Below are 72,089 nucleotides of genomic sequence, written 5' to 3'. Positions count from 1 at the left end.
TATAGAAATAATATTCATTATATTATTTCTTTTTTTCATTATATTATTTCATCAGTAATTGGCAATTGAGATTCCATTTTCAAATATGTTTTTTTTTTATTTTTTATTGGTGTTCAATTTACTAACATACAGAATAACACCCAGTGCCCGTCACCCATTCACTCCCACCCCCCGCCCTCCTCCCCTTCTACCACCCCTAGTTCGTTTCCCAGAGTTAGCAGTCTTTACGTTCTGTCTCCCTTTCTGATATTTCCTACACATTTCTTCTCCCTTCCCTTATTTTCCCTTTCACTATTATTTATATTCAAATATGTTAGAGTAAGTGTGCATTATATAAATAATTTCAAAAGGAATAGTACATTTCTTTTCTCAATAAAAGTAGATGACCACCACCACTGCTTTCTTCCAGCTGAACAAGAAGTATCCTGTGCCAGCCCCAGCTGCTATGGCAATGCAGAGGTACCCATTGTAGGTCATAAAGATGAGTGTGAGGAAGTAGCTGATGACCACCTGGATGATATGCAGCACCATCTCCAAGAGGTGAGGAAAGATCAGCATCTGTTGCCCAACAGTTTTGTGTGTCTCCATGAGGAAGGTTCCATTTGGTGCTGGGACGGGCATGGAATTATAGTGGATGCTGACTTGTGACTTGAACAGACTCTCTTGGACTATCTTGAGTCCTTCATAGAACATTGCTAGAAGAGAAACTGTCTTGATGCAATTACTGTAAAGCTGAGTAAAGGGCTGCCTACTAGTACCATCCACAGAATTACAGAATCTAGGGGTTGTCCCTGTTGGAGGAACACTCAGCCCCTTGTTGCCAACAAATAGAGAACCCTGTGTGTCCACCAGAGAATTAGAAGTTTCAGTTTCTTCACTACTTCTTTGGTATGGCTGTCTGAAATTCTGTTTCAGACTGTGAGGCTTTGGGCTTGGGCTCTAGCCACAAGGGTTTCTTTTAAGGAGCTGCAAGGGGAGGGGATAGGGGTTACATGTTCATGTCATTTAATTTTGATCCTGCTCTCTACAGCTGCTTCTTTCTGAAGATACATCTAAAGATACAAAGTCTGCATTTGATATAATGCCTTAATCACTGAGTCTACAATTAATGTTGACCGTTTTAGATTGTAAGCTCCTGGAGAGCAGTATCGCTGTAGTAGAAATGTTTTAACAGTGTCATATGTAAAAGAACAAAATAAATATCTTCATTTTGTGATTCTAAAAAAAAAGTAGATGATAGGCAAAATAATTGCAGAAATACTGTCAAGAACTAATAACATGGTCAGAAGCAGAACAAGTCAAGAACAATAATTACCCTTTTGTTCCTCCAATTTCATCTACTTGTCTGGTTGAATCCACCATCAGATGATATGGTAAGGTTCATCAGATGGACAAATGAACTGTGGCCATGTAAAGTTTATAAGAGAGGCAGAAAAATGACATCATTTCCTAGTTTTAATATGCCTCTTAGAGGCAAGGATAAGGTATGTCTGTTGATAAATCCCCTTGAGACTTTAAGAAGCATGCAGCTAAAACAGCTAAAAAAGCTAATCAATATTTTAGTTTCACTATTCTGGTTTTCTTCTCATGCCTTTAAAGGAAATATCCTTTTATTATTAAATGTAGTATGCATTAAAATCTTAACCAATATTTAAAATAATCTCAAATCTCTCCATTGTTATTTTCTGTGAAATATGTTAATTTTTGTAGTCTTCCCATTTTACAAAATGCATTTTTATATGTTATATGTGTATGTATGTTGTATATATATATATACATATATATACATATATATATATATATTCTTTTTATCTACCAAAATTGGTGAAATATTCTTTTATTTTTTCATCTTTCAGATATGGAATCTGAAGTTACCATTGTGGAGATTAAAATTGAGATTGTTTTCCTTCATACCTTTTTCCCCATCACTCTCCATGAGTGGTTTTTTTTTTTAAGATTTTATTTATTTATTCATGACAGACACACAGAGAAGGAGAAAGAGAGGCAGAGACACAGGCAGAGGGAGAAGCAGGCTCCATGCAAGGAGCCCGATGTGGGATTGGTCCCGGGTCTCCAGGATCGGCCCTGGGCTGAAGGTGGTGCTAAACCACCGAGCTACCCGGGCTGCCCTTCATGAGTGTTTTGATTGTACTTTCTTCTATCATTAACTTGCAACTAGTACTACTTTAATGTGCATTTAATTTTTCCATTTTCTTTTATGTTGATTATATATATATATATATATATATATACATGTATAATCATATATATATGTCATAAGCAAAATCATACAGAATTTGTATTTTTATGACTAGCTCATTTCACTTACCATTATGTTGTCCAAGTTCATCCATGCTTCAGCATATTACAGGAATTCCTGCATTTTGAAGCTAATATTCCATTGTATGTATACACAACATTCTGCTTATCCATTTGTCTATAGAAGGACACTTGTATGCATGTTTTAGCTATTATATATAATGCTGCTATACATGTAAGTACATGTAAGTATGCAAATATATCTTCAAGAATCTGCTTTCAATATTTTATGGGATTTAGCTAAAAGTGGAATGTAGTATCATATTGTAATTCCCTGTTTAATTTTTGGGGAATGCTTTTCCACAACAACTGTACCATTTTGCATTTCCATCAATGGTGCACAGGGTTCCAATTTCTCCACATCCTCATCAACACCTGTTATTTTTGTGTCATTGATAGTAGCTATCCTAATGTATTTGGGGTTATGGTTCTAATTTAATTTTAGTGTGTTTTTCCCAATGACCATGAGGTTGAGCATCTTTTAAGGTGCTCTTGTCCTTTTACATATCTTTGGGAAATATTCATGCAAGTCCTTGCTTATTTTTAAAAATCATGTTGTTTGTTTCTGTTTTGTATTTTAACATTCACATGTAAATTCTGGACATTAGTCTCTTAATCAGGTATGTGACTTGAGAATGTTTTATCCAATTCTGTGGGTTGTCATTTACTCTGTTATTCACTATTAACGCACATATTTTTAATCCAATTTTTCTAGTTTTCTTTTGTTGTCTGTGTCTATGGTGTTATTTTCAAGAAACATGATCAAATCCAAAGTCTTTTTACCTATGTTTTTATCTATTTTTTCTTAATTTTGCATTATTTATGACATATGATATTACCTAAGGTTCCAACCTCATTATTTTCCTTGTGGATGGCCAGGTCAGTTTTCCCAACAACATTTGTTGAAAATATTTTCTTTTCCCCATTTAATGATCTTTGATTCCTTGAAAATAATTTTACTAAATATATAAGAGTTTATTTCTAGGCTTTCCATTCCATTCTATTGGCTTATGTACCTGATTTTATGTCAGTATCAAACTGTTATTTATTGAAGTAGCTATGTAGTAAGTTTGAAATCAGGAAGTGTGGGTTTTCCTGATTTGTTCCTTTTTGATATTGTTTAGTCTATGTGGGATCACTTGAGATTTCATGAGAATTTTAGAGTGGGTCTCCTATTTCTAAAAAATGCATTAACATTTTGATAGAGATAGCATTGAATTTGCAGATTACTTTGGTTGGTATCACCATCTTAAGAATAAGTCTAGCAATCCATGAAAAGGATGTTTTATTTCACTATGTCTTTCTTAATTTCTTTCAGAAATTTTTGTAATTTCTTAATTACAAAAATAAAATAAAATTGTAATTTTTATTGTGTAATCAATGTTTTCATTGATTATGTTAAAGACCACGTATTTTATTCTATTTTTAGTTTCAAATTTTAAACTTAAATTCTAGTTAGTTAATATACATGGCAAAATTGATTTCAAGAGTAGAATTCAGTGATTAATCATTTACATACAACACACAGCGCTCGTCATAACAAATGCCCTCTAATAACCACCATCCATCTAGCCCATTCCCCACCAGCCTCCATAAAACAGCTTTTAGATTGTTTCCTATCTTTAAGTGTCCCTTAAGGTTTGTTTGCCCTCTGTCCTATTTTTCCCCTTCCATATGCACATCTATTTGTTTTTAAATTCCACATATAAGTGAATTCTTATGGCATTCGTCTTTCTCTAACTTATTTCACTTATAACACACTCTAGCTCCATCCATGTCCTTGCAAATAACAAGACTTCATTCTCTTTGAAATATATATATTTATTCATATTTTTATATTAACATATCATACAGAATATCTATATCATATATATATTCATATCTTTATCCATTCTTCAGTCATAGACATATGGGCTCTTTCTAAAGTTTGGCTATTGTTGATAATGCTGCTACAAACACTGCGGGGCATATGAATCTTTAAATTTGTATTTTTGTATCCTTTGGGTAAATATCTAGTTGTGCAATTGCTGGATCATAGAGTATCTTTATTTTTAACTTTTTAAGGGACCTACATACTTTTTCCAGAGTGGCTGCACCAGTTTGCATCCCCACTCACAGTACAGGAGGGTTCCCCTTTCTCCACATCCTGGCCAACACCTTTTATTTCTTGTAATTTTAATTGTAGCTATTCTGAAACGTGTGAGGTGATATCTCAGTGTGGTTTTGATTTGTATTTCCCTGATGATAAGTGATGTTGAGTATTTTTCCATGTGTCTGATGATCATCTTTATGTCTACTTTGGAGAAATGTCTGTTCATGTATTCTGCCATATCTTGACTGGATTCTTTGGTTTTTTGGGGTGTTGAGTTTGACAAGTTCCTTATAGAAATTGTTGTGTTTTTTTAATTTAAGTTCAATTAGCCAACATATAGTTAAACATATCAATAGTTTCAGATGTAGTGTTCAATAATTCACTAGTTGCATATAACACTCAGTGCTCATCACATCATGCACCCTCCTTAATGCTCATCACCCAAGTACCTATCTCTCTAAGTATCTCACCCCCAGCAGCCTTCAGTTTGTTGCTCCGAGTTAAGAGTCTCTCATTGTTTTTCTCCCTCTATGCTATTTGGCAACTTTTCTGGTCCCATACAAATTTTAGGATTGTTTGTTCCAGCTCTGTGAATGATCTTGATGGTACTTTGATAGGATTGCATTGAATGTGTATATTGCTTTGGGCAGCATAGACATTTTATGAATATTTGTTCTTCCAATCCATGAGTGTGGAATGTTTTTCCTCAATTTCTTTTGTAAGTGTTTTATAGTTTTCAGAGTGCAGATATATTACCTCTTTGGTTAGGTTTATTCCTAGGTATTTCACAGATTTTGGTTAAATTGTAAATGGGGTTGATTTCTTGATTTCTCTGTCTTCTGTCTCATAGAAATGGAAAAGACTTCCATGGCTCTATTTTATATCCTGTCACTGCTGAATTCCTGTATGAGTTGGGACAATTTTGGGGAAGAGTTTTTTGGATTTTCAACATACAGTATCATGTCATCTGCAAGGAGTGAAAATTTGACTTCTTCTTTTCTCATTTAGATGCCTTTTATTTATTTTTGTTGCCTGATTGCTGAGGCTAGGACATCCAGTAGTATGTTGAACAACAGTGGTGAGAGTGCATATCCCCGTCATGTTCCTGACCTTAGCAGAAAAGCTCACAGTTTTTTTCCATTGAGGATGATATTCCTTGTGTGTTTTTTGTACATGGCATATTTGACACCGAGATTTCCCTCTGTCCCTACACTGCAGAGAGTTTTTATCAAGAAAGGGTGCTTTTTTTGATCCATTATCATTTTTTTGAGACAGCTTCTGAAGTATAGGTATTAATTCTTCTTAAATGTTAGGTAGAATTCCACTCGTAGCCCATCTGGCCCTTGGCTGTGGTTTGCTGGAAGATTGTGATTACTGCTTCAATTTCCTTGCTGGTTATGGTCTGTTCAAGTTTTCTATTTCTTTTTGTTTCAGTTTTGGTAGTTTACAAGTTTCTAGGAATGCATCAATCTCTTCCAAATTGCTTAAGTATTTGGTATATAATTGCTCAAAACATTCTTTTATAATTGTATTTCTTCAGTATTGGTTATGATCACTCCTCTTTCATTTATGACTTTATTTATTTTGGTCTTTTTTCTTTTTGATAAGGCCAGCTAGGGTTTATTGATCGTATTAAGTCTTTGAAAGAAGCAGCTCCTAGCTTTGTTGATCTGTTCTATTGTTGTTTTTAATTTCTATTCCATTGCTTTCTGCTCTAATTCTTTATTATTTCTTTTCTCCTATTGGATTTAGGCTTTATTTACTATTCTTTTTCCAGTTCCTTTATGTGTAAACTTCATCTGTTTATTTCAGAGTTTTCTTGTTTCTTAAGAAAGGCCTATAGGCCTATTGCTATATAGTTCCCTCTTAGGACTACTTTTAGGCATCCCAAACTTTCTGAACTGTTATATTTTCATTTTCATTTTTTCCATGTATTTTTAAATTCTTCTGTAATTTCTTGGATTGCCTATTCATTCTTTAGTAGGATGCTCTTTAACCTGTGTGTATTTGTGTCCTTTTCAAATTTCCTCTTGTGACTGAGTTCAAGTTTCAAAATATTGAGGAATGAAAATATGAATGACATAATCTCAGTCTTTTGGTACTGGTTGAGACCTGATTTGTGACTCAGTATGTGATCTATTGTGAAGAATGTTCCATGTGCAGTTGAGAAGAATGTGTATTCTATTGCTTTAGGATGGAAAGCTCTGAATAAATCTGTGAAGTCCATCTGGTCCAGTGTGTCATTCAAAGCCCTTGTTTCCTTTTTGATATTCTGCTTGGAAGGGTTGTCCATTGCAATGGTGGGGTGTTAAAGTGTGTTTCCTTAATTTTCTCATCAATTGGTTTATATAATTGGTTGCTCCCATTTTAGGAGGATGAATAGTTATAATTTTTAAATCTTCTTGTTAAATAGACCCTTTTATTATGATATAGTATTATTCATCACCTCTTATTACATTCTTTGGCTAAAAATCTAGTTTTTCTGATATGCATATTGCTAAACTAGCTTTCTTTTGATATCCATTAGTATGATAAGTCTTGGTGTTTGTTGTTTCTCTTCTCTCTTTTGTGATTTTATTTATTTGGCCCATTCTTCTTTCTGATAAGTTTGGTTGGACACTTAGCAATTTTTCAAATTTTTTGAAAGATGAATGTCCTGGTTTCAGTAATATGTTCTATTCTTTGTTTTGCTTTGTTTTGTTTAGTTCCTATCATTTATTTCTGTTCTCATCTTTATCATTTCCTTAATTCTCCTGGCTTTAAATTTCATATGGTATTCTTTTTCCTGCTCCTTTAGGTATAAGATTAGGTTGTTTATTTGGGTTTTTCTTCCTTCTTGGAGAAGACCTGTATTGCTATACACTTCCCTCTTAGGACTGATTTTACTGCATGCTAAAGTGTTTGGGCTGTTGTATTTTCATTTTCATTTGTTTCCATGTAATTTTTATTTCTTCTTTGATTTCCTCACTGGCTCATTCAATGTTTTAGTAGCATGTTTAACTTCCATTTATTTGTGATTGCTCCAAATTTTTTTTGGTTGAAATCTAGTTTAATAGTGCAGTGGTCGGAATAGACACATTGTATGATTTAAGTCGTTTTGTATTTATTGAGGACTGATTTATGACCTAGTATGTGATCTATTTTAGAGAATGTTCCATGTGCACTTGAAAATAATGTGCATTCCACTCTTTTAGGATGGAATATTCTGAATATATCTGTTAGGTCCATCTGGTCCAGTGTGTCATTCAAAGCCTTTTTTTTTCCCAGTTTAAATGATCTGTCCATTGGTGTAAGATGGGTGGGTGTTAAATTCCCCTACTATTATTGTGTTATTATGAAAGAGTTCATTTTTATTTGTTATTGGTTTATATTTTGGGTGCTTCCTGGTTCACTGTATATTTACAATTGTTAGATACTATTGATGGATTGTCCCTTTTATGATTATATAATGCCCTTCTCTTCTCCTTTACAATCTTAGTCCTGAATTCTATTTTGTTTGATATAACTGTTGCTACACCAGCTTTCTTTTGACATCTATTTGCATAATAAATATTCCATGTCCTACTTTTCAATATGCATGTGTCCTAATGTATAATGGGTATCTTGTAAGCAGCATATTGATGGATCTTGCTTTTTGTTTTTGTTTTTGTTTTTGTTTTGTTTTGTTTTTTACATTCTGAATCAACTGCTGAGCCACCCAGTATGGCTTTTTACTGGAGTATTTAGTCCATTCACATTCAAAGTAATTATTGATAGATGTGCATTTATTTCCATTTAATATATGTATTGTCATTGTTTCTGGAGATTTTTTCTGATCCTTTCCTGGTTTGTGTCTTCTTTGCAATTAAGTATCACCTTAGATATTTCTTTCAGGGATGGTTTAGTGGTCACAAACTCCTTTAAATTTTTAAATTTTTTTGTTTAAATTCAATTTAGTCAACATATACTGTATTATTAGTTTCAGTGGTAGAATTTAGTGATTCATCAGTTGTGTACAACATTTAGTGCTCATTACATCAAATGCCCTTCTTAATGTCCATCACTCAATTACCCCTTCATCCTCCCTCATCAACCCTCAGTTTGTTTCCTAGAGTTAAGCATCTCTTATGTCTTTGCCTCTTGATAAAACCAGAGATGTTTTTTATCTTATTTTATTTTTCCTTCCTTTCCTTTAAATTCATCTATTTTGTTTCTTACATTCCACGTGTGAGTGAAATCATATGGTATTTGTCTTTCTCTGACTGACCTACTTCCTTTAGCATAGTACCTTCTAGTTCCATTCATGTCATTGCAAATTACAAGACCAAAGTCATGGGCATCCCGGGTGTCTCATAGGTTTAACGCTGCTTTCAGCCCAGGGTGTGATCCTGAAGACCCGGGATGGAGTCCCACCTCGGGCTTCCTGCATGGAGCCTGCTTCTCCCTCTGCCTGTGCCTCTGTATCTCTCTCTCTCTCTCTCTCTTTCTCTGTTTCTCTCATGAATAAATAAATAAAAAATCTTTAAGAGTGAGAGAGGCAGAGATATAGGCAAGGGGAGAAGCAGGCTCCTTGCAGGAAACCCAATGTGGGACTCTGGGTTCACATCCTGAGCTGAAGGCAGATGCTCAACTGCTAAGCCACTCAGGCATTCCTCTTCACATCTTCTTTATCCATTTATCTATGATGGACATCTCAGCTCATTTTATATTTTGGTTATTGTGGACATTGCTGCTATAAACATTGGGATGCATGCGCCCCTTTGAATCACTATTTTTGTATGCTTTGGATAAATGCCTAGTAGGGCAATTGCTGGATTCTGGGTTGCTCCACTTTTAACTTTTTGAGGAAACTCAACACTATTTTTCAGCGTGGCTGCACTAGTTCGCATTCCCACCATCAGTGAAGAGAATTCCCCATTCTATGCATCCTCACCAAAATCTGTTGTTTTCTGAATGAACAATGTGTTTATGTCTTTGTTTGTCTGACAAACTAAACTCTTTATTGCTTCTTTTATTCTGAATGATAGCCTTGCTGGATAGAGTATTATTGATGCAGATTTTTCTCATTCTACACATTGAATATATGATGACATTATCTTCTGTCTTGCCTAGTTTCTGTTGAGAAATCTCCAGCTATCATGTTTTTATGTATATTTATACTTGTAATGTTACATTGATAAATATTTCTCTATCATTATGTAATAGATTTGTCTTTCGTTACAGCTTTTGACCTGAAACCTATTTTGACTTATATAAGAATAGCTTCCTCTGTTATCTTTTGACTTCCTTTTTTCTTAACCCTCCCCCCCCGCCCCATTTCTTCATGTTCAGCCTGAGTGGCCACAAAGTGAGTCTATTATAGGCAACATTTACCTGGGTCTTGTTTTATCCAATCACTCTTTGTCTTTTTTTTTTTTTTTTTTTGGTATCTCACCTCCATAGATCTTTATTTTTTTTATTTTTTATTGGAGTTCAATTTGCCAACATATAGTATAACACCCAGTGCTCATCCCATCAAGTGCTCTATGTCTTTGTTTGTTTGTTGTTTGTTTTAAGATTTTACTTATTTATTCATGAAAGACACAGAGAGAGGCAGAGACATATGCAGAGGGAGAAGCAGGCTCCCTCCAGAGAGCCTGATGCAAGACTCTATCCAGGATCCTAGGGTTATTCCCTGGGCCAAAGGCAGATGCTCAACCGCTGAGCCACCCAGGTGTCCCATTCACTCTATGTCTTTGGATTGGATAATTCAAGCTATCTACAGGTAGAGTAAATATTGGTAAATAAGGACATACAATTACATTTTAATTTTTAAAATTTTTTGGTAGATCCTTTGTTCTTTTTTTGGGGTCTCATATATATATATATATATATATATATATATATATATATATATATATTGGAAACAAATATAGGCATATAGGTCAATCAAACAGAAGAGAAAACCCAGAATGAACCCCACTACTTAGACAAAACAGGAAAGAAATATCCATGAAAAAAAACAGTCTGGGCAGCTCCGGTGACTCAGCGATTTAGCATCACCTTCAGCCCAGGGTGTGATCCTGGAGACCTGGGATCAAGTCCCATGTCATGCTCCCTGCATGCTGCCTGCTTCTCCCTCTGCCTGTGTCTCTGCCTCTCTTTCTCTGTGTCTCTCATGAATGAATAAATAAAATCTTAAAAAAGGAAAAAAGATAGTCTCTTCAACAAATGGTGTTTGAAAACTGTATATAAACATACAAAAGAATGAAATTGGACCACTGTCTTATACCCTACAAAAATAAATTCAAAATGGGTTATATAATGGGAGAAGATATTTATAAATGACCTATTAAATAAAGAGTTAGTATCCAAAATACATAAAGAACTTATTAAACTCTACACTCTCAAAACAAATAATCCAATCAAAATGGGAAGAAGACATGTTTTCAAAGAATACATACAGATAGCCAACAGGCACATGAAAAGATGCTCAACATCACTCTACATCAGGGAAATACAAAAATACTACAGTGAGATATCAACTCACACCTGTCAGAAAGACTAAAATCAACAACACAAGAGACAGGTATTGGCAAGAATGTGGAGAAAGGTGATCCCATTTGCAATGTTGGTTGGAGTGCAACCTGGTGAGTCTCTCTGGAAATCAGCATGGAGGCTTCTCAAAACGTTAAAATAGTAGTACCTTACAAAATAAGAATTTCACTACTAGGTATTTATTCTAAGAATTTAAAATACTAATTTAAAGTGATACATGCACACTGATGTTTTTAGCAGCATTAACTAAAATATCCAAATTATGGAAATAGCCCATGCCCAATGACCAATGAGTCAATAAAGGAGATATGTATATATATATATATATATATATATATATATATGTGTGTATATATATAACTCAGGCATAAAAAGAATAAAATCTGGTTATTTGCAACAATATAGATGGAGCTAGAATGTATTATGCTAAATGGAATAAGTCAGAGTAAGACAGATATCATGTGATTTCACCCATATTTGGAATTAATGAACAAAGGGAGAAAAAAAGAGGTAAGAGGGAAGCAGAACATGAAACAGACTTTTCTTTTTTTTTAAAGATTCTATTAATTAATTAATTAATTAATTAATTTATTTATTTATTTATGAGAGACAGAGAGAAAGGCAGAGACATAGGCAGAGGGAGAAGGGGGCTGGGAGATGCAGGACTTGATCTCAGAACCCCAGGATCATGCCCTGAGCCAAAGATAGATGCTCGGGATCCCTGGGTGGCGCAGCGGTTTGGCGCCTGCCTTTGGCCCAGGGCGCGATCCTGGAGACCCGGGATCGAATCCCACGTCGGGCTCCCGGTGCATGGAGCCTGCTTCTCCCTCTGCCTGTGTCTCTGCCTCTCTCTCTCTCACTGTGTGCCTATCATGAATAAATAAAAATTAAAAAACAAAAAACAAAACAAAAAAAAAAAAACAAAGATAGATGCTCAACCACTGAGCCACCCAGGCATCCTAAGAAATAGACTCTTAACTATAGGGAACAAACTGATGGTTACTAGAGGGGAGTCTGGTGGAGGGACGGGTTAAATAGGTCATGGGGATTGAGGAGTGCACTTTTCATAATGAGCACTGAGTGGTGTAAGAAATTGTAGAATTATTGTATTCTACATTTGAAAGTAATGCCTCACTATATGTTAACTATACTGGTATTAAGATTTTAAAAAATAAAGAAAAAAATTAGCTCAAAATGGATTAAGGACTTAAATGTGAGGGGATCCCTGGGTGGCGCAGCGGTTTGGCGCCTGCTTTTGGCCCAGGGAGCGATCCTGGAGACCCGGGATCGAATCCCACATCGGGCTCCCGGTGCATGGAGCCTGCTTCTCCCTCTGCCTATGTCTCTGCCTCTCTCTCTCTCTCTGTGACTATCATAAATAAATAAAAATTAAAAAAAAGGACTTAAATGTGAGATCAGATGCCATTAAATACCTAGAATTAAATATATGCAGTAATTTTTCTATATCAGACATATATTTTTATTTTTTGATTTTTGATTTTTGATTTTTATTTTTTGATTCAGATTTTATTTTATTTATTATTATTTTATTGTAATTTATTATTTTATTTTATTTTTTGCATATATTTTTATTGGAGTTCAATTTGCCAACATATAGTATAATACCCACTGGTCATCCAGTCAACCCATCCCCCGCCAACCTACCCTTCCACTACCCCTTTTTCTTTTTCACAGTTAAGTGTCTCTCATGTTCCGTTACCCTCACTGATATTTCCCACTCATTTTCTAGCCTTTACCCTTTAATTAAACCCTTTCAGTACTTTTTATATTCTCCGTATGAGTGAAGCCCATATAGTGTTTGTTGTTCTTCAATTGACTTACTTCACTCAGGATAATACCCTCAAGTTCCATCCACATGAAGCAAATAGTGGGTATTTGTCATTTATAATGGCTGAGTAATATTCCATTGTATGCATATACCACATCTTCTTTATCCACATCTTTCAATGGACACAGCTTGGCATTGAGGTGCAGGTGTCTCAGTCTTTCAGTGCATCTGTATCTTTGGGGTAAATCCCGAGTAGAGCAAATGCTGGGTCATAGGGTAGCTCCATTTTTAACTCCCTGAGGAACTTCCACACAGTTTTCCAGAGTGGCTGCACCAGTTCACATTCCCACTAACAGTGCAAGAGTGTTCCCCTTTCTCCGCATCCTCTCCAACATTGGTGGCTTCCCGTCTTGTTAGTTTTCCTCATTCTCACTGGTGTGAGGTGGTATCTCCTTGTGGTTTTGATTTGTATTTCCCTGATGGCCAGTGATGCAGAGCATTTTCTCATGTGCTTGTTGGACATGTGTATGCCTTCCTCTATAAAATTTCTGTTCATGTCTTTTGCCCATTTCATTATTGGATTGTTTGTTTCTTTGCTGTTCAGTTTAATAAGTTCTTTATAGATCTTGGATACTAGCCCTTTATCATATAGGTCATTTGAAAATATCTGATAGGCCATTTTCAAATATTTTTGCTTTTGTTTCCCTTGCCTTCATAGAGGTATATTGCAAGAAGCTGCTGTGTTCTCCTCTAGGATTTTGATGGATTCTTGTTTCGTGTTTAGATCTTTCATCCATTTTGAGTGTCTCTTTGTGTATGGTGTAAGAGAATTGTTTAGTTTCATTCTTCTGTATGTGACTGTCTAATTTTCCCAGCACCATTTATTGAAGAGACTGTCCTTTTTCCAATGGATTGTCTTTCCTGCTTTGTTGATTATTAGTTGATGATAGAGTTGAAGGCCCATTTCTGGGTTCTCTATTCTGTTCCACTGATCTATGTGTCTGTTTTTGTGCCACTACCACACTATCTCGATGATCACAGCTTGTAATACAACTTGAAATCCGGCATTGTAATGCCTCTAGGGCTCTAGTTTTCTTTGTCAATATTCCCCTGGCTATTCGGGGTCTCTCTGTTACCAGACAAATCTTAAGATTATTTGTTCCAACTCTCTGAAGAATGTCCATGGTATTTTGATAGGGATTGCACTGAATGTGTAAATTGCTCTGGGTAGCATTGACATTTTCACAATATTAATTCTTCCAATCCATGAGCATGGAATATTTTTCCATCTCTTTGTGTCTTCCTCAATTTCTTTCATAAGTGTCCTGTTTTTAGTCCTAAAAACAGTGTCCTGTTTTAGTTTTTAGGTTATAGATCCTTTACCTCTTTGGTTAGGTTTATTTCTAGGTATCTGATGCATTTGGGTGCAATTGTAAATTGTATTGACTCTCTAATTTCTCTTTCTTCAGTCTCATTGTTAGTGTATAGAAATGCCACTGATTTTTGGGCATTGATTTTGTATCTGACACATTCTTGAATTGCTGTATGAGTTCTAGCCATCTTGGGATGGAGTCTTTTGGGTTTTCTAGGTACAGTATCATGTCATCTGCAAAGAGGGAGAGTTTGACTTCCTTGCAATTTGGATGCCTCTTATTTCTTTTTGCTGTCTGATTTCTGAGAATAGGACTTCTATTACTATGTTGAATAGCGGTCATGGGAGTGGACATCCCTGTCATGTCCCTGATCTTAGGGGAAAAGCTCCCAGTGTTTCCCAATTGAAAATGATATTTGCTTGGGCTTTTCATAGATGGCTTTTAAGATGCTGAGGAATGTTTCCTCTATCCCTACACTCTCAAGAGTTTTGATCAGAAATAGATGCTTTATGTTGTCAAATGCTTTCTCTGCATCTATTGAGAGGATCATAGGGTTCTTGTTTCTTCTCATTGATATGATCTATCACATTTATTGTTTTATAAGAGTTGAATAAACCTTGTATCCCGGGGATAAATCCCACCTAGTGATTGTGAATAATCTTCTTAATGTACTGTTGGATCCTATTGACTAGTATCTTGTTGAGAATTTTTGCATCTGTGTTCATCAGGGATATTGGTCTATAATTCTTTTTGTGGGGTCTTTGTCTGGTTTTGGAATTAAGGTGATGCTGGCCTCATAGAATGAGTTTGTAAGTATTCCACCTCTTTCTATCTTTCCGAACAGCTTTAGTAGAATAGATACAGTTTCTTCTTTAAACGTTTGATAGAATTCCCCTGGGAAGCCATCTGATCTTAGACTTTTGTGTCTTGGGAGGTTTTTGATGACTGCTTTCATTTCCTCTCTGGTTATTGGTCTGTTCTGTTTTTCTATTCCTTCCTGTTCCAGTTTCTCTAATTTGTAATTTTCCAGAAATGCATCCATTTCTTCCAGATTGCCTAATTTATTGGCGTAAGGCTGCTCATAATGTTTTTAAAATCGCTTGTATCTGTTGTATCGGTTGTGATCTCCTCTTCCATTCGTGATTTTATTAATTTGAGTCTTTTTTTCTTTTTAATAAGGCCGGCTAAAGGTTTATCTTATTAATTCTTTCAAAGAACTAACTCCTGGTTTCGTTTATATGTTCTACAGTTCTTCTGGTCTCTAATTCATTGGGTTCTGCTTGAATCTCTATTAACTATCTTCTTCCGCTTGGTGTAGGTTTTATTTGCCGTTCTTTCTCCAGTTCCTTTAGATGCGAAGTTAGCCTGTGTATTTGAGTTTTTTCAATTTTTTGAACATGCTTGTATTGTGATGTCTTTTCCTCTTAGAATCATTTTGCTGTATCCCAAAGAGTTTGAACAGTTGTATCTTCATTTTCATTAGTTTCCATGAATCTTTTGAATTCTTCTTTAATTTCTTGGTGGACCCATTCAACCTTTAGCAGGATGCTCTTTAACCTCCACATGTTTGAGTTTCTTCCAAATTTCTTCTTGTGATTGAGTTCTAGTTTCAAAGCATTGTGGTCTGAAAATATGCAGGGGACAATCCCAATCTTTTGGTTTTGGTTAAGATCTGATTTGTAACCCAGTAAGTGATCTATTCTGGAGAAAGTTCCATATGCACTTGAGAAGAGTGTGTCTTCAGTTCCATTTGGATGTAAAGTTCTGTAAATATCTGTAAAATTCAGCTGGTGTAGTGTATCATTTAAAGCTCTTGCTTCTTCAGAGATATTGTGCTTAGAATATCTGTCATTTGCAGAAAGTGCCTTGTTGAAATCTTTTAATATTAGTGTATTATTTTCTAAGTATGTCTTTACTTTGGTTATTAATTGTTTGATATACTTTGCAGCTCCCACATTATGGGCATAAATATTCATGATTGTTAGGTTTTCTTGTTGGATAGACCCTTTAAGTATGATACAGTGTCCCTCTCCATCTCTTATTACAGTTGTTGGGATAAACTTTAATTTATCGGATATGAGGATTGCTACCCCTGCTTTCTTTTGAGGACCATTTGAATGGTAAATGGTTCTCCAATCTTTCATTTTCAGGCAGTAGGTGTCCTTAGGGCTAGAACTAGTCTCTTGTAGACAGCAAATAGATGGGTATTGCTTTTTTATCCAGTCTGAAACCCTGTGCCTTTTGATGGAATCTTTTAACCCATTCACTGTCAGAGCAACTATTTAAGGATATGAATTTAGTGTCATCGTAATACCTATTCAGTCCCTGATTTTTGTGGAATATTTCCTTGGACTTGCTCTTTCTTTTACAGAATCTCCCTTAATATTTCTTGCAGAGCCAGTTTGGTGGTCACACACTCTTTCAGTTTCTGCCTATTTTGGAAGCTCTTTATCTATCCTTATATTCTGAATGAGAGCCTTGCTGGATAGAGTATTCTTGGCTGCATGTTCTTCTTATTTAGGACCCTGAATATATCCTGTCACCCCTTTCTAGCCTGCCATGTCTGTGGAGAGGTCTGCTGTTAATCTAATATTTCTCCCCATATAATTTAGGCATCTCTTTTCTCTCACTACTTTAAGGATTTTCTCTTTATCTTTGGAATTTGCAAGTTTCACAATCTAATGTTGAGGTATTGAATTGTTTTTGTTGAATTTGTGTGGGGACCTCTCTATCTCCTGGATCTGAATGCCTGTTTCTCTCCCCAAATTAGGGAAGTCTCAGCTATGATTTGTTCAAATATGCTTTCTGGCACTCTGTCCCTCTTGGAGCTCTTTGGAACCCCAATTATAGGTAGATTTTTCCTTTTGAGGCTATTATTTATTTCCCTTAACCTTTCCTCATGGTCTTTTGTTTTTCTATTTTTTTCTCCAGCTACCTCCCTTGCCATCAACTTGTCTTCTATGTTACTCACTCTTTCTTCCACCTCATTAACCCTCATTGTTAGGACCTCCAGTTTGGATTGCATCTCATTTAATTGATTTTTAATTTCAGCCTGAAGATCTAAATTCTGTAGTCTTGAAATCTCTTGAATCCTTTATACTTTTTTCCAGAGCCACCAGTAGCTTTTATATTTGTGCTTCTGAATTGGCTTTCTGAAATGGAATTGTTTAACTCTGTGTGAGAGAGTACTTTTCTGATTCTTTCTTTTGTGCTGAGTTCTTCTTTCTAGTCATTTTGCTCAGTGGAGAGTGGCTGTATGAGCAGGCTGCATCAAGAATATCAACCACTGGGGTTGGGGAACTGGGAGATGATGGTGGTGATGAAGTTGTAGTGGAGGGAAAATGCAGTTCACCTGAGGGGTCCTAGAGGGTGATCCTCTGTTCTGAGTTACTAAGTTCTGTATGTTAGAAGATGCTTAGTGCCAAATATATATAAACCAGGAATACTTGTAGAAAGCCCCACCATGGATCCCCAAATTATAAATTAGATAAAAGAGGGGGGCAGAATAGGAATGAGGAATCTCACAGAATGAACCAGCATGGTATACCACTTGGTTCTGTGTGCATGCTGGTCATGTTTTAGAATGTATTAACTTTTGCCATTGTAGAACAATATGAGGCAGAGAAAACATAAAACACAAAACAAAACAAAACAAAACAAAACATATCTTGTATATCTCCCAAAATTAAGTTGAGTATGTTGAAGGGAATCCAGAAGTGGAAAATATATCTAGGACCTGTCATTGTAGAAATAGGAAAGTAAAAAAGGTAGAAACTTAAAAATGAAGAAGCAGTAAAATATTGTAGTTAAGGTGGGAAAAGAGAAAAAAAATTGGAAATTTACAGTCTGATATAAATAATGAGTTGTACTGGAAAAGGAAGAAAAAATTAGGAAGGATATCCTCTAGTTCTATATACTGTAAATCCCTCGACTTCCCCTGGAGCTTTCCAAGGCTGCTTGGTCAGGAACTTGCTCTTCCCCTGTCCCTCCAGCTAGTCTTCTGGGGGAGGGGCCTGCTGTGCTGATTCTCAGGTGTGTGTACGTGGGGGAGATGGCCCTCCCCCTGCTGGGTGCCGGGCTCAGTGTTTACCCCATGAGGCCCCTGTTCCCTGGTGGCCCAGACTCTCCAAGCACACAGTGAAACAAGGAAGAGCAACAACACTGGCGGCAGCCAGGTCTCTAGCCCTAGAGTCAGCTCCCTGCAGTAACTACCACAGCTCCCAGTTGGCACTGACCTAGGTGCTCCCAGGGCGGGGGCGTTGATCTGCACAGTTTGGGGGCACCCCTCGGCAGGAGCTTCCTTGTTTTCCTGTGCCTTCTCTGTCTCCGCCTGTCCCGGGTGGAACTCAGGATCGTGGGCTATGTCTGCTTTGCGCCCTGGGATCCGGTGGGATCCGGGAACCAAGTGGTATACCATGCTGGTTCATTCTGTGAGATTCCTCATTCCTATTCTGCCCCCCTCTTTTATCTAATTTATAATTTGGGGATCCATGGTGGGGCTTTCTACAAGTATTCCTGGTTTATATATATTTGGCACTAAGCATCTTTGCTGCTGGAATCACGCTCCTGGGTTGCAGCTCCCAAAGGCAGCAGGATGCAGCCCCCTCCACCCAGACTCCCCACCTGACCCACTAGGTTCTCCCGAGGCCCCGCTGGGTACGCGCTCCAACCTTTTACTGAGATTGGTCCGTGGTGCACAGTGTGCTTTCCCCAGGGATGCACTTCCTCTATTAGTGACCCTGGGAGACTGGAGGCTCAACTGCCCCTCCTGGGGTTCTGCCTGAGTTCCCTGCTGAGCACCTTTCCATCCGTGAAGAATCCAGTGCGGATTTTTAAAGTTCCTGCTTCTCCGGGATGGGGCTTTCCTGTCCTAGAAGCTTTTTCCACCTGGCGTTAGCCTGGCTCCTCACGGGGCCCCTCCCCCACTGGATCCTTTTTTTATTTTATTTTTTACACCTTCCTACTTTGTTAGAAGTAAAAACTCTTCTCTCTGTAGTGTTCCAGCTATTCTCTCTTTAAATCTCAGTTTGAATTTGTAGGTGTTCAGGATTTAAAGTTATCTAGGTAATTTGGTGGGGCTGTTTGAGGTAAGGACCCTAGTCCTCTGCCATCTTGTCAGTGGCCCTCCTCAATTCTGAGCCTTTTTTTTAATATGTCTCTTCAGACAAGGGAAACAAAAGCAAAAGTAAGCTAATGGGACTGGAAGGTATTATGCTGAGTGAAATAAGTCAATCAGAGAAGGACAAATATTATATGGTCTCATTCATTTGGGGAATATAAAAAATAGTGAAAAGGAATAAAGGGAAAAGGAGAGAAAATGAGTGAAAATATCAGTGTGGGTGATGAAACATGAGAGACAACTAACTCTGGGAAAAGATCAAGAGGTAGTGGAAAGGGATTTGGGTGGTGTATTGGGGTGACTGGGTGACGGGCACTGAGGGGGGGCACTTGACGTGAGGAGCACTGGGTGTTATGCTATATGTTGGCAATTGAGCTCCAATAAAAAAAAAATTAAAAAAAGAAAAAGAAAAATCTTCCCACAGTGAGGGAAATCAGCGTCACAATAAAAAAGACAATTTACTGAATCGGAGAAGATGTATTTTCAAATGATACATCTGATAAGGTTGATTTCCAAAATATATAAAGAGCTTATACAACTTGAATCATGAATAATCTAATTAAAAATGGTTTGAGGACTTGAGAAGATATTTTCCTTTTCCCAAAGAAGATGTAGAGATTGCAAACAGACACATAAAAATCTGTTCAATATACTAATCATCAGGAAAAGAAAAATCAAAACCACAATGAAATATCATCTGAAACTAGTAAGAATGGCTTATATCAAAAAGACGAGAGATAATAAATGTTGGTAAGCATGTGGAGAAAAGGGAACTCCTATGCACGGTTGGTAAGAATGTTTGTTAGTGCAACCACTATGGAAAACACATCATAGTCCATAAAAAAATTAAAATTAGAAATACCACATGATCCAGTAATTCCACAACTGGGTATTTGCCAAAAACAAAAGCAAAATATTAATTCAAAAACTATACACAACTGTACATTTATTGCAATATTATTTACAATATCCAAGATATTGTAGCAGCTCAAATGTTTATCAATTGATAAATGGAAAAATAAGATGTAGAATATTATTTAGTGAGAGAAAGAATGAAATCTTGCCATTTGCTACTACATGTTTGGGTATCAAGCTTATTTTGTTAAGTGAATTAAGTTACAGAAAGACAAATACCATATGATTTTACTTATATATGAAATCTAAACACCAAATCAAACAAACAGGAATGGAGACTCCTAAACACAGAGAATAAACTGGCAGTTGCCAAAGGGTAAGTTCGTGAAAGGAAGTAGATTAAGTAGATTAAGTTAATGAAGTAGTACAAACCTTCCTTTATAAAATAAGCAAATCCCAGAAAAAAATGTTGCACAGGGAATATAGTCAATAATATTCAATAAATTTTATGTCATAGATGATGACTACATTCATTTTGGTGAGCACTGAGTAATATAGAGAATTGCTGAATTGCTATGTTGTACACCAGAAAGTAATGTAAGTGCATGTCAACTCTACTTCAATAATTAACTATTTAACTAATCTTTAATAAATAGGATGAAAAAGATACGTTCAGAGCTCAATTAACAAATTGAACTCTGAACATAAGAAGGTAAAGCCCTTAATGCCTTTTATTTGAGTAAAATTGAAGGTGTTTTGGGTACTAAAGCCTAAATTAATCTGACTTAAAAGAGGATGAATAAAACGGGATTGTGTATAGTGAGTATACATGAAGCTTTCAAGAAGTCTAGATGTATATGATTCTGGACTGTATATGAGTGAGTGACTGGGAGTGTGTCAAGTAGAGTCAAATATATTTCTTTTTAGCTGAGTGAATATCATATAGTTCTCTGGCTGAAGGAAAGAACTCAGTGAAAGTGAAGGAAAGTGGTGATATAAAAATAAGGAGAACTGCTGTCATAATATATCTGTGTCAGGAAAGATGTGGGAAACTGACAACTATAGAGAAGGATGGGACTTATCTTGCACCACTCATAGGGCCTCCAAAATGACATAAAAGAATAAGACAGATGTGTGAATATTTGCACATGAGTGTGTGGGAAATGCAGTGGAAACACTTGGTACCTTTCTTCCCATGATTGTAACATGATTATTGAAATAAGAAACAAGTCAGCAGTTGAGAGATATGTTGAGAGATGATACATTCAAGTATTCAGAGGATTGAAAATGTATGAAATAGTTATCTGAAAAAAAAAGAGAGAAGAGATGGACTAGATATAGGTAATATTTTCAGATGTTTAAATGCCCACTAAAAGTTAATGTTTGCACATTTAAAGTGATAGCATTGAATCTCACTTTTTTTGCAGTTATATTTATTAGGGTGTGGTCAACATCAAGGAGGTGTGACTTAAAAAGAGATGGGACCATGAGATCACACAGAGGGTAAAGTTGAAGCCAAGTCATCATTTTAAAGATGGATTATGGATATTTAAGTTGAATAAGGAAAGGAAGAGTAAGGAGACAATTCAAAGGAGGGTAAGGAGTAAAACAAAAGTAGCAGGGAGAACTATAGTCACTGATGTGGTTGAAGATTTTGGTTGTATTAAACAAAGATAAAAAAAGAATTAATCTTAATCAAATGAAAATGTAAAATTAAAATAAAATACTGTTTAGTAATTGCATATTGCGTCAGTTGTCTGAATTCTGTATTAGCTAGTGTGCACATAAAATAGTAATTTCAGTTTCTGGGACAAGGTGGTGGAAGAGTGGGGGACCTCATTTCATCTGGTCCTTTGAATTACTAGATAACTATCAAAGCATTCTGAACACACATGAACTCAACCTGGTATCTAAGGAAAGAATATCTGAAACTCTACAAGTAGAGAAGTGACCATTTGTGCAAGGTAGGAGGTGTGGAGAAGCGAATCTGAGAGGATATCAGAAGATAAAAAATAGGGAGAGGGAGTCTCCAGAAGCCAGCTACTGGAATGTGATATAGCCCCAGAGGGCAAAATCAGAGCCCTTAGAAATCTGCTCTAAAAGAGAGAGAGAGAGAGAGAGAGAGAGAGATCTGCTCCAGTGAGAGACATCCCTGCATGAAAGGTGCTCAAATGGTGAAATGGGTGGAATTCTAGGTGCGGCAATATGGTCTTAGGATCTTTGGAGTCATAGAATTAACAGGGATGCCTGAGGCAGTGGAGTTCACAAGCAGTGGAGTGGGGAAATTTGTTGGGTTTGGGGACCCCAGGAAGGGGCTCTCAACTTGGTTCACCATAGACCAGGAGCCAGGGCCAGTGCCTATTGGGTGACTGCTTTCCACCTGGGGAACCTGCAGAGGACTTGGAGCTATCCCCTGGGAGGAGTGGAACAGGTGCACTCACTATCCAGTATCACCACCCTACCAAGTGCAGTAAGGCAAGACACCACAACTTCCCCCTCACCCCAGGGGTCTTGATGTGGGCAAGCATCACAGAAGTCCACAGACTGTGGACCACACAAAAGTGAAAGCCATTTATCCATGAGGGTTTACTGAAGAGAGAGGACCACAATGTTTCAGCTCTGGGGCTGAAGATTGGGGCGAGGCCATTTTTATTTGGATCCTCTAAAGAGGCTTGGAAAGCTTTCAGGGGGGAAAAAAAGCCACACCAAGGATCAGCTTACACTCAGCCAGGTGCCTGGCAAGGGGTGGATGCAACTCTGGCCAGCCAAAGATGTCTGAGAAGCAGCACAGCGGGCCACTATGCCAGAAGATCAACTGGAAGAAGAGGTGCACAGCAAATTTACAGACCACATGAGACTATAAAATTCCACCACTACAGGAAAATAGTATATCAAATTATAGGTTTCATTTCATGATTCATTTATATTTCTATTAAAAATTTTCCATTTATTTTTTTCTTTTATCCCTTTCAACCAGTTTCTTATTTTACAAACTTTTTTTTAACCTTTCACTTTTTATGTTTACATTTTATAGATATATACTGAATTTTTGTCTTTCTTTCACTCTTTATTTTTGAATATATTTAAACTTTGCATTCTATACAATTTTCAGATTTAGTGACTTCTAATACACAACCCAAAATAAACTCAGGAACAAGTGGATTACTCTGTTTTGCCCACCTGTGAGATTATATTTTCTCTTCCTCCCACTTTTTTGTTTTTTTTTTTCTTTTTCTTTTGCTTTCTGATTTCTTTTCTGACCTCATTGGATTCTATTGTGTATTTAGCTTGATTACAAGGGGGGAATTCACAACAAAAGAAAGAACCATAGATAATACTCTCTGCCACAGATATGATCAATATGGATTTAAATAAAATGTAAGAGATGGAATTCAGCATAAGAACTATAAAATTACTAGTTGGGCTGGAAAAACAAAAGACACAACAGAAACTCAGTGCAAAAATGAGATCTAATCAGGCTGAAATTAAAAATACTCTAGATGTAGTCTAAACTCGATGCTCTAATATTTAGGGAAAAGAAGTCAGAAGAGAGACCAAATGACAAAGAAGATAAGGTGATGGAAAGGTAAGAAGCTGAGGAAAAGAGACAAAAGCAACTAATTGCCCATGAGGAGAGGCTTTGAGAAACAAGTGATGCATTGAAAAGAAACAAAATCAAAATTATTGGAGGGTGCACATGGGTGGCTCAGTGTTTGAGCATCTACCTTTGGCTCAGGTCATGATCCCAGGGTCCTGGGATTGGGTTGCACATCAGGGTCCTCACAGGGAGACTACTTTTCCCTCTGCCTATGTCTCTGTCCCCTATCTGTGTCTCCCTTTTTTCTTAATAAGAAAAGCTTTTTTAAATACATTCACTTACTTCTTTGACACTGTTTCTCTATATAAGTCAAGTTTCATACTAGGGTCCTCCTCTTATCTAAAGAAATAAACATTTCTTGCAAAGACAGTTCTACTGGCAACAAATTCCCTAATTTTTGTTTTGAGAGTCTGTTTCTCCTCACTCTTTTTTTTTCATTTGTTTTTATTGAAATTCAATTTGCCAACATATAGTATAACCTCCAGTGGTCATGCCTGTCACCCAGTTACCCTAACCCCCCATCCACCTCCCCTTCTGCAATCCTTTTATTTGTTTCCCAGAGTTAGGACTCTCTCAAGATTTGTCTCCATCTCTAATTTTTCCCACTCAGTTTCCCTCATTTCCCTTATGATCCCTCTCCTATTTCTTATATTCCCCATATGAGTGAAACCATATGATGATTATCCTTCTCTGACTGACTTATTTCACTCAGGATAATACCCTCCAGTTCCATTCACATAGAATCAGATGATGGATATTCCTCCTTTCTTAAGGTTGAGGGGATATTCCACTGTATATATAGACCGCATCTTCTTTATTCATTCATCTATTGAAGGACATCGAGATTCCCTCCACAGTTTGGCTATTGTGGACATTGCTGCTATAAACACTGGGGTGCAGGTGTCCCAGTGTTTCACTGCATCTGTATCTTTGGGGTAAATCCCCAGTAGAGCAATTGCTGGGTCATAGAGTAGCTCTATTTTTAACTCTTTGATGAACCTCCACACTATTTTCCAGAGTGGCTGCACCAGCTTGCATTCACACTAACAGTGCAAGAGGGTTCTCCTTTCTCCACATCCTCTCCAACATTTGTTGTTTCCTGTCTTGTTAATTTTCCCCATTCTCACTGATGTGAGGTGGTATCTCATTGTGGTTTTGATTTGTATTTCCCTGATGGCAAGTGATGCAGAGCATTTTCTCATGTGCTTCTTCGCCATGTGTATGTCTTCTTTGGTGAAATTTCTGTTCATGTTCTCTGCCCATTTCATGACTGGATTTTTTGTTTCTTGGGTGTTGAGTTTAATAAGTTCTTTATAGATCTTGGATACTAGCCCTTTACCTGATAGTCATTTGCAAAAATCATCTCCCATGCTGTAGGTGGTCTTTTAGTTTTGTTGACTTTTTATTTTTTTTTGCTGTGTAGAAGGTTTTTATATTGATTAAGTCCCAATAATTCATTTTTGTTTTTGATTCCCTTGCCTTCATGGATGTATCTTGCAAGAAGTTGCTGTGGCCAAGTTCAAAAAGGGTGTTGCCTGTGTTCTCCTCTAGGATTTCGATGGATTCTTGTCTCATGTTTAGATCTTTCATCCATTTTGAGTGTCTCTTTGTGTATGGTGTAAGGGAATGGTCTAGTTTTATTCTTCTGCAGGTGGATGTCTAATTTTCTCAGCACCATTTATTGAAGAGACTGTCCCTTTTCCAGTGGATTGTCTTTCCAGCTTTGTCAAATATTAGTTGATGATAGAGTTGAGGGCCCATTTCTGGGTTCTCTATTGTGTTCCATTGATCTATGTACCTGTTTTTGTGCCAGTACCACACTGTCCTGATGACCACAGCTTTGTAGTACAACTTGAAATCCGGCATTGTGATGCCTTTGGGGCTCTGGTTTTCTTTGTCAATATTCCCCTGGCTATGCAGGGTCTCTTCTGATTCCACACAAATCTTAAGATTATTTGTTCCAACTCTCTGAAGAATGTCAATGATATTTTGATAGAGATTGCACTGAATGTTAAATTGCACTGTGTAGTATAGACATTTTCACAATATTAATTCTTCCAATCCAATTCCATTCCAATCCAATTGAATGGAATATTTTTCCATCTCTTTGTATCGTCCTCAATTTCTTTCAGAAGTGTTCTGTAGTTTTTATGGTATACATCCTTTACCTCTTTGGTTAGGTTTATTCCTAGGTATGTTATCGTTTTGGGTGCAATTTTAATGGGACTGATCCCTTAATTTCTCTTTCTTCAGTCTCCTTATTAGTGTACAGAAATGCCACTGATTTCTGGGCATTGATTTTGTATCCTGCCACACTGCCAAATTGCTGCATGAGTTCTAGCAATCTTGGGGTGGAGTCTTTTGGGTTTTCTATGTACAGTATCATGTCATCTGCAAAGAGGGAGAGTTTGACTTCTTCTTTGCCAATTTAAATGCCTTTTATTTCTTTTTGTTGCCTGATTGCTGAGGCTAGGACTTCTATTACAATGCTGAATAACAGTGGTGACAGTGGACATCCCTGTCATGTCCTGATCTTAGAGGCAAAGATCTCAGTTTTTCCTCATTGAGAATCATTTTCTGTGGGCTTTTCATAAATTGCTTTTAAGATATTGAGGAATGTTCCTTGTATCCCTACACTTTGAAGAGTTTTAATTGGGAATGTTTCCTGTATTTTGTCAAATATTTTCTTTGCGTCTATTGAGAGGATCATATGCTTCTTGGTTTCTTTTGCTTACTGATGTGATCTATTACATTGATTTTTTTTAGAATTTAGTTATTTATTCATGAGAGACAGAAAGAGAGAGGCAGAGACACAGGCAGAGGGAAAAGCAGGTTCCATGCAGGAAGCCTGATGTGGGACATGATCTTGGGACTCCAGAATCATGCCCTGACCCAAAGGCAGATGGTTAACGGCTGAGCCACCAAGGCATCCCTATCATGTTGATTGTTTTATGAGTGACTGAACCACCCTTGCATCCTGGGGATAAATCCCACTTGGTCCTGGTGAACAATCCTTTTAGTGTACTGTTGGATCCTATTGGCTATATGAGAATTTTTGCACCCATGTTCATAAGGGATATTGGCCTGTAATTCACCTTTTTGGTGGGGACTTTGGTTTTGGAATCAAGGTAATGGCCTCATGGAACGAGTTTGGAAGTATTATTCCCTCCCTTTCTATATTTCAAAACAGTTTTAGTAGAACAGGTATGGTTTCTTCTTTAAATGTTTGATAGAATTCCCCTGGAAAACCATCTGGCCCTGGACTTTTGTGTCTTGAGAGGTTTTTGATGACTGCTTCCATTTCCTCCCTGGTTATTGGTCTGTTCAGTTTTTTTATTTCTTCCTGTTCCAGTTTCTCTAATTTGTAATTTTCCAGAAATGCATCCATTTCTTCCAGACTGCCCAATTTATTGGCATATAGCTGCTCATAATATGTTTTTAAAATCACTTGTATTTCCTTGGTATTGGTTGGGATCTCTCCTCTTTTTTCGTGATTTTATTAATTTGAGTATTTTCTTTTTAATAAGGCTGGCTAAGAGTTTATATATCTTATTAATTCTTCTAAAGAACCAACTCCTGGTTTTGTTGATCTGTTCTAAGTTCTTCTGGTCTCTATTTTATTGAATTTTAATCTTTATTATCTCTCTTGGTCTACTTGGTGAGGATTTACTTGCTGTTCTTTCTCCTGTTCCTTTAGATGTGAAGTTAGCCTGTGTATTTGAGTTTTTTCCAATGTTTTGAGGGGGGCTTTATTGTGATGTATTTTCCTCTTAGGACTGGTTTTGCTGTATTCTAAAGACCTTTACAGTTGTGCTTTCATTTTCTTTAGTTTCCATGAATCTTTTTAATTCTTTTATAATTTGCTTGTTGACCCATTCATTTTTTAGCGAGATGCTCTTTAACCTCCATGTTTTTGAGTTTCTTCTAAATTTCTTCTTGGGTTTGAGTTCTAGTTTCAAAGCATCGTGGTCTGAAACTATGCAGGGGACAATCTCAATATTTTGGTAGCAGTTTAGACCCGATTTGTGACCCACTATGTGGTCTATTCTGGAGAAAGTTCCATGTGAATTTGAGAAGAATGTGTATTCAGTTACATTTGGATGGAAAGTCCTGTATACATCTGTGAAATCTATGTGGTCCAGTGTATCTTTTAAGACCCATGTTTCTTTGGTGGATGTTGTGCTTAGAAGATCTGTCATTTGCAGACAGTGCTCTTTTGAAGTCTCCTACTATTATTGTATTTTATCTATGTATCTCTTTGGTTATTAATCAATTGATATATTTTGCTTTTCCCACATTAGGGGTATAAATATTCATAATTGTTAGATCCTCTTGTTGGATAGACCCTTTAAGTATGATGTAGTGTCCTTCTTCATCTATCACTACAGCCTTTGTTATAAACTCTGATTTATCTGATATGAGGATTGTAATCCCAGCTTTCTTTTGAGGACCATTTCGGTCGTAAATGGTTCTCCAATCTTTCATTTTCAGGCTGTAGGTGTCTTTACGTCTAAAATGAGTCTCTTGTAGACACTATGTAGATGGGTCTTGCTTTTTTATCCAGTCGGATATCCTATGTCTTTTGAAGGAATTATTTAGCCCACTAATGTTCAGTGTAACTATTGAAAGATATGAATGTAGTGTCATCCTATTACCTATTTAGTCCTTGTTTTAGTGGATTGTTCTTTGGGATTCCTTTTTTTTTTTTTTACAGAGTCCCTGTTAATATTTCTTGCAGAGCCAGTTTGGTGGTCACATATTTGTTCAGTTTCTGCCTATCCGGGATGCTCGCTTTTTATCTCTCCTTCTATTCTGAATGAGAACTTTCCGGATAAAGTATTCTTGACTGCATGTTTTTCTCATTTAGTACCCTGAATATATCCTGCCAGCCCTTTTTGGCCTGCCAGGTCTCTGTGGGGAGGTTTGCTGTTAATCTGGTATTTCTCCCCATATAAGTTAAGAATCTCTTGTCTTGCACTGCTTCAAGGATTTTCTCTTTCCTTTGAAATTTGCAAATTTCACTAGTAAATGTCAAAGTGTTGAACAGGTTTTATTGATTGTTTTGTGAGCACCTGTCTATCTCCTGGATCTGAATGCCTGCTTCCTTCCTCAGATTAGGGAGGTTCTCAGCTATGATTTGTTCAAATATACTTTGTGTTCCTTTCTCACTGTCAGCCTCTTCTGGAATCCCATTTAGATGTATATACTTCCTTTTCAAAATATTATTTATTTCCCTAAACCTTTCCTCATGGACTCTTGGTTTTCTCTTTTTTCCTCAGCTTCCTTCCTTTCCATCAACTTGTCTTCTATGTCACTCACTCTCTCTTCCACCTCATTAACCCCAGCAATTAGAGCATACAGTTTGGATTGTATCTCAGTTAAACTATTTTTAATTTTGACGTGATTAGATCTCAGTTCTGCAGGAATGAAGTCTCTGGAGTCATTTATGCTTTTTTCCAGTGACTAGTAACTTTTTAATTTTGCTTCTGAATTGAATCTCTGACACTGTATTTAAATCAACATTCTGCAACTCTGCGTCAGAGAGTGTTGCATTCGGTTTTTTCTTTTGTGGTGAATTCTTCCTTCTAGTCCCTTTGTTCAGTGTAGAGTGGCTGTATGAGCAAACTGAGTCAAAAATGTCAACCATGACCTAAGAAAATATACCCTGGATGATTCCTAAGAAGTAGAGACCAGAAAATAATTTTTTAAAAAAGAACAGAAGAAAATAGGGCAAAAGGACCACTAAAGTGAAAAACAAATTCTAAAACAAAGTAGTAAAAATAAGAAACCAAAAATAAAAGACAAAGAAGAAGAAAAAAATAGAAGGAAAGGAAAAGAAAAAAGGGAGGGTATGGTGGTGGTGAGGAAGTGGTAGTGGACAGAGAATGTAGGTCTCCCTGAGGTGACCTAGAGGATGATCCTCTTGGCTCTGAGTGTATTTTGTTCTGTATGTTAGAAGATGCTCAATCCCAAATTTAGATAAACCAGCAATACTTATATAGGGTCCTAACATTGACCACAAAATCATAAACAAGATAAAATATGGGGGCAGAATGGGAAGGAAAAGAGAATATAATTTTACAGGATAAAGCAACATTGTGTTCCACTTGGTTCTGGATGTATTTTGGTCCATGTGTTAGAAGGTATTAACCTCTCCCATTGTAAAACAAAACAAGACAGAAAATAGAAAAAAACACAAACCCTTATCTATCTATCAAAATTAAATTGAATACATTGAAGGGAATCTAGAAGTGAGAAATACATCTAAGATATGTAATTGTAGAAATATAAAAGCCAAAAAAGGGGGAAAAAATTAACAATGCAGAGGTGATAACATATTGTAGTTAAGGTGGGAAAAGAGTAAAATATTGGAAATTTTTAGCCTGATATAAAAATGTATCATAATTATTTAAAAAAAAGACCCTCTAGTTCTATATACTATTTTTCTTCAGTCCTGGAGCTTTCCAGTGCTGCTTGTTCTACTGGCTTTTTTCTTGTCTTTCCAGCTGGTCTTCTGGGGGAGGGGTCTTCTGTGTGGATTCTCAGGTGTGTGTGACTGGGCGGAGATGCCCCACCCCCTGCCGGGTGCCAGGCTCAGTGGGAGCTGTTTATCCTGTGAGGCCGTTGTTCTGTAGGTCTCTTCCGTAGGTCTCTTTCCCAGGTGCAAGGTGAAAGGAAGAGAAAAAAAAATGGCAGCAGCCAGATTTCCAGCTCTGGAGTCGAACTCCCCGTGAGTAACTGAGTGCAGTCTGCCAGTCCACACTGGCCTAGATGCTCCTGGGGGCAGGCGCAGGTGCACTAATCTGTACAGCTTTTGGGGCACCCAGTGGCGGGAGAGTTTTTGCTTTCCTGTGGTCTCCCCGCTTCCAACTGTCCGGTGGCAATGGAGGATAGCTGGTTTTATCTGCTTTGGGGTGAGGCCCCTGTGCTGCTGGACCTGTGCTCCCTGGGACTGCCTCTCCTTAAGGGAATGGAGGACAGCCACATCTGTCTGCTGTTGGGCTATAGGGTAAAAGGAACTCTGGAGAAATTAAGGAGTCAATCCCATTTACAATTGCACCCAAAAGCATAAGATACCTAGGAATAAACCTCACCAAAGAGGTAAAGGATCTATACCCTAAAAACTATAGAAAATTTCTGAAAGAAATGGAGGAAGACACAAAGAGATTGAAAAACATTCCATGGTTATGGTTTGGAAGAATTAATATTGTGAAAATGTCAATGTTACCCAGGGCAATTTACATGTTTAATGCAATCCCTATCAAAATACCATGGACTTTCTTCAGAGAGTTGGAACAAATTATTTTAAGATTTGTGTGGAATCAGAAAGACCCCAAATAGCCAGGGGAATTTTAAAAAAGAAAACCATAGCTAGGGGCATCACAGTACCAGATTTCAGGTTGTACTACAAAGCTGTGGTCATCAAGACAGTGTGGTACTGGCACAAAAACAGACACATAGATCAATGGAACAGAATAGAGAACCCAGAAGTGGACCCTCAACTTTATGGTCAACTAATATTCGATAAAGGAGGAAAGACTATCCACTGGAAGAAAGACAGTCTCTTCAATAAATGGTGCTGGGAAAATTGGACATCCACATGCAGAATAATGAAACTAGACCACTCTCTTTCACCATACACAAAGATAATCTCAAAATGGATGAAAGATCTAAATGTGAGATAAGATTCCATCAAAATCCTAGAGGAGAACACAGGCAACACCCTTTTTGAACTCGGCCACAGTAACTTCTTGCAAGATACATCCACGAAGGCAAAAGAAACAAAAGCAAAAATGAACTATTAGGACTTCATCAAGATAAGAAGCTTTTGCACAGCAAAGGATACAGTCAACAAAATAAAAGACAACTTACCGAATGGGAGAAAATATTTGCAAATGACGTATCAGATAAAGGGCTAGTTTCCAAGATCTATAAAGAACTTCTTAAACTCAACAGCAAAGAAACAAACAATCCAATCGAAATGGGCAAAAGACATGAACAGAAACCTCACAGAGGAAGACATAGACATGGCCAACAAGCACATGAGAAAATGCTCCGCATCACTGGCCATCAGGGAAATACAAATCAAAACCACAAAGAGATACCACCTCACACCAGTGAGAATGGGGAATATTAACAAGGCAGGAAACCACAAATGTTGGAGAGGATGCGGAGAAAAGGGAACCCTCTTACACTGTTGGTGGGAATGTGAACTGGTGCAGCCACTCTGGAAAACTGTGAGGAGGCTCCTCAAATAGTTAAAAATAGACCTGCCCTAGGACCCAGCAATTGCACTGTTGGGGATTTACCCCAAAGGTACAGATGCAATGAAATGCCGGGACCCCTGCACCCCGATGTTTTTTTTTTTAAATATTATTTATTTATTCATGAGAGAGAGAGAGAGGCAGAGACACAGGCAGAGGAAGAAGCAGGCTCCATGCCCGGAGCCCGATGCGGGACTCGATCCCAGGACTCCAGGGTCATGCCCTGGGCCAAAGGCAGGTGCTGAATCGCTGAGTCACCCAGGGATCCCCTACCCCGATGTTTCTAGCAGCAATATCCACAATAGCCAAACTGTGGAAGGAGCCTCGGTGTCCATCGAAAGATGAATGGATAAAGAAGATGTGGTCTATGTATACAATGGAATATTCCTCAGCCATTAGAAACGACAAATACCCACCATTTGCTTCAACGTGGATGGAACTGGAGGGTATTATGCTGAGTGAAGTAAGTCAATCGGAGAAGGACAAACATATGGTCTCATTCATTTGGGGAATATAAATAATAGTGAAAGGGAATAGAAAGGAAGGGAGAAGAAATGGGTAGGAAATATCAGAAAGGGAGACAGAACATGAAGACTCCTAACTCTGGGAAACGAACTAGTGGTGGTGGAAGGGGAGGAGGGCAGGGGGTGGGGGTGAATGGGTGATGGGCACTGAGGGGGGCACTTGACGGGATGAGCACTGGGTGTTATTCTGTATGTTGGCAAATTGAACACCAATAAAAAATAAATTTGTTATTAAAAATAAATAAATAAAAGGAACTCTGGAGCAGCCCATGTAACTGGCCAGCTTCTTCCAAATGCCCTGGAGGGCTGTGGCACTCCAGGTCTTTATGGAGATTTGGACTGTGGTTTGTGGTGAGTTTTTTTCCAGGGCACCCCAGTCTTAAAGTGTCTCCAGGAATCTTGAATCTTGATGCTTCACTTCCCCTCCTACAATTCTGCCTGATTTGCGTACTATGCAGTTTTCCATCAGGGAAAACTGAGGCACAGATTTTTTTTAAGATTTTATTTATTTCTTCAAGAGAGACACACACACAGAAAGAGAGAGAGAGAGAGAGAGAGAGAGGGAGAGAGAAAGAGAGAGAGAGAAAGAGACAGGCAGAGGGAGAAGCGGCTACATGCAGGGAGCCTGATGTGAGACTGGATCCCAGAGCTCCAGGATCATGCCCTGGGCCAAAGGCAGGCGCTAACCTGCTGAGTCACTCAGATTTTTACAATTCCTGTTTGTCCAGGGCTGGACTTTTGTGCCCCAGAGTCTTTCACCACTCTGGTTCAGTCCTGCTAGTCACATTTTCCCTCCCCTACTTTCTTTCTTTTTTATTTTTTCACCTTCCTACCTTGTTAGAAGTGAAAACTTTCCTCTCTGCAGCATTCCAGCTGTTCTCTCTTTATATCTCATGTCGAATTTGTAGGTGTTCAGGATGTACTGAAAGTTTTCTTGGTAAGCTTGTGGGAACAGATGACTTGAGGACCCTTACTCTTCCATCATCTTGCCAGTCTCCTATTTAAAATATTTTTTAAAGATTATTTATTTATTTATTTATTTATTTATTTATTTATTTATTTAAGGTAATCACTACATGTACTGTGGGGCTCAAACTCATGACTCTGAGATTAGGAGCCATGAACTCCACTAAATGAGCCAGCCAGACACCCACCCAAAGTGTCATTTTTCAGTGATCTTTTCTTTAGACAACAATTACAAAATTATATAAAATTATACTACTTGTGTATTAACAATATAGTTCAATACTCTTCAATCACCAAGTCAACAGATTTCAATATAGAAACATAAAATGTTACTTATTGACTAACGGAAAAATAATACCTTTTAAAAGTAGGATCACTTGCTTAAAAAGTGCCTACAGGATTACCTCTTCTCTAAATATACTTGCAGACTGAGCAGAGCTCCATACTAGTGAATCATTTAAAAAATAAGTTACTAATAAGGACTACACATGTATAATGTTCATAACGTTTCTTTCATGTTGTGAACTTTTGTACTCACAAAGTGTAATGTGCTGTTGAATTCAGCATGCTAAGAATTTTCAAGGAATTTTATACCTGTGGTTCTCAGCAATGTTGGCTGTAATTTTAATTTTCTTGAGGAGTCCTCTGGCTTTGGTATCACATCAGCACTTTTCTCATAAAATAAGTTTTTTTTTTTTATAAAATAAGTTTGGAATTTTAATTTTCTTGAGGAGTCCTCTGGCTTTGGTATCACATCAGCACTTTTCTCATAAAATAAGTTTTTTTTTTTATAAAATAAGTTTGGAAGCATTCCCTGATCTTCACTTTTTTAGAAGGGTTTGAGAAGGATACTTATTAATTCTTCATTAAAGTTTTGGTATAATTCATCAGTGATGCCATCTGCTCTAGAATTCTTGTCTTGTAACATTGTGGTTACTTATACAATTCCTTATTTGTTAATGGTCTGCTTTAATTTTCCATTTCTTCATAATTCAGTCTTGGTAGATTGTATATTTACAGAAATATATCTTTTCTTTCTAGGTCAGCCGATTTCTAGGCATATAATTGTTCATAGATGCTTCTTATAACTATTTGTCATTCTGTGGTATCAGGTGCAATATGTCTTTCATTGATAATTTCATTAATTTCAGTCCTTTCTCTTTTTCTTAGTCTAGTCTAGCTAGAGATTTGCCAATTCTGTTTATCTTTTCAAAAAGCAATTATTTATTATGTAGGCTATATATTTGGTTTTTGTAGCCTCTAATCAATTTTCATCTACTGTATTATTATTTCTGTTAAACTTGCACTTTATTAATTTTTTCAAGTTCCTTGAACGAGATAACTTTTAAAAATTATATTTGTTACATATCAAATTTTTGTATGTCATATTTTCATTTTTCTTAAAAACATTTTATTTTTCTTAAAATTTTTATTTCCCTTTTAATTTCTTGTTTGAATCATTGGTTGTTCAGGAATATGAGGTTGAAATTCATTATATTTGTAAATTTATCCCTTTTTTTCCTATTATTCATTTCTGGTTTCATGCAATTGTGGTTGGAAAAGAAACATTATATTATTTCATTTTACTTATATTTCTTTAAACTTATTTCACATCGTGGCATATTATCTATCCTGGAGAGTAGTTGGTGTGTACTTGAGAAGAAAATACGTTCTGCTGCTTATGGATGGAATGTTCCATACATTTCTGTTAGATCCCTGAAGTTTAAAGTTTTGTTCATATCTGTTATATTGTTTTCATTTTTAAAAAATATGGTTGACATGCAATGTTATATTAGTTACAGGTATACAACAGGCAATTCAACAATTCTATGTTACACAAAGCTGATTATGTAATGCTAGTTACCTTTTGCCATCATACAAAGTTATTGCAAAATTATTCACTGTATTCTCTATGCTGTAGTATTTATACTTGTAACTCATTTATTTTATAAATGGAAGTTTATGCATTTGAATCCTCATTCAGCTATTTTGCTGATACTGGCATGCTCTCTTTGCAACCATCAATTTATCTGCATCTATGAATTTATTTCTGTTTTTATTTGTTCATCTATCTCTCCCTTTCTCTCTCTCGATTTCATATGTAAATAATATCATTTGGTATTTTATTTTCTCTGTCTTATTTCACTTAGCATAATACTCTCTAGGTCCGTTCAGTCCATGAGTGACAAGATTTTATATGATATATATTTCTGCATCTACCATTGAACACTTATATCGCTTTCATATCTTGGCAATTGTAAATAATGCTGCAACAAACATGGAGTTCATATACCTTTTTGAATTTCGTAGATATATTATCTTACAAATTCAGAATAAGTAATATCAAAAAGACAAGAAATAACAGGTGTGGATGAGGATGAATAGAAAAGGGAACCCACAAGCCCTTTTGGAGAGAATGTAAATTGGTGCAGTGACTTTGGAAAACTGTGAAGGTTAAATTAAAAATAGAGGAGCACCTAGGTGGCTCAATGTTTGGGTGTCTGCCTTTGGCTCTGGTCTTGATCCCAGGGTCCCAAGGGTCACATCAGGCTCTCTCTGGGGAGATGGAGCCTCTCCCTCTGCCTATGTCTCTGCCTCTTTCTCTGTGTTTCTCATTAATAAATGAATAAAATCTAAAAAAATCATTAAAAATAGAACAACTGTATAGTCCAGTAATTTTATTGCTGGGTATTTACTAGAATAAAATGTCAACTGTTTCTTCATTGATTCTTTTTTGCCCGGATGACCTATTCTATGACCTATTCTATGTTGAAAGTGGGTGGTTATATCCTATGTTTGAATTGCTGTCTATTTTTTAATTCAGTAATGTTTATATTAGCTTTATATATTTTAGTATTCTTATGTTTGCTGCCTATATATTTAGAATTCTACAAACTTGATAAATTGCCCCACTTGATCATTAGTTACTTTCTCTTTTGACAGTTTTTTAAAGTCTATTTTGTGTGATATACATATTGTTTTTTGTTCTATCTTGATTACTGTTTACATATTTCCTTTATCCTTTCCCTTTTAGCCTATGTATACTCTTTTTTTCTATGTATATTCTTTTATTATTTATTTATTTATTTATTTATTTATTTATTTATTTATTTATTTATTTTTTCTATGTATATTCTTAAAGCAAAAATAAGTCCCTTATCAGCCAAATATAGTTGGATATTTTAAATTCATTCAGCCAGTTTATTTCTACATATTAGAGAATTTAATCCATTTATGTACAAAGTAATTATTCAAAGATAAATGCTTTCCAGTTTCATCTTTAAATTTTTTCCACTCTGCTTTGGAATTTCTTTGCCTCTTTCTTCCTCTTGCTGTCTTTCTTTTTCATTGTGTGTGTTTGTGCATGTATCTTTGTGAAAACTTTGATGACTTTATCCTAATGTTTTGTGTACCTAAATAGATATTTTCTTATTAATCACTATAAGGCATATATATCTATATCTACATATATAGATATAGGTATATTCTAATAAAAGTCTATTTTACCTGATAACAACTTAACTTAATTGCATGCAAAAATATATTTTAGTTTTTATCTATATTTTGTGTTATCTGTATTTTCTATCTTTATTGTCACTATTTGTGACTTTTTATAATGTTTAAACTTCAGTGAATATTGTAGCTATAGTTATTTTAATACTTTTGCGTTTTAAATTTTTCATTCATGTTAGAAGTGATTTGTGCACCACCGTTATAGCTCCAGAGTATACTGAACTTTAGTTTTTAATTTTTTTCTGTGTTTTTCTTGAATTTTAATATACACTCTTTTTATAGCTATATTGCATACTTTCATGTTTTCATGTTGCTATTTAGCATTCTTTTATTTCAATCTGAAGAACCCCACTTAGCACTTCCTGTAGGGCAGGAGGTAGAGCAGACCTAGTGTTGATAAACTCTCAGTTTTTGTTTGTCAGGTAATGTATCTTTATTTCTTTCTGATATACAGCACTGTCAGGTAAAGTATCCTTGGTTGGAAAGTTTGTTCATTTTTCCTTCAGTACTTTGAATATAACACCTTGTTCTATTTTGGGCTGCAAGAGTTTTGCTAGATATCTACTGATAGACTTATGGAGATTTCTTTCTGTGTGACGTATTGCTCTACTTCTGCTGCTTTCATAGTTTAATTTTATATATTTAGATTCTAATGTATCTACATAAATATCTTGATTATCAACCCATTTGGTGTTCTTTGAACTTAATAGATCTGGAATTTAATTTTTCTCCTGAGATATGGACAACATTCTTTCATTATTTCTTTAAATAAATTTTGTCTTTTTTTTTCTTTTTGCTCTTTCTCAGACTTCCATAACACTTATACTACTTCATTCAATATGCCATTATTCACATTGAGTCTTTTGTTTGTTTCTCTGACTAGACAATTTTAAGGTCTCTTTCTTTGAATCCAGTTATCCTTTCTTCTGTTGGATTATTCCAGCTGCAGAAGTTTTCTACTTAGCAATTCGTTCACTCTAAAATTTTATTTAAATCTTTAATGGTTTTAATATCTTTATTGAATTTTACAGTTTGGTCATGCTTTTTTTTTCCCTGATTATGTTTATTTGTCAATGTTCTATTAAGGTAATTATTATTTTTTTAATTATTCAATCTATTTTTTAATAATAAATTTATTTTTTATTGGTGTTCAATTTGCCAACATACGGAATAACACCCAGTGCTCATCCCACCAAGTGCCCACCTCAGTGCCCGCCACCCAGTCACCCCCACCCCCGCCCTCCTCCCCTTCCACCACCCCTAGTTCGTTTCCCAGAGTTAGGAGTCTTCCATGTTCTGTCTCCCTTTCTTATATTTCCTACCCATTTCTTCTCCCTTCCCCTCTATTCCCTTTCACTATTATTTATATTCCCCAAATGAATGAGACCATATAATGTTTGTCCTTCTCCGATTGACTTATTTCACTCAGCATAATACCCTCCAGTTCTATCCACATCAAAGCAAATGGTGGGTATTTGTCATTTCTAATGGCTGAGTAATATTCCACTGTATACATAAACCACATCTTCTTGATCCATTCATCTTTTGATGGTTCCCTTTTCTCCGCATCCTCTCCAACATTTGTGGTTTCCTGCCTTGTTAATTTTCCCCATTCTCACTGGTGTGAGGTGGTATCTCATTGTAGTTTTGATTTGTATTTCCCTGATGGCAAGTGATGCAGAGCACTTTCTCATGTGCTTGTTGGCCATGTCTATGTCTTCCTCTGTGAGGTTTCTGTTCATGTCTTTTGCCCATTTCATTATTGGATTGTTTGTTTCTTTGGTGTTGAGTTTCATAAGTGTTTTATAGATCTTGGAAACTAGCCCTTTATCTGATATGTCATTTGCAAATATCTTCTCCCATTCTGTAGGTTGTCTTTGAGTTTTGTTGACTGTATCCTTTGCTGTGCAAAAGCTTCTTATCTTGATGAAGTCCCACACAGATTTAACAGAACAATTCATGTTCATTTTATGGAAGAAATATTTTTCCTCTTAAGCCATAAGATTCTACAGGATTATATATCTCTGACATCTATACCTATACCCATATCAGTATTTATATAGAGTTACATATATATGAATATAGGGTTGCCTGGGTGACTCAGTGGTTGAGCATCTGCCTTTGGCTCAGGGCATGATCCTGGAATCCTGGGATAGAGTCCCATATCAGGCTCCCTGCATGGAGCCTGTTTCTCCCTCTGCCTATGTCTCTGCCCCTCTCTCTTTGTGTCTCTCATGAATAAACACAATCTTTTTTAAAAAGATATATATGAATATGATTATAAAAATAAATTTGGAGTTGTCTTATATGAGATTTGAGAATATGCAGTCTACAGAAAACCAGGATTTCCTCATTAAACCAAAAAAATATTATACTTTCATATAATTACAGTACATAATCCATATAAGGATCAAGATATCCAAGTATGAGAATCCAGGTTTTAGGATTCACATTTCAGTTTCCCATGTATAAGACTGATATTTATAGAAAAAAAGAAATAAATGAGAACACTCCAGTCAACCACAATCCTGAAGAGGAATGATGTCTAGGATAATTAAAGCTCAATATGCCTATGTGTCAATGTAATACGTCTCTTTGTCCTTGTAGTTATGAAAAATTATTTTTTAAAATGATCTTCTATTCATTCCCATAACTTGATATATATACTGACCTGAGTCATTCATTTTCAAAAAATTGATTATTCCAACTTAAGATGTTGGATTTTTCAGAATTCTTTTCTTTTTGCCAAGATTAAGTTTTTGATAGGTTAAAAAATACAATAAGCTTAATCAATACAATCAAACAAGGGGATGTTATTATGGACATTAACCTCTATTTGCTAACTGATAATATACAAAATGAATAAATTGTGGATTTTGTCTTGCATCTTGACTATATTTCCTTATATTCATTGCTTGAACTTACCATAAAAATGTGAAATATTTGAAGAAAAATGCAAAGTATTTCAATTTCTAAATCTTATATTGTTGCCTATAAATCTACAAAGGTCAGTAAACATTGATTACTTAATTATATTGATGAGATACGTATATTTGGGCATAAAACAAAGAATATATGAGAAAAAACAAAGCATAAAAATTATCAAGCAATTTGTTCTCTAGACTTACCCTTCCCTAACATCTTCAAGAATGCTCTGACTACTTCCTTGTTGCGGAGGCTGTAGATGAGGGGATTCAGCATGGGAGTAAGGATGGTGTAGAAGGCAGAGATCATCTTGTCCTGAGTGGGGGAACGATCTGAAGTGGGCCGCATGTATATGAACATGGCTGCTCCATAATACATTCCCACCACTGTGAGATGAGAGGAGCAGGTGGCAAAAGCTTTCCGGCATCCCTCCCCAGACCCCATGTGAATGACAGCCACAATAACATGAACATAGGAAGCAATGATTACTGCTACAGGGAAAAGAAGCATAATAACACAACAGATAAATATCATCCTTTCAAATAACAATGTGTTGGTGCATGAGAGAATGAGAAGGGCAGGGACATCACAAAAAAAGTGGGGTATTTCCCGGGCTCCACAATATGAGAATGACAAAGCAACTGCAACTTCAATTATACCATCAAGGGAGCCAAGAATCCATGAACAAGCTGCCATAAGACCACAGATTTTCTGGTTCATGAGAATTGAGTATCGTAATGGGTGACAAATGGCAACATAACGGTCATAGGCCATTGTAGCCAACAGGAAACATTCTGCTCCAAGCAGGGACACATAGAAGAATATCTGAGCTCCACAACCAGCCAGAGAGATGGACTTGCTGCCAGACATATAGTTGAAGGCCATCTTGGGTACAGTGGTGCAGACAAGCATGAGGTCCATCAGAGAGAGCTGGCTGAGGAGGAAGTACATGGGTGTATGGAGCTGAGTGTCCAGATAGATGAGGAGAATCATAGCAGTGTTTCCCATGAAGGCCACTGTGAAGATGCCCAAGACTAGGGAGAAGAGGAAGATGTGGGTGGGGCTGTAATTGAAGATTCCCAGCAGGATGAAGCCTGAGTTGAAGGTCTGGTTCTCCCATGCCCTGATAAATGTGTTTACTGCATGGAATACAAGAAATGACACATGGCTGGGATTGTGTTATAGAAATATCAAGTTCCTCCTTCCTAAGTCACCACTTCTACCAAAATTCCTCAGCAAAAGAAAGTTGTTTCTCTGGTCATATTTTTTTTTCATTTTTTCATTTTTAGGGTAGGTATATTAAAGCATCCTTTAGCTTGATATGATTTTTAGTGTAACATGCATTGTTCACAGACATAGTAAGTTATACAGTAAAAATATGAGCATTTTCTCAAGTCATATCATCAGGTTAGGGCAACTAATCCACTCCTATGTGTAGTATAGATTATCTATTCATGAAAACATTATGATCAGGAAAGACCTACATTTCAGAGAAGTTGATGACATTTTCTTTATGTTTCCTTATGTTTTCCATGAAACTTAGCATAAAAATTCTACTGATGTGTAGACAGAATCATGTACTGATGGAAATGAGATAAGGTTAATCAAATGTCACATAAAAGAGGACATTGAGAAATCAGTAATATTATGTCCATTAAGTAATATTCATTCTAATAAAGGTGAATTGTAGTGGAAATGGGTCCTTATAAATATATCCTTTCCTCACGCATTTATAAGATGATGTGTGTCCAGAGTACCTGGGTGGCTCAGATGGTTAAGCATCTGCCTTTGCTGCAGTCATGATATCAGAGTCCTGGGATCAAGTCTCACATTGCCTCCCTACTCAGGCAGGAGTCTATATCTCCCTCTGCCCCTCCCCTCTGCTCATGTTCTCTCCCTCTCTCAAATAAAAAAAATAAAATATTTAAAAATATATAAAAAATTTAAAATGATGTGTGTCCATGAAGCAGTCAGGTATAAGCTGTTTTTCTCAAGATAGAGGATAGAGGGGAGTACAAGAGCAAAAATAATGCCTGCTACAGATTTAAATATTTATATTATAATATTTATATTTATATATATTTATATATAAATATATATTTATATTATAATGTGTTATAGAAATCAAATGAAGATCATATATATATTTAATATATATATGATATATTTATATATATATTTATCTTTAATATTTATATATTTATATATTTATATTTATACTTATATATATTTATATATATATTTATCATATATATTTAATATATAAATCAAATGAAGATCATATATATATTTAAATATATATTTATATGTAAATATATATATTTATATTATAATGTGTTTTAGAAATCAAATGAAGATCATATTTATAAGGTATAAACATTATTTGGAATGTAGTTTATACTATATATATAATATAGTAGTTTATACTATATATATATATAAGATTATCAGAAGGAAGAGATCACTCTTACTAATCTCAGTATTAGTATTCTAGTTTATATAAAATTAGTCTCTTCCATTTCCTTAGCAAGATTCCTTAAGAAGATTTATTTTTCTATGCATTAGCATACATAATTTAATTCTGTTTTCACGTTCATTTCTTTTCCTTTCTTTACCTCCCTTTCTTTTTTTTTAGGATTTTGTTTATTTATTTATGAGAGACACACAGAGAAAGGCAGAGACATAGGCTCCTGTGGGGAGCCCAATGTGGAACTCAAACTCTGGACCCTGGGATCACACCCTGAGCTGAAGTCAGACACGAAACTGCTGAGCTACCCAGGGGTCCCTACCTCCCTTTTCAAGAGAAACCAGTCTTTTACTTTGTCTCTTCCCTAATAGTCCTTGAACAAATTGAAAACTTATGCTATCCCTATCAACCCTTGTGTCCCCGTAACCTCTTTATCTCTGTAGTATTCACCAATTCTGTGTATATAATATTTCAAACATAGTTAAGTTATTCAATGCATTCTAAATTCCTAGTCAGTTATAAATTGTCTTAGATATATTTCTTATATTTATAATGCTTATCAAGAAACTCAACCCACACTGTGTAAATAAGTAAGCTCATGCTACTTAGTTTTTCAGGTATTTTTATTTTTCCACTCTTCATACATATAATTGGTAATTAAATTTTCTTTTTTTAATAAATTTATTTTTTAATGGTGTTCAATTTGTCAACATACAGAATAACACCCAGTGCTTATCCTGTCAAGTGCCCACCTCAGTGCCCATCACCCAATTTTATACCTGACTGCTGGGTGGTTCAGTTGTTTAAGTGCCTGCCTTTAGCTCAGGTCATGATCCTGGGGTCCTGGGATACAAATCCCACATCAGGCTACCTGCTGAGCCTGCTTTTCTCTTCCCTCACACTCATGCTCAGGTGCTCTATCTCTCTCATAAATAAATAAAATCTTTAAAAAAAAGATCTTATTTTGCTCATGGCTGTTTTTTACAATCTTTGTGTTAACAAAAAACTCCTCCACATTTTAAATCTATTCCTCATCACATTATGTCCACATTTTTAAAATTTTCCATTCATTCATTTCATTTTCTATTCATTCATTAGTCCCATAAAAGAAGCTAATGGAATAATTGCAGTGTAGGAGAGTAGAACTGATCAAAACTAGGTGGTTTCTATTAATGTCAGTTAGTAAAAACTTTATCAATTTGATTTGAGAAAGTTTTAAGTTGTCCACAGAAATGTAATACTTACTGTGTAGTAGATAAAAAGGTTCAGTGTATATATTCCTGCAAATTTTTTGTTTCTTATTTCTTCAATATGGACAAGTATAAATGTTATTATTATGTTATATTATAATTTTGCATTATCTCTTATTTTGTCTAACCAATCTCATAAAGTTTCATTTTCTTTGCTACTCTATGATAGGAAACTACAACGAACAACATTTTGTGGTGGTCAAGACACTTGTTTCTGAATACTGTCAGTTTCTGAATGCTCTATCACCTCTTATAAGCAATGCCTTAAGTCTGTTATGTTATACAATAAGAAATGCAACTAGTTATAGTTAATAACATGAGAAATTTATATAAGCATTAAAGCTATAAAGCTAACAACATAATGCACATTACTCTATTGCTATATAAATTGTGTAATAATTCATCAAAGCTTAGCTACATGATTTCTCAACCAATCCCTCATGGTTTATTTTTTTTTAATTTTCCCCTCACGGTTTAGAATTAATACTTTTTCCATAAACACAATATATAGCCAACAGCACAATGTTAGATAAAGATTGTTTATGTCTTTATTTTTTATATTTATCAGCTACAAGAAATGTATTCTGAGGAAAAGGAATTTAAAAGATTGGGGTAGGAAGAGCAGAGCAAAGGAGTGATATTGACTAAATAAAGATAGTTAATAACAACTGAACATTGAAAGACAGTACTTATATTAAAGAAAAAATTGAGTTGGAGAGAAATTTGAGAGGGATAATGAATAAAGGAGAGAAAAGTGGGACAAGGAAAGATTAGTATAATGAATTTTAGGATAACTGAGCAACTGAGCCTACATGGCTGCTCTAGATATACTGCATAATGTAAATGGAGAAGTCATGCTCCACCTCTTGATAATGACACAAAAACTAAACAGTAGTACATTATATAGATAAAATGGTGTTCAAAAACCTTTCTTTATGGAAACCCAGAAATTATTCACCTAATCTATCTCCTGCTCACAGATAAAATTTTCAAATTATATCTTACAAAAATGATTGGTGATGCCTTTGGGAAAAGCTCACCAGTGTTTCTAAAAAGCCCATCTTATTTGAATCATACCTCAATATTATATATAAAACTAATGTTATATTGTTTTTTTCACCCAACACTACTTTTGGATTTTTCTGAAGAACAGCTGGATTGTGTCCCTCCTCCTGAAAGTTCAGATCTCAAATGGCTCAAATTGTCTGCTGAGCAGATTATCAATTCCTTGCTGATCTTGTTTCAAAATATTGTAGAAAGCTATTCAAGACTCTATTTCAAGATATCTGTTCTCTATTGTCCAATATGAACTTTATACATTACTACTTACAGATGCCAAAGATACAATAAACAAATCTGAGCTTCAGTCGCTTGTTAGGAATATCTGTTCTTTCACAGTCCTTCACCTTTATAGATCGCATCAGTCTTCAAATTCCAACATAGGACTATATTCTTCATGCCTTTCTTCATTTTATAGGTATCAAGTTCCACATATACTAAACTTACATAGGTAGATGTACTACCCCTACCTCTATTCTATATAAAAGGCAAATATTATGGACCTTCAGATCTGACAAGCCTGAGTTTACAACCTTACTCTACTACCAACTCGTATGTCAACAGGCAGGTTAACTAATATCTCTGAGATTATATTTTTAATTCCCTCTATCCCTCACAGGCTTGTTTTAAACTAGAATGAGTTAATTCTTTAAAGTTCCTCATCAAAATATGTGTATCACAGCTTGAATTCATCATGGGAACATTGCCATCATTACTCACATTCTTGTCATACTCCCCCCTCCTCCAATCTTGCAATAATCTCCACTGTTATTCTATTTGACTATTTCTAAAAATATTCTATTTTTCTTACTAGATTCTTGGCTCCTGCATGGTAAGCTATATGCTTATTTTATGTTTGTTTAATCCAACTAAAGTGGTTTGCAGAAAGAAGTCCGGAAGATCCTCATAAGTAATTGAAAGCAAGAACAAACCGACTACACGTATGGAAAGTCTTGCAATGATTCGCAATTTAGCAACCATAACACTTCTAAATAATGCCTGGCATTTATTTAACATCTTCACAGGTATTATTTAACTTAATCTTCAAAAAGACCTGTGAAAATATAAGAAACACATTAATTTTACAGGGGACATAAAGGAGACAGTTGCAAATCAGCATGAAATAGTGCCTCCTTATCTAAAGAATTTTAAAATGTTGAATTCTCTAATAATATAGCTTTTGAATAAAATTTGACTGGATTTTGTTGGACTTCAGAATGCTGTAGATATTTTGGAATATACAGTCTCCCTTAGTCTTACCTTACAGGTGTTTTCAAGAAGACACTAGTCACAGAGTAACTGAAAACCTTTAAATTTCCAGAGGAAACGTATGAGAAACTATTTTAGTAAGTCACCTGTGATTTAATTTTATAATCCCTCCAGGAAATTCAATCCCTGGTCTTCAATTATAGTGCTTTGTTAGCATCCACTTTTTCCCTTAGGACCTTAAACATAACTAGTTTTCAACTTTAAAACATGATTTTTTTATATTTAAGATCAAATAAAAATTTTGTCACCTTGACTGATAATTTTCTTCTCCTCTTTTTCTTGGTTCCTTCATCCATTAATAATGATATTTCACTCTCTTTTAAAAATATTTTATTTTTGTAAAGTTATTTCTATAGTTACTTTTAAATAGAGTTGTTAAAGTTCACCAATATTTTCAAACTGATACATCAGGTAGTCTTATTTTCGTCATTCAATTTGAGATTCCTATACTTGAGATTACAGCATTGTTTCATGATTCTTTGTTTGAAAGCTGCTATTGGTGATTACTTTTTTCTGATTCTACTACTAGTTGTCATATCACCATCCTCAAGTATACTGGGTTAATTTTCTCTTCATAAAATATTTTTATTTCTTAAGACGTTTTGTTTGCTTCAAGTGTTTATTTAAATTCCAGTTAGCATAAATTGTAATATTAGTTTCCATAGAATTTAGTGATTCATCACTTACATAAAATACCCAGTGCTCATCACATGTGCCTTCCTTAATACCCACCACATATTTAGTGCACTCCCCTTGACCACCTCCCTCAGTTTGTTCTCTATACTTAAGAGTCTGTTTTATGGTTTGCTTCTCCCTGCCATGTCCATCACGTCCATCCACATGTGAGTGAAATCATATGGTATTCATCTATGACTGACCTACTTCACTTAGCAAAAAAAAAAAAAAAAATAGATCTTGCCATTTGCAATGATGTGGATAGTGCTATATTTCCTAAGGCCTTTGGACAAATATTTCTCTTTCCCATATGTTCACACCTATGACGACTCTATCTGTATATTTTCAACTAACATGTTTTGTTTTATGAATTACAGATGTTATCAAAAGCTAATAACTTATATTTACTTTGATATTCTGTTCTTGTCTCATACTGTACCATATTCTGAATCTTTATCTTTCAATGAATCTACTGCTTTTTAAAAATCTTTTTCATCTTGTAAGTCATCTCCATCTTCTTAATGGTATTTCTTCTTAGGTGTTATGTAGGAACAATATTTTAGGAGGGAGATATCTGTGTTTTCATGAACACTTCCTAATTGTGTGTAAGAATAAATGAACTATTTTACATACTCAATAGCTATGTAAACAGAAAGAGCATTTTATTTCATCATGTTCTAAAAATCATTTCATATTGCTTGATCTTTAAAAAAAACCTTATAAATCTATTTTGTGGGAAATGGTTCCTCAGTCTTACATTGATATACATTTTCTTTACTGATTTATTGTCTTTGTCTTTTGTATTTAGTATTTATTGGTAATTTTATTTCCTTTGCAAAGAATTTCATTTATAAGTTATCATTAATTTAGAAAGAAATAGACAAGAGAAATATAATTTCACATTTTTATACATATAACCAATTTTTATAGAATCATATCTTGGATTGGGCCCTCTTTCTACATTGATTGATAATGCCAATGGATACCACTTACCAAACTTCCATGTTATATAATTCTGATTCTGAACCTCTTACATGGACTTTTATTTTTTTAAATATAAATTCAGTTTGGTAATATATAGTACATCATTAGTTTCAGATATAGTTTTCAATAATTCATCCATTGTGTATAAGACCAGTGCTTATCACATCATGTGCCTTCCTTAATGCCCTCACCCAACTACTCCATCTCCCCACACACCTCCCCTTTAGCAATCCTCTGTTTCCCAAAGTTAATAGTCTCTCATTGTTTTATCTTTCTCTCTGATTTTCCCCATTCAGTTTCCCTTCCCCTTCCCTTATGGTCCCTTTCATTATTTCTCATATTCCACGTGTGAGGGAAAACATATGATAATTGTCTCTCAGATTGACCTATTGCACTTAGCATAGTACCCTCCAGTTCCATTCATGCCAATATGAATGGCAGGTACTCATCCTTCTCATGGCTGAGTAATATTCCTTCGTATATATAAACGACATTTTTATCCATTAATCTGTCAATGAACATCTCAGTTACTTTCATATGGTTTTGGTATCAGGTATCTCAGAATGAGTTTGAAACTATTCTATTTTTTGGAATATTTTGAGAAGAATAGGTTTTAACTCCTTTAAAAAATTTGGTAGAATTGTCCCGTGAAGCCTTCTGGCCCTGGAGTTTTGTTTGTTGGAAAGTTTGTTATTTCTGATTTAATTTCTCTGCTGGTTATTAGTCTGTTCAAGTTTTCTATTTCTTCCTGTCTCAGTTTCAGTAGTTTATATGTTTCTAGAAATTTATTTTTTCTAGGTTGTCCAATTTGTTGGCATATGGCTTTTCATAATATGCTCTTATAATTATTTGTATTTCTGTGGTGTTGGTTGTTACTTTTACTGTCTCATTTCTGATTTTATTGGTTTTAGTTCTTTTTCTTTTTTGAAATATAAATTCAATTTGCCAACATACAGTATAACACCCAGTACTCATCACATCAAGTGCCCTCCTTAATGCCTAATTTAAAGTGTAACTCGGTTTTTATTCCTATGGCTAAAAATGTTTGTCACTGATGATTTCATCTTTTGTCATTATTCTTTTTAAAGTTTTAGTAACTATGATTTTACTTTATTTTCCATATTAATATTAGAAACAGTTAATTTCTCCCAAAACTGTTGTGGTATTTATGTTGCAATTGCAATATATGTAGGTTCCTGAAGACTTTGAGCAATCCCTTAAGTCCAGATTTTAACATAATAAAATAAATGATTTTGTATTTCAGTCACATATGAAGTCATATGTTTGAAAAACAATTATTCATAATTAAATAATTTATAAAGTACTTGAATCATTTTATAATTCTGGATCACAATTATAATTTATTTCGTATTAATAGCTATGAACAAAACTGCTAACTTCTACTTTACATGCAAATATAAATTAAGTAGGTATCAGCAGATTGCTCTCCACATTGTCACTATCAGGATATACTTTAAAAAGCAATTCTGAGAAACTTTATCTGTCCATATCCTTGCCATTAATTAATATTATCCAGCTTTTGAAATTTTCCTAATCTATTGAGTAAAAAGAAATATTTAATCATTGTTAAATTGCCCTTTGTCTGAATATAAATGAAATTATGTATCTTTCCAGAAAAAACGTGTTTTGATTTGTTTCACCAATTTTTATGTGTAATGTTTCCTTGAATATTTTAGCATTTATTGATTTGTTCGTTTAATTAATTGATTCACTCATTCATTTTTAAGTAGGCCCTTTGTCTGAATATTAATTAAATTGTATATATCTCCAGAAAAATATTTTTGTTTGTTTCACAAATTTTAATGTGTAATATTTCCTTGAATATTTTAGTTTTATTGATTTGTTCATTTTGTGTATATATATTTATTTATTTTTAAGTAGGCTCCATACCCTTTGTGGAGCCCAATGCAGGACCTGAACTCATGGCTCTGAGATGAAGACCTGAGCTGAGTCAGGCACTTAACAGACTGAGAAAGACACCACTGGTTGTTCATTTTAGACTTGAAAAATATCATCTTCCAATCTGTGTTAGTGTGTTAGCTTTTGCCATGATCTCCATTTGTAAATTAATATTCTTAATCTTCAAGGAATTAAATAACATTAATCTTTTGTTATTAACTAGTTTTATTTCTCTTTATATGAAATAGATAATTTTATATTATGTTCAAATAATTCTGTGACATTACATAACATATATAAATCTTTAACCAATCTGGAGTCCATCTCACATATACTATTAAGTAAAAATCAAAATTTGTTTTTCTCGGGCAGCCTGGGTGACTCAGTGGTTTAGCACTGCCTTCAGCCCAGGGCCTGATCCTGGAGACCCGGGATCGAGTCCCACATCAGTCTCCCTGTATGGAGCCTGCTTCTCCCTCTGCCTGTGTCTTTGCCTCTCTGTCTCTCTTTCTCTCTCTCTCTCTCTCTCTGTGTCTCTCATGAATAAATAAAAATCTTTAGAAAAAAGAAGGAAGTTGGGCCAAGAATGTAAAAGATGCATATTTAGATATGTCAGGGAAAACAGTTTAATTCTTTCAACATTCTTCAAGACAGAAATCCATAAAACTCTAAGGAGAAAAAAAATTTTAATATATTTTTTAAGATTTTATTTTATTTGAGGGTCGATACCTGGACTCTTATGTTCCATTTATCTGTCTGTTTTGTCAATACAACATCGTCTTGATCATTTTCTTTTTATAGTACATCTTGGTGAAATGTCGGCCTTCCAATTTTCTTTTTCTCATTCAACACTTCTGGCTTTTCCAGGTCCTTTGCCTTCCTTATAAACTTTTATTAAAATGTTGATATACACAAAATAACTTCAGGGATTTTGAATAAAATTTCATTGAATCTGTTCAACTTGAAAACAAAAACAAATAAAATAGGAGCATTTTTACCTATCGATGAACATGGATTATCTCTGGTTTTTGTTGTTGTTGTTAGTTTTTCTTTGTATCTTTCATCAGAATGTTCTAGTTCCTTCATAATAGACCCTTGTTAGATTAATACCAAATATTTTATTTTCAGTATTGCTAATGCAAATAGTAATGCGTTTTTAATTTTAAGTTACAATTTTTCAATGGTAATATATAAGAAACAATGGATTTCTGCATACGAATCTTCTATCATGTGACTGTTATAATCACTTATTACTGCCAGGAGGTTTTGTTTTGTTTTGCTTTTGCTTGATTCTGTTGTGTTTTCTATAGACATAATGTCCTCATGAATAGATGCTGTTTTATTTTATTTTTCCCAATCTGTATTCTTTTTATTTCTCTCTTTTATTCCACTAGTTAGCACTGCCAATACAATGTTGAGTAAGAGTAGATGTGACATCCTGTTGCTTATCTTAAGGGAAATGATACTAATTTTTCATTAGTAAGTATGACATTAGTTGTAGATGTTTGCAGATGTTCTTAAACAGTTGAAGGAATTCTGTATCCTTGTTTAAGAGTATTTATTATGTAAAATCAAGTGCTTAATTTTACCAAAAAATATCTGTATATATTTATATGATCGTGTTATTCTACTTTAGTTTGTTGATGTGATTAATTGTATTAATTTATTTTTGAAGGTTCAATCAGACATATCAGGACATACACACCTAAAATAAATCCCATTAAGTCACAATGTTTAATTAAGCTTATACATTGTTGAATTATATTTAATAGAATATTTTTAGAAAAATATTCATGAAAGATATTGGTCTATAGTTTCTTTTTTTAAAGATTTTATTTATTTTTTTCATGAGAGACACAGAGAAAGAGAGAGGCAGAGACACAGGGAGAGGTTGAAGCAGGCTCCATGCAGGGAGCCTGACATGGGACTCCAAGATCACGCCCTGGGCTAAAGATAGGCACTAATCCGGTGAGTCACCCAGGGATCCCCCAACAGTTTCCTTTTCTTGAAACGTTTTGTTGGGTTTTAGCATTAGAGAATGCTGATCTCATAAAATGACTTATGAAGTAGTCCCTTTCCTTCTATAGGCTGTAGGTGATTGAAGAGAATTAACATGAATTCTTCCATAAATGTTCACTAAAATATACCACTGAACCATTTCTAGGCTTGTTTCTTTCTATTTTGGAAAGTGATTGATTATTGATGCAAATTATTTAATATGTTATAGACACACTAAGATTGTATGTTTATTCTTGTGTGAGTTTTACCACAATGTGTATTAAAGCAAGATGTTTATTTCATGTATGTTATCAAATGTCTTAGCATAGGACTGTTAATAGTATTATTAAATTATCTTTTTTTGTATATATTTTTAATTGGAATTCAGTATGCCAACATATAGCATAACACCCAGTGCTTATTCTGTCAAGTGTCCCCCTCGATACCCATCACCCAGTAACCTCACCCCCACACCTCATTTTCCACCCCCTGGTTTGTTTCCCAGAGTTAGGTGTCTCTCATGTTTTGTCACCCTCACTGATATTTTCACTCATTTTCTCTTCTTTCCCCTTTATTCCCTTACACTACTTTTTTTTTATATTCCCCAAATGAATGAGACCATATAATGTTTGTCCTTCTCCGATTGACTTATTTCACTCAGCATAATACCCTGCAGTTTCATCCACATGAAGCAAAAGGGGGTATTTGTCATTTCTAATGGATGAGTAATATTCGTTTGTATATATAAACCACATCTTCTTGATCCATTCATCTTTCAATGGACACCGAGGCTCCTTCCACAGTTAGGCTTTTGTGAACATTGCTGCTATAAACATCGGGGTGCAAGTGTCTCGGTCTTTCACTGCATCTGTATCTTTGGGGTAAATCCCCAGCAGTGCAATTGCTGGGTCATATGCAGTTCTGTTTTTAACTATTTGAGGAACCTCCACACAGTTTTCCAGAGTGGCTGTACCAGTTCACATTCCCACCAATCCATGAGCATGGAATATTTTACCATCTCTTTGTCTTCCTCTATTTCTTTCAGAAGTGTTCTGTAGTTTTTAAGGTATAGGTCTTTTACCGTTTTGATTAGGTTTATTTCCAGGTATCCTATGCTTTTGGGTGCAATTGTAAATGGGATTTCCTCCTTAATTTCTCTTTCCTCAGTTTCGTTGTTAGTGTATAGAAATACCACTGATTTCTGGGCATTGATTTTGTATCCTGCCACACTGCCAAAATGTTGTATGAATTCTAGCAATCTTGGGGTGGGGTCCTTTGGGTTGTCTATGAACATTAACATGTCATCTGCGAAGAGAGAGAGTTTGACTTCTTCTTTGCCAATTTGAATGCCTTTTATTTCTTTTTGGTGCCTGATTGCTGAGGCTGGAACTTCTAGTGCTATGTTGAATAGCAGTGGTGGGAGTGGACATCCCTACCATGTTCCTGATCTTAGGTGAAAGGCTCCCAGTGCTTCCCCACTGAGAATGATATTTGCTGTGGGCTTTTCATAGATGGCTTTTAAGATGCTGCAGAATGTTCCCTCTATCCCTACACTCTGAAGAGTTTTGATCAGGAATGGATGCTGTATTTTGTCAAATGCTTTCTCTGCATCTATTGAGAGGATCCTATGGTTCTTGTTTTTTCTCTTGTTGATTGCAATCTATCACAATGATTGCTTTAGGAGTGTTGAACCAGCCTTGCATCCTGGGGATAAATCCCACTTGGTCATGGTGAATAATCTTCTTAATGTACTGTCGGATCCTATTGGCTAGTATCTTGTTGAGAATTTTTGCATCTGTGTTCATGAGGAATATTAGTTTATACTTCCATTTTGGGGGGTCTTTGGTTATGGAATTAAGGTGATACTGGCCTCATAGAATGAGATTGGAAGTAGGAATACTTCCAATGTAAGTATTCCAATAGAGAGAAGTAGGAATACTTCCAATGGAATCTCCAATAGAAAGAGATGGAATCTCTATCTTTCAGAACAGCTATAGTAAAATAGGTATTATTTCTATTTTAAATGTTTGATTGAAAATCCCTGCGAAGCCATTGGCTTTGGACTTTTGTGTCTTGGGAGGCTTTTGATGACTACTTCCATTTTCTCTCTGGTTACTGGCCTGTTAAAGTTTTCTATTTATTTCTGTTCCATTTTTGGTCATTTGTGGTTTTCCAGAAATGCATCAATTTCTTCTAGATTGCCTAATTTATTGGTATATAGCTGCTCATAATAAGTTTTTAAAATAGTTTGTATTTCCTTGGTATTGGTTCTGATCTTTCCTTTTTCATTCATGATTTTATTAATTTCAGTAATTTCTCTTATGTTTTTAATAAGGCTGGCTAATGGTTTATCTATCTTATTAATTCTTTCAAAGAACCAACTCCTGGTTTTGTTGATGTGTTTTATAGTTCTTCTGGTTTCTATTTCATTGAGCTCTGCTCAAATCTTTATTAACTCTCCTATTCTGCTTGGTGTAGGTTTTATTTGCTCTTCTTTCTCCAATTCCATTAGGTGCAAAGTTAGCTGGTGTATTTGAGGTTTTTTTTCCAATTTTTTGAAGGATGCTTATATTGTGATGTATTCCTCTCAGAACTGCTTTTGCTGTATCCCAAATTTTGAATAGTTGTATCTCCATTCTCATTAGTTTCCATGAATGTTTTAAATTCTTCTCTAGTTTACTGGTTAACACTTTCATCTTTTAGCAGGATGGTCTTTAACATCCACGTTTTTGAATTTCTTCTGAATTTCTTCTTGTGATTTAGTTCTAGTTTCAAAGCATTATAGTCTGAAAATATGCAGGGGACAATCCCAATCTTTTGGTATCAGTGAAACCTGATTTGTGACCTAGTATGTGGTCTATCCTGGATAATATTCCATGTGCACTTAAGAAGAATCTGTATTCAATTTTTTTGGGGATATAAGGTTCTGTAAATATATGTGAAATCCATTTGGTGTAGTGTATAATTTAAGCTCTTGTTTCCTTTGAGATGTTTTGCTCAGAACATATGTCATTTGCAGAAAGCGCTAAGTTGAAGTCTCCCAGTATTAATGTATTATTATCTACGTATGTCTTTACTTTGGTTATTAATTGATTGATATGCTTGGCAGCTCCCACATAGAGACATAAATATTCATGATTGTTAGGTCCTCTCGTTGGATAGATCCTTTAAGTATAATAGGGTGTCCCTCTTCATCTCTTACTAAAGTCTTTGGGATAAACTTTAATTTATCTGATATGAGGATTGCTACCCCTGCTTTCTTTTGAGGACCATTTGAATGGTAAATGGTTCTCCAACCTTTTATTTTCAGGCTGTAAGTGTCCTTCTGTCTAAAATGAGTCTCTTGTAGACAGCAAATAGATGGGTCTTGCTTTTTATCCAGTCTGAAACTCTGCGTCTTTTGATGGGATCATTAAATCCGTTCACGTTCAGAGTCACTATTGAAAGATATGAATATAGTGTCATTATGTGACCTATTCAGTCCATGTTTTTGTGGAATATTTCCTTGGACTTGCTCTTTCTTTAACAGAGTCCCCCTTAATATTTCTTGCAGAGCTGGTTTGGTGGTCACATATTCTTTCAGTTTCTGCCTGCCTTGGAAGCTCTTTATCTCTCCTTCTATTCTGAAAGAGAGCCTTGCTGGATAGAGTATTCTTGGCTGCATGTTCTTCTCATTTAGGACCCTGAATATATTGTACCAGCCCTTTCTCGCCTGCCAGGTCTCTGTGGAGAGATCTGTTGTTAACATAATCCTTCTCCCCATATACCTTAGGGATCTCTTGTCCTTGCTGCTTTAAGGATTTTCTCTTTCTCTTTGGAGTCTGCAAGTTTCACTATTAGATTTCGGGGTGTTGAACAGTTTTTATTGATTTTAGGGGGGATCTCTCTATCTCCTGGATCTGAATGCCTCTTTCCCTCCCCAAGTTGGGGACATTCTCAGCTATGATTTGTTCAAATATGCTTTATGGTCCTCTGTCTCTTTCAGCCCTCTTTGGAACCCCAATTAAATGTAGATTTTTTTTCCTTCTGAGGCTGTCATTTATTTCCCTTAACTTTCCTCGTGATCTTTTCATTGGTTTTCTCTTTTTTCCTCAGTTTCCTTCCTTGCCATCAACTTGTGTTTTATGTCACTAACTTGTTCTTCTACCTGATTGTCCCTCGTTGTTAGGACCTCCAGTTTGGATTGCATCTTATTTGATTTCTAATTACAGCCTGATTAGATCTAAATTCTGCAGTCATGAAGTCTCTTGAATCCTTCATGCTTTTTTCCAGAGCCACCAGTAGCTTTATAGTTGTTCTTCTAATTGGCTTTCTGACATCGAATTGTAATCCAAATTCTGTAACTCTGTGGGAGAAAGTACTGTTTCTGATTCTTTCTTTTGTGGTGAGAGAATTGGCAATTCTTTCTAGTCATTTTGCTCAGTGCTGAGTGATTAAGAATGAGTTGTACTGGAAAAATGAAGGAGAAAAACAAAACAAGGAGTATCCTCGGGTTCGGGTTCTATATATCGTAAATCCCTCTACCTCCCATGGAACTTTCTAGTGCTGCTCAGCCAAGAACTTGATCTTCCCCATCCTTCCAGCTGGTCTTCTGGGGGAGGGGCCTGCTGTGTGTGCCCCTGGGGGAGCTGCTCCTTCCCCTGCCAGGTGCATGGCTCAGTGGGAGCTGTTTATCCTGAGGCCCCTGTTCCTGGCAGCCCCGCTCCATCCCAGACACAGGGTGACACCTGGAGTAACAACAACGCTGGTGGTAGCCTGATGTCCAGCCCTGGAGTCCGCTCCCACAGTAACTCCCGCGCAGTCTCTCAGTTTGCACTGGCCGATGCTCCTGGGGGCAGGGTCGCTGACCTGGACAGCTTGGCTGTGCCCAGCGGCAGGAGCATCCTCTCTGTCCTGTGCCCACCCTGCCCTTGCTGTTTCTGGAGGGAGCACAGGATCTTGGGCTGTGTCTGCTCAGCACCCTGGGATCTGGGGCCTGTGCTGCTGGAATCAGGCTCCCGGGCCGCTGCTCCTGAAAGATGCAGGGCGCAGCCCCCTCCAAACGGAGCGGACCTGAGCTTCTCTGGACCACCCATTGGGCACGCACTCCCACCCTTTACTGAGCTCGGCCCACAGTCTGTGACGCCTCTCCCTCGGGTGCACTTCCTCTCTTAGTGACCCTGTGAACCTGGAGGCTCCACTGCTCTTCCTGTGATTTTGCCTGGTTTCCATGCTAAGCACCTTTCCATCCAGGAAGAATCTGGTGTGGATTTTTAAAGTTCCTGCCTCTCGGGGACTGGCCTTTCCTGTCCTGGAGGCTGTCTGTGCCTGGCATTAGTCTGGCTCCTCTGGCAGTCCCCTACTCAATTCTTTCTTATTATTTCCATCTTCCTACCTTGTTATAAGCACAAACTCTTCTCTCTGTTGTGTTCAAGCTGTTCTTTCTTTAAGTCTCAGGCCAAAGTCATTGGTTTTCAGGATGATTTGGAAGTTATTAGGTAAGTTGGTGGTGACAGATTACTTGGGGACCCTACTCCTCCGCCATCTTGCCCCTTATTCTGTATTTTGTATGTCTTATCTTACCATATGCCACCCTATTTCATTTGTCTCTCTTAGTGCCTCTATTTAGTTAAGAGCTGCACCACCATCAACTATTGCTGAGATTTTATCAACCCCACGGATAAGAGGAACTTCAAATAAGAACTCTACATTTCAATTCTTTAATACAACATTATGGTTTTAATATCTCACATTATTTGAGTAGAGGAAATTCATGAGTAAAGCTATAACTGGGTTTCATGTGTGTAAGAAAGGATCCTGATGTAGGGCTCAATCCCAGGGCTCTGGGATCACGACCTGAGCCAAAGACAGATGCTCAACCACTGAGCAACTCAGGTGCCCCTATCTTTAAATTTTTGAGGAAGCTTCCTACTGTTTTCCAGAGTGTCTGCACCAGTTTGCATTACCACCACTAATGTAAAAGGCTTCTCCTTTCTCTACATCCTTGACATCTATTATTTCATGAGTTGTTCATTTTAGCCATTCTGACTGTTGTGATGTGGTATCTCATTGTGGTTTTGATTTGTATTTCTCTGATTCTGAGTGATGTTGAGCATTTTTTCATGTGTCTGCTCGCCATTTGTAGGTCTTCTTTGGAGACATGTCTATTCACATCTTCTGCTCATTTCTTCATTAGATTTTTTGCTTTTCTGGGTGTTGATTTTGATAATTTCTTTATAGATTTATGATAATTCCCCTTTATCTGATAAGACATTGGCAAATATCTGCTCCCATTCCCTAGGTTTCCTATATTTGCTATGATGCTCATATTCTCCCTTTTATTTTAATTTCTCCCTGCTAACTAAATACAGCTGCCTTTTATATCTAGAATATATGGGGCAGCCCAGGTGGCTCAGCAGTTTAGCACTGTCTTCAGCCCAGAGCCTGATCCTGGAGACCCAGGATTGAATCCTGCGTCGAGCTCCCTGCATGGAGCCTGCTTCTCCCTCTTGTGTCTCTACCTCTCTCTCACTCTCTCTGTGTCTCTCATGAATAAATAAATAAAATCTTTTTAAAAATAACAATATCTAGAATACATTCCATCTCTAGACATTGTATATCTTGAAAATCACCAGTAAACCCTCTTTATATCAATTACCTCCATACATCAGTGTCCGACTGAAAGCTTCCAATATGCACTTACAAATTAGTTATTAGATTGATTTCAGGATGTTTTACCAGATAACTGTAAGTCAATCTTGTAAACATCTGTGTATGTTTCTTCATGAGAATCCCTTTGACAGCAAGAGCAAAGATATAAAGACAGACATAGGAACAGAATACTGTGAATGTGGAGTAGTCAGCTGAAACACAATGTGTGAATGGGAAAGAAGAAGAAAGTTGGGACTTAAGACAGGAAAGGAGAAAATGGAATTGGTATAAAAAGGGGTGAGGGAAGGAATAAGGGAGCAAATGAGGCAGGAAAACCAAACACATCATAAGAAATCATCTCAGCTGATGTAGAACCAAAGGAAGTCATTGAGACTTAAATCATCTAGTTAATGTATATGTTTAATAATGAGAAAACAGATTTTCCCCAGTATATAAAAGTGATTTTCCAATAAAATCAAGGTATGGAAATCATTGGAATACAATATGGTTTGATCTAACCATAATTTTTATTCCCAAATATCTGTAAGTGAAAAAAGTGGATAGACCAGCCCATTTACTGTTAAGGGCTTTGGGGAAATAGTACCTATTACCTAGTAATGACTGGAAAGACCATGAAGAATCTCAAGATTTGGGATGCCTGGGTGGCTCAGTTGTTGAGTGTCTGCCTTTGGTTCAGGTGATGATCCTGGAGGCCCAGGATCATGTCTCAAATTGGGCTCCCTGCAGGGAACCTGCTTCTCCCTCTGTTTGTGTCTCCGCCTCTTTCTATGTCTCTCATGAATAAATAAATAAAATCTTTAAAAAAAAAGATGGTCAGGCACACAGATTTTTTTTCTTTAGGAATCATGAATTACACAATGTTAGTATGAAATTGACAATAAAGGTAGAAGTTTATATAGTATTTATTCAATCCTTCTACAATTGGTCATATATATTGTTTATAATTTTTCTCCTTTCCTTACTTGTATGTCAATATTAGACTGTTAATTATTAAAGATAATATTTTAACTTAGAAAATATTTGTTCAAGGATGCATGAGTGGCTCAGCGGTCAAGCGTCTGCCTTTGGCTTAGGGCGTGATTCTGGAGTCCCAGGATTGAGTACCCATCGGCTCCCTGCATAGAGCCTGCTTCTCCCTCTGCCTGTGTCTCTGCCTCTCTCTGTGTCTCTCACGAATAAATACATAAAATCTTTAAAAATATATATATTTGTTCAAAGCTACAAAAAATTACATATCTAGATGAGTAAGGCTAAATTGCCTTCATGGAAGAATTTAGCAACTCACGGTTCCACCAAGGAATAAAAAACACTTATTTTTCCACAATACTGCATACTCATTTTACCACAAAAATTAAGACATAAATATGTTACCTTTAAACTCTATGTAAATTAGAAATCTATATGATGCTTATGAGGATTTTGCTGTAATGAAAACCTTCACTTCATATCCCTACCAAACTTGTAGTGTTGGTCTGAATACATAAAATTTTATTTATGTTATTTTTTAGTCATAAGAGAATGTATGTCTATTGATCATGTTATATTCTTCCTAGCAGTTTTAAGTCATTAGTGGAAAGATGAAATGATAAATGGCATTCTGGGATAATCACCCTTAATATTCCCAATTCACAGTAGTGAGGGTAGCCCTTTCTTGCCCCATCTTTAACTAACTCTCAAATCTGTCAACAATATGAGATGTGATGTTTATAGCAGCAATGGCCACGATAGCCAAACTGTGGAAGGAGCCTCGGTGTCCATCGAAAGATGAATGGATAAAGAAGATGTGGTTTATGTATACAATGGAATATTACTCAGCCATTAGAAACGACAAATACCCACCATTTGCTTCAACGTGGATGGAACTGGAGGGTATTATGCTGAGTGAAGTAAGTCAGTCGGAGAAGGACAAACATTATATGTTCTCATTCATTTGGGGAATATAAATAATAGTGAAAAGGAATATAAGGGAAGGGAGAAGAAATGTGTGGGAAATATCAGAAAGGGAGACAGAACGTAAAGACTGCTAACTCTGGGAAACGAACTAGGGGTGGTAGAAGGGGAGGAGGGTGGGGGGTGGGAGTGAATGGGTGACGGGCACTGGGGGTTATTCTGTATGTTAGTAAATTGAACACCAATAAAAAATAAATTAAAAAAAAGAAGAAAGGAGATACATATTTAGCAGGGAGGGGAGAAGGTGACTCAGGAGGAGTAGGGTGAGGAAAAAAAATGAAAGAATAAAACTGTCCATATTAGCCTTAAAAAAAAAACAATATGAGATGTGAAACATGTATTTAATAATAGTAAACCTGTGTTTGAGGAAAAAGTTATTGTAACTACCTTGTTATGCCTTTTATAAATGGGAGCCCGAAAGTTATGTGGGTGTATATAGTAGGTAGTATCCTAAACTTTCCCTATGATTTATTCTTCCTGGCATTTATCCTATGATTAGGTTATTATATAAGGAGAGAGTGAAATGTACCTAAGATCCCAAATTAATTAATTTCAAGTTATGTAATGTAGATTATCTTGAGTTGGTTTGTCTTAACCAGTTGGCAGACCTTTAAAAGAGGATTTAGGCTTTTCTTTAGGTGACAGGTTCTCCTGCTGGCATTGAAGAAGTCAGATAATGAGTTTTTCAGGTGCAAATAAATGAATTATTTCAACAGCCATATGAGTTTGAAAGATGACCCTGAGCCTTATATATAACTGCACCCTCGGCCAACACCTGGATTGCCACCTTGTGACACCTTAAGCAGAAAACCCAGGCTAACCATGCAAGAATTCCTACCTATCTATACTGGGCTAAATAAACAATTGTTATTTAGAGCTACTGAGTTTGTGTTTCACTTGCTATGCAGCAAAGGAAAAGTAATTCAGTTTCATTACAATGGAGTTTTAAGAAAATAGTTAAAATTCAAATAGCAGTTGTTCTTCATAAAACAAAAGAATCCTCTGGGTGGCAGGCACTGAAAGGGCACTTGACGGGATGAGCACTGGGTGTTATTCTGTATGTTGACAAATTGAACACCAATAAAAAATAAATTTATTTAAAAAACCCCAAAAGAATCCCCAGAATTGCACTATATTTCATATCATTACAACACTATGTATAGCGATGCTACACACGACATGTGATTTATTTAAAAAAAATACAGACTTCAGAAAACCTAAAATTTGCTATTACAATATTGATCACTTTTCCTTATAGCACAAAACCCCTATAATGATCAATACATTTAAAAATGAAAAGACCAAACTTCGAGGAATCACATTTCAGTCTCCCATATAAAAGGCTGATGTCTATAGAAAAAGGAAATAAATACAAGTTCCCTAATCCTCTGATATCCTGAAGAAGAACAATGTACATTACAAGGTAGACTCAATATGCTTAATCATCATTCTGATGCCTCTTTTCTTTATCTAGGTAAAGTATGTTAATTTTTATAATAATCTTATAAATTTATAACTTGGTTATAATTAAGCTTATTATTCATTTTAACAAACTGATTAATCCAAGGTATGATATTGGACTCTGAAGAATGTTATGATTGGACAAATGTAAAACTATTTATTAAAAAGAAAAGGTTATCAGTGCTTTGTTTTATTATAATATTATGTGGTATTATGATTGGCCAATATCTCTCCATTGTTAACTGGTATTGCATAACACAGATGATACAATTGTGCATATTATAGCAAATATTTACCTATAGTCATCATTTGAAATTTCTGTAACAAAAGAAATATAATATTCAATGAAAAAAGCATGCTCACAGTTTTTCATTTTCTAAATCTTATGTACTTGTCTGTAAAACTTTTGATACAAAGATAGGTAAATATTGGGTGCTGAATTCTATCAGTTGAATACATAGATTTCTGCATAAAGTAGATAGGAAAAAAGTTAATTAGGCAATTTGCTCTCCAGACTTGCTCTTCCCCAACATCTTCATGAATGCTCTGGATACTTCCTTGTTGCGGAGGCTATAGATGAGGGGATTCAGCATGGGAGTGAGGATCGTGTAGAAGGCTGACACCATCTTGTCCTGGGTGGGGGAACGATCAGAAACAGGCCGCATGTATATGAACATAGCTGCTCCATAATACATTCCCACCACCATGAGGTGGGAGGAACATGTGGCAAAAGCTTTTTGTCATCCCTCTCCAGACCCCATGTGAATGACAGCCACAATAACATGAACATAGGAAGCAATGATTACTGCTACAGGAAAGAGAGGCATAATTATACAACAAATAAACATTAACCTTTCAAAGAGCAATGTAGTAGTACATGAGAGAGTGAGAAGAGCAGGGACATCACAGAAAAAGTGGGGTATTTCCCGGGCTCCACAATATGGGAAAGAAAGTGCAACTGCAATGACAATTATACCATCAAGAAAGCCAATGGTCCAGGAAGAAACAACCATAACACAATAGATTTTCTGATTCATGAGAACTGAGTATCGTAATGGGTGACAAATGGCAACGTAACGGTCATAGGCCATTGTAGCCAACAGGAAACATTCTGCTCCAAGCAGGGACACATAGAAGAAAATCTGGGCTCCACAGCCAGCCAGAGAAATGGACTTGCTGCCAGACATATAGTTGAAGGCCATCTTGGGTACAGTGGTGCAGACAAGCATGAGGTCCATCAGAGAGAGCTGGCTGAGGAGGAAGTACATGGGTGTATGGAGCTGAGTGTCCAGGTAGATGAAGAGAATCATAGCAGTGTTTCCCATGAAGGCCACTGTGAAGATGCCCAAGACTAGGGAGAAGAGGAAGATGTGGGTGGGGCTGTAATTGAAGATTCCCAGCAGGATGAAGCCTGAGTTGAAGGTCTGATTCCCCCATGCCCTGATAAATATACTCACTGTAGAGAATATAACACGCAAACAGTGGTCAAGACTCTGTCATGGAAATATCAAGGACTTCTAGCTTAAATCACCACATCTACAACATAATATATATATGGAAAAATATTTTTCTCAGTATATTGTTTTCAATTTACAGCCTAGGATTATTAAAGTTTATTGTTAGCTTGATGTGATTTTTAGAAATAAGTGTAGATAACACATATAATAAGTTTCATCATTAGAACATAGTTTCCCAAGATGCATATAATCTAATTTTTAGCAACTAAGTCAGTTCAGCTATATAATATGGATAATCCCTTAGGAAATACACTAAGAGTCACAAGAAGACTCATGAATTGCTAGGAAGTCAATGAGATTTTCCATTGTGTTTTTTCCATTGAACATAGCATATCACCCTATGATACAAATTTTTTTCTACCAAAGTGTAGAAGGATTATGTACTAGTGGAAATGAAATGGGACTACTCAAACATCAAGTAAACAGAAGACATTAAGAAATCATCAGTTAGAAGTACCTTAAATAATACTTATTGAAAATAATGGTAATTTGTAGAGAAAACACTTCCTCACCAATATGCCCATCTCTTACTCCATCTCTTAAAATCTGGTGTACCCATGAGATATTCTGGTATGGGTCATTGTACTGGTGAAGGTGGCTAGTTATAGTGAAAGAGCATAGTCCAAACAGCTCAAACATTATTTTCCTGTGTAATCTTAGATTAATTCTCCAAGCCTCATTTTCCACTAGTATTTGATATTGAATATAGTGAATATTGATATTGTAGAGTGCTCTTAAGACAAATGAGACCATATTTGTAATGTACAGTACAAAATGTAATGTTGAATATAGTTTGTAACATGTGAGAATTTTTTAAATGAATACTCTTGAAGAAAAGAGAGATGGCTCCTACTTTATCTTTAGACTATTCTCTCTTGTATAAAATTGATCTCTCTCATGCCCTTAGCAAGACTCTTGCAGGGGATTTCTTCACCTACACAGTAGCACATTTTTGATTTCCTATTGTCACAATCATTTTTTTAATTCTCTTGTTTCTCTCTTCAATGATTAAGGCACTGGGTTTCTTTCTTTGTATTTGTATGTGCTTTCTCTACTCTGAGAGTCATTTAGAAAAGTGGGTTTGGTGTTTCAGTTTTAGGCTTTAGAAAATGAAAAGTGTACATGTACTTGTGCCAGATTTACTGAAAATGTACATTTTACTTGACAAACTATAATTTAAAATAATAGTGAAAGGGAATATAAGGGAAGGGAGAAGAAATGTGTGGGAAATATCAGAAAGGGAGACAGAACATAAAGACTCCTAACTCTGGGAAACAAACGAGGGGTGGTAGAAGAGGAGGAGGGAGGGGGTGGGGGTGAATGGGTGACGGGCACTGAGGGGGGCACTTGACGGGATGAGCACTGGGTGTTATTCTTTATGTTGGTAAATTGAACACCAATAAAAGATAAATTTATTAAAAAACATGATTTTACTGTACGTTGTTTTACCTGTTTTGTATTTTTAAAACTTTAAATAGAATTTTAATAACTTCTGATGTGGTTTAGGACTTAAAGGTTTAATGATCTAGGCCATGGAAACAGAGAGAAAAGAAATCAGTTACCTGTTTTGTATTAATGGCTGGCAAAAGCAATTATGTTAGCTTAATACCACTAAAAAGGCCCTTTTAGATTTAAAATATGTTAAACTGTAATGAATATGTTATCATGCAATAAGTGTGGAAAATATTTGAAATTAAAATCAATGATTTTTCAATGCACTCAGAAGTATTTACTTTTTCTAAGATTTTATTTATTTATTTGAGAGACAGAGAGAACACTAGAGAGACAGACCAAGCATGAGTGGGGGGGGTGCAGAAGGAGAGAGAGAAGTATGTTCCCTGTGGAGCAGGGAACTCTATATGGGGCTCTATCCCAGGAGCCTGGAATTATGATGTGAACCAAAGGCAGATGCATAACTGACTGAGCCACACACCTGCCCCAAAAGTATTTTAACTAATGTAAATATGGTTCTCTGACAGGGAAGGGATAGATACACTATATGTATAATATTGTATATTAATAAAGTATTATATGTTACATATGCAATCTGTTTATAACACATTCCATGCTGTTAAGTTATTTTTTGTTTTGTTTTGTTTTGTTTTGTTTGCCACTACATTATTAACAAAAACCTGTCCTATCATAAATTTTATATATATGAAACAATTCTATAAAATATTTAAATGAATTACTAATGAAATAAATCTCTATGACATAAAAATATTGCTGCATACTTAGTTTTTATCTTTTAACATAACCAGTAAAACCAGATGTTTTAATTTTATTAGTGGTGACTTATATATATAATATATAATATGGGAATATGGAGGATCCCTGGATGGCCCCAGCAGTTTAGTGCCTGCCTTCGGCCCAGGGTGTGGTCCTGGAGTCCTGGGATCGAGTCCCATATTGGGCTCCCTGCATGGAGCCTGCTTCTACCTCTGCCTGTGTCTCTGCCTCTCTCTCTCTGTCTCTCATGAATAAATAAATAAAAAAATAATATGGCAATATTATGCTGTTGTCTCTTGACATTTGTACAAACTCTTTATGTAAGCGAAACATACATTTAGAAAGGTGAATTGACTGAATTCATCTTAAATATACCATGGATGAAATCTGATACATGTTTGAACCTATGTTACTAACTCAGATAAAAATATCTGATGTTTTCCAAAAAATTTCATCATATTCTCTCATAGTCCATCACCCCCACATGCAACCTATAATTTAATACATATCTCTAAAGTTTATGTTTTTCCTGATATTTTGCCTTGATTTCACATAAATAATAGAGCATGTTGTCTTTCGTGTGCACAAAATAGAACCTATTACAGCCGTACCTTCATCTCCTGTATCTACCTACTCTTTGGCTCACTTACCACCAGCCACACTGGCTTCTTCATTTCTGGAACATTCTTGGAATGTTCTAACAGTGTGTTCGTGCTGGCTGTTCTCTCTGATCATTTTCTATTCCTTAGACCAATCCCTCACTACATTCAGGCTCTTATATGCACTTTGTTTCATAAAGCTCTTATGACCTCTCTCTAAATATTGTTTTGTTTTTATTGTCCTTAGTATTTCTCCCATCCAACAGGACTCTGATTTATCTGATTTTTGTCTGTATTTCTTCATTAGTATGTAAAGTAAATGAAAGCAGAGATTTAATGAGTCATATTCAATAGATACTTAGTGAATCAAGACTTTTTTATAGGAAATGATTGTGATTTTCATTTTGTGTTTCAGATGTCTTCTTTTCTGCTCTAGTCCTCCTGTTTCTCAGAGGATTGTTGGTTTAGGAGTCCTGTATTGTGTGCTGGCCTGGATGATTTACTAAACTTTGTATCATGGCTGGGAAATGGGTTGCTGATCTGAGGGAGACAAATATGAAAAGGAGAAAAGCTTTATTGGGCTGCTTATTTAATCTTAGAAGCCTGAGCACCCCCAAATAGTCTGATTCATTTAATTCTAACAGATCTTTGGTTATTTTTTTTCTACACGGTGTGAATTTAAGCAATTGTGCTTCATCCTTGAATATACACAAAATGTCAGATCCATTGGCTTTTTCAAGTTGGACCAGAATTACATAATTAACTAGTCTTTAGGAGATTAGGAATGCCAAGAAACCTACAGAGCCTGAGAAACTCCATGGAGCATGTGCCTTTTTAAAATCTGTATCTAATTTCTTCTTTTTTTATATTCCTGCTTAATTAGGGCCATATACTGCTGTGAAGCTCCAATCCTATTGACACAGCTGAGATTATCAGAGGAACTGAAATACTGCATCCATCCAGCAGTTTATTCTATATTCAAATAAATAAAGCAGATTTCTTTGGAATAGCTTATCAAAGAGAAATTGCTTAAGGAAGTGTTGGAGTCACTTAGTACTGTGATGCCCTTGTCTCCATTATTAGGAAATGACAGGGACTGGCTCTATGATTAGATCTCATTTACCATCCCATTTTCTGCTCATAACTGTTTTATAATCCATGTGCAGTAACAAACTCTGGTGTATTTTAATACTATGCCTCTTCACAGTCTCTTCACACAAATGAAATCATCTTTTTATTTAGTCTATATGGGAACCCCACTGAAGAATAGCAGTGTGGGGACAGTAGGACTAATCGAGAGTAGATGGTCTCTATATGTGAGACAAAGTCTTGAATTGTTATTTATCAATAAAGCAATACAATATTTAAGTTTAGTAGTGGACCCTATCTAATCTAATTTTTCCAATTTTTTATTGCTTCAAGCTGAACATGAATAAAAGGATACAAGAATATTATGCTATTATGTTATATTTCATTACCTCATTTTCTGTCAAAAACCACACCACAACCTCTCAGTTCCTTTACTGCCCTCTCATAGGAAACTAGATTAACAATGTTTTATAGTCATTAGGGCACTTATTTCCAAACAGTAAATCAGACATCTCCCATTGAAACTTACATAAGAAAAGCCTTAGTTATATTATATTCAGAGGAATACATTTTCTTTTATATACCTAATATATGATGGCTTGGTATGGATTTTAGATGTGTGCACTTAAGGATGTAATGCACATTATTTCACTATATATGTAGTTTAATAATTTCCTCACAAACTTATGAATATTGTGAATTATCATCAAATCCTCATATTGTGGAATAAAAAGTCATTGTTCACCACAAATACTTTGAAAAACATAACAGAATTGTATCTAAACAGTTAATTTATATTTTATACTTACAGGTTAAAAGGATAATTAAAAGAAGTGAGGTGAACAGAGAAGAGTCTTGGCTAAGTAAAGACAGTGTGCAACAATAGAATGCTTAAAAGCAGTGAATAATAAAGGAAAAACAATCTTGGACTGAAGAGAAACTGAGAGGAACAAAGGAAAGAAAAACAAAGCAAGAGATTGTTGATTGAATGCAGATTGGGTCACTGGGCCTATTTCTGTGCTAGATGTGCTGCATTCAAAGAATGATCATTATGATCCCACCACCAGACACAACAACTAGGCACTATGTTACATATAAAATGATGCTTAAAAACTGCTCTTGCTTCCTAAGAGAGGGTTAAACCATTTCTTACTAAAGGCTTGCTGATTCCTTTTGAAAAAGTTCATCAGTACTTCAAAACAACAACAATAACAGCAACATCTTATTTGCATCTGCACCCATGGACATTATGCATAAACCTGATTCTCTGTTTTTCAATCATTTGACACAACCCTTTTGAGTTTTTACTCCAAAGTGCCATTGGATTATATCACTCTTTTCTCAAAAGCGTTAAATGGCTCAGATGTTCTGCAGAACAAACTTTCATCTCTTTATTGATGTTGTTTGTGAGGTATTGCAGAAAGTGATTCAAGCTTTTCTTTCAAGTCATGTGTTCTCCATTTCCCAATGCCAACTTCACACATTTCTACTTAGAGATCCCAAAGATACAACATATACATCTGAGCTGAGGTCCCTACTAAAGAGTTTTATTTTACTCAGAATCTGAGCAATAGACAAAATGTCTTTCCTCTTCTACTATCTTTTGTCTTTGTAAACCATATCATATCAGTGCACATGTGACTTTATGTTTCTTTCTTCATTCTGTAGACAGAAAGTTCTGCATATATTAAATTTAGAGATGTGTGGCATCTACCTCTGCTCTATATAAAAAGCTAACATTATGAACCTTAAGATCAGATAAACATGAGTTTGCTATCTTGCTCTACCACTAAATCCTTTGTCATCAGGGGATCCCTGGGTGGTGCAGCGGTTTGGCATCTGCCTTTGGCCCAGGGCGCGATCCTGGAGACCCGGAATCGAATCCCACATTGGGCTCCCGGTGCATGGAGCCTGCTTCTCCCTCTGCCTATGTCTCTGCCTCTCACTCTCTCTCTCTCTCTGTGACTATCATAAATAAATAAAAAAATAATAATGAAAAAAAATCCTGTGTCATCAGGCAAGTTAACTAACCTTTCAGATATTGCTTTATCCTCTTGCCGCCATCAGAGTGTTGTGTTTTTTTTTAAGATTTTATTTATTTATTCATGAGAGAGAGAGAGAGAGAGGGAGGGAGAGAGAGAGAGAGAAGAAGAGAGAGAGAGGCAGAAACACACTTTGGGATCTCTCCCTCTCGCTCTGCCCCTGCTCCCACTTGTCATTTGTGCTCTCTTTCTCTCTCTAAAATAAATAAAATAAATCTTTAAAAAGAAATTTGTGAACCTATTCGTAAGAAATGGTTTATCAGTCTTTCATTAATATGCATTTTTTATGGATTTGGACTGCTGTCTTGTATATTTACTGGCCATTCAGATATGCTTTTCAATGAATTGCATTAAAAGTCTTTAATGTATCTCTTCTGGAAGCAAACTAATAGTATGATTTCATATTTTTATATAGATTTTCCAATTTTCACAAAATTATGTCTTGCATTGGACTCATTCTAAAGTGATTTATAATGCCATTTAATATTTTTCCTATCCTCATACATGGAATTATCTATTTGAAGTCATTATTTTAATTAATTAATTTATTACTGAATTACCTGTTTTTTTATTTCTATGGCTTACAAATAATTCTTGATGTCATTAGAAATGTCATCTATTGTTTATTTTATTTTTAATGTAAGATTTATTAGGAAATGCTTATTTTATATTCCATTACAAACTCCTTAAATAAAGACATTTTTATTAAAAATAAATAATTTTGTGGTTAAATCACTTGCTTTGAGGAACTGTTTTTTTTTTTTTTTTGAGGAACCTGTTATTCATAGCCATAAGCCAATTTGAAGTTTGGGATCCCTGGGTGGCGCAGCGGTTTGGCGCCTGCCTTTGGCCCAGGGCGCGATCCTGGAGACCCGGGATCGAATCCCACATCGGGCTCCCGGTGCATGGAGCCTGCTTCTCCCTCTGCCTGTGTCTCTGCCTCTCTCTCTCTCTGTGACTATCATGAATAAATAAATAAAATCTTAAAAAAAAATGAAGTTATTTGCATGTTCTTATTTAGATATTTCTGAGAATTTACTCTCATTTAAATGATCATGAACACAATTGCCCAATTCTAAAGGTAAATTAATTGATACCAGGAGACTGCACCCAAAGATGCCAACATCCAACTATGTTATAAATGACAATTTGGAAAATTTTTATCTGCCCACATTCATTGCACCATTTAACATTATTTAGCCTCTGAAGTCTTGCATTCTATTTAACAGAGTACTACTCTATTGTTATCTAATTTTTATTTCTCTTATTCTTTTTTTAAAAGATTTATTTATTTATTCATGAGAGACACAGAGAGAGGCAGAGACACAGGCAGAGGGAGAAGTAGGCTCCACACAGGGAGCCCGATGTGGGACTCGATCCTGGGTCTCCAGGATCACACCCTGAGCTGAAGGCAGGTACTAAACCACTGAGACACCGGGGCTGCCCTATTTCTCTGATTCTTAATTAAAATAAAGCCTTCTCAATGATATGTAGAAATTTCTTAAACATTTTAGATTACATAATTTTGTTTGTTTTTAGGCATGTAGATTATCTTATTCTTTTTTTAGATTATCTTATTTCAGTCTGTATCATTGTGTTAACTTTGGCCACGATGTCTTTTACAAGATATTCATAATTTTAACATAATTAAATACGATTTTCTTAATCTTTTGTTGAATAAATCTGTCCATTCCTTATAAGAAGTAGATTATTTTGTGTTATTTTCAAATAATTCAATAATATAACATTCCTTATAGAATATCTTAACCAATCAGGGGTCATTTTTCTGTATCTATTTAAATAGGACTATAAATTTATTTTTCTCCTTGTATTGAACAAGTTAATAGTCATTTTTGTACTTTTTAAAATATTTTATTTATTTATTCATGACAGACACACAGAGAGAGGCAGAGACATAGAGGGAGAAGCAGCCTCCCTGCAGGGAGCCTGATGCAGAACTCGATCCCAGGACCCTAGGATCATGACCTGAGCCAAAGGCAAGACACTCAACCACTGAGCCACCCAGGTACCCCCCAGTTTTTGTACCTTTAATATATAATTTCTCCTTTATCAGATTTTAAGATTCTATATACTCTGAGTTGAGTTTTGAGATCAATAGTTTCCAAATGGTTTCTTTGTATATAGTTATGATTTACCACTAATTAGTATTAGATCTGTAAAATAAATATTAAAATATATTCCTGAAGAGAATTAACATTGTTGTAATATTGTGGTGCCGTCCTTGAACACAGAATATATATTCTAATCATTTTTCATGTCCTTTATTTTATCCATATAGGATATGTTTTGTATTTTAAGTTACATTAAAATATGTATTTTATAATTACTTTTCATTGTGACTAGTATTTTATTTTCCCTAAATCACCATTGTTGATGTAGCAGAAATGCTAAGGAATTTTGTAGACTGATCTTGATGAATTTTCTTTTTAGGTTAATAAAAGTATCTGTTGATGTTAATTTTTCTAGGTAGATGATTATTTCTTTGAAAAACAGCAGTTTTTGCTCTATCTATATGAACCTTAGTTTTTAAAAATATATTATTTATTTGAGAGTGAGAGAGAAAGAGCACAGAAGCAGGGGGTAGTGACAGAGGCAGAGGGAGAAGTAGATTCATCTGATCAATGTGTCAGATGTGGGGCTCAATCCAAGGACCCTGGGATTATGACCTGAGCTGAAGGCAAACGCTCAACTACCTGAGCCACCCAGGCATCCCAGGGTGTTGAGTTTTATATGTTCTTCATATATTTTGGATGCTAACCCTTTATCAGATGTGTCATTTGCAAATATCATCTCCCATTCTGCAGATTGCCTTTTAGGTTTGTTGATTATTTCCATTGCTGTTCAGAAGATTTTTATTTTGATGAAGTCCTAATAGCTTATTTTTGCCTTTGTTTCCTTAATCTCAGGAGACATATCTAGAAAGAAGTTGCTGTGCCTGATGTCAAAGATGTCACTGCCTGTGTTATCCTCTAGGATTTTGATGGATTCGTATCTCACATTTAGACCTTTTATTAATTTTGAATGTGTTTTTGTGTATGCTGTAAGAAATTGGTCC

At 35.8% G+C, this 72,089-nt stretch overlaps 2 protein-coding genes and 1 pseudogene across 3 annotated transcripts in view; all 3 read right to left on the bottom strand.

Moving 5' to 3' along the window:
- The window catches only part of LOC112651500 (olfactory receptor 2T29-like), a 4,469-nt gene extending 3,998 nt beyond the window's left edge, over window positions 1-471 (bottom strand). The window contains exon 1 of one of the 2 annotated variants that reach the window (XM_025434783.3): window positions 360-471. The gene's annotated coding sequence lies outside the window, so the exon portion shown is untranslated. Of the gene's footprint in view, window positions 85-359 lie in introns of those variants that run through there. The other variant, XM_035698505.2, reaches the window with a different exon arrangement.
- Window positions 472-40,030: 39,559 nt separating this feature from the next.
- Window positions 40,031-44,991, bottom strand: LOC112664320 (olfactory receptor 2M3-like). Its single transcript, XM_049093394.1, has 2 exons — window positions 44,901-44,991; window positions 40,031-40,992 (listed from the first exon to the last, which is right to left on the bottom strand). Exons 1-2 carry the CDS (start codon window positions 44,989-44,991, stop codon window positions 40,031-40,033), a joined length of 1,053 nt encoding a protein of 350 aa, XP_048949351.1.
- Window positions 44,992-61,982: 16,991 nt separating this feature from the next.
- LOC112665278 (olfactory receptor 2M3-like) lies at window positions 61,983-66,018 on the bottom strand (annotated as a pseudogene).
- Between the last annotated feature and the right edge of the window lie 6,071 nt (window positions 66,019-72,089).

Source organism: Canis lupus, chromosome 14, assembly GCF_003254725.2.
Source record: "Canis lupus dingo isolate Sandy chromosome 14, ASM325472v2, whole genome shotgun sequence".
NCBI lineage: Eukaryota > Metazoa > Chordata > Mammalia > Carnivora > Canidae > Canis > Canis lupus.
The sequence above is the reverse complement of the archived record's forward strand: the minus strand, read 5'-3'. Positions and strand labels throughout refer to the sequence as shown.

What these genes read in the sequence shown, in the direction of transcription:
- LOC112664320 (XM_049093394.1), bottom strand. Translation starts at nt 44,991, where the DNA reads ATGCGATCTATAAAGGTGAAGGACTGTGAAAGAACAGATATTCCTAAC. An exon ending in TTATTGTATCTTTGGCATCT is followed by an intron (nt 40,993 to 44,900) that starts GTAAGTAGTAAT and finishes TATTCCATGCAG; the next exon opens with TAAACACATTTATCAGGGCA.